Source organism: Caloenas nicobarica, chromosome 17 (assembly GCF_036013445.1).
Source record: "Caloenas nicobarica isolate bCalNic1 chromosome 17, bCalNic1.hap1, whole genome shotgun sequence".
Classification (NCBI taxonomy): domain Eukaryota; kingdom Metazoa; phylum Chordata; class Aves; order Columbiformes; family Columbidae; genus Caloenas; species Caloenas nicobarica.
Window position 1 is genome coordinate 12,520,054 of NC_088261.1, and position 71,025 is coordinate 12,591,078.

General features: G+C 50.7%; 1 protein-coding gene and 2 long non-coding RNA genes across 4 annotated transcripts; 1 reads left to right on the forward strand and 2 right to left on the reverse strand.

The window, feature by feature from the left end:
* Positions 1–10,275: 10,275 nt before the first annotated feature.
* Positions 10,276–22,706, reverse strand: LOC135995637 (uncharacterized). Of its 2 annotated transcripts, XR_010607145.1 has the most exons (5): positions 22,326–22,706; positions 20,628–21,022; positions 18,465–18,530; positions 17,192–17,524; positions 10,276–10,666 (listed from the first exon to the last, which is right to left on the reverse strand). It is a non-coding gene; the product is annotated as an uncharacterized LOC135995637 (long non-coding RNA). The 2 variants fall into 2 exon arrangements; XR_010607144.1 differs by lacking the exon at positions 10,276–10,666 and having other exon boundaries at positions 15,641–17,524.
* Positions 22,707–22,931: 225 nt separating this feature from the next.
* Positions 22,932–28,265, forward strand: LOC135995762 (uncharacterized). Its single transcript, XR_010607169.1, has 4 exons — positions 22,932–23,210; positions 23,991–24,136; positions 27,221–27,267; positions 27,922–28,265. It is a non-coding gene; the product is annotated as an uncharacterized LOC135995762 (long non-coding RNA).
* Positions 28,266–29,979: 1,714 nt separating this feature from the next.
* LOC135995529 (plasminogen activator inhibitor 1-like) lies at positions 29,980–36,360 on the reverse strand. The gene is made up of 9 exons (XM_065646908.1): positions 35,903–36,360; positions 32,428–32,687; positions 31,954–32,184; positions 31,625–31,819; positions 31,131–31,329; positions 30,742–30,842; positions 30,570–30,656; positions 30,331–30,414; positions 29,980–30,017 (listed from the first exon to the last, which is right to left on the reverse strand). Exons 1-9 carry the CDS (start codon positions 36,358–36,360, stop codon positions 29,980–29,982), a joined length of 1,653 nt encoding a protein of 550 aa, XP_065502980.1.
* Between the last annotated feature and the right edge of the window lie 34,665 nt (positions 36,361–71,025).

Genomic DNA, 71,025 nt, shown 5'->3' on the forward strand with positions numbered 1-71,025 from the left:
CACCCTGGGGCCCCGTCACCTCCTGGGGCTCCTGGCTCAGGAGCGGTGGTGCTGGCCCAGACGCCAGTGCCCGCGGGGAGCTGGTGGCCATGACATGGTGGCCGTGGTGGGCTGATGGGGTAGGCTTTAGCCCCAGGCCCAGCTGAACCCAAGCCCACTGTTCAGGCCCAGGGGCCCCAGGTCAGGGTCTTGGTGTGTGGATGACAGCGGGGGTGTCTCCCCACAGGCCCTGGGGCCTTGCCACCCCTTCCCACCACCCACAGGGTCCTCACCGCCCCCTCCCACCACGGCATGGCCCCTCGGGACACCCAGCCAGCGCAGGCATAGGGGACAGATCCAGCCTTGCCACCCCTCTGGGCTTTCCCCCCATGTCACCACCGTGCCAGGAGCCCCTGCGCCAACCAGAGACCTGGGAGGGAGCCGAGGAAAGCACAGGGTGATGGGGGCATAGGCGGCAGGCGCAATGGGGGACTTGGGGGTGATGGGGACAGCGGGGGGCCCGGGTGAGAGGATCCCTGGCCTGCTGGGCTGAGGGACCAAGGAGCCGTGGGTCCGGCCGCCTGCCTGGACCCCGGCTGGGCACACCGCCCCTGCCATGGCTGGGCTGGACACTGGCAGCCATGAGAAATGGCTCAGGGTCCGCAGGAGGAGCATGGGGGAAGGGGAGGAACACCCTCCCAAGGGGGACGGCAAGAGTCAGCCCAGCTGAGGCTGCTGTGCTGCTGTAAGTACCTGTTTGCTCTGAGCAGATGGTTGTTTTTCTTTGGAAGAGCACTTACACCAGACAGAGAGGCGATCTGAAGCCTTATGTAGATGGGTGCCATGCAAACACCTGCCCCTGAGTTAACCACCTGCTTCCCCTCCTGCTCAGTAGGCAGAAACGGGATTTCTTCCATATGATACCAGTGACTTCAGACGCCCACTTTACCATATCTTGACGTGCTGCACAGAGGATCACCTTTCTTCCACTGGAAGAGTGTTTGGATCACTAAGAGACAGAAAACTGCAGTCGTTAAACCTTCTCCTGCCCCAGCCGCTACCCTGCATGGGGAGCTGGGGTTGGGGGCAATGGAACGCCTGGCCCGGACTGGGTCCCCACGGCCCTGCCTGGGTCATGACAGCTTTCGGGGGACTGCAGGGGAACGGGGATGCTGGAACCACCCCAGGACGTACTTCAGGAAGACTCACCTCTGCAGCAGCAGGTTCATTTTGGAAGCGGAGCATGCAGGCAGCCTGGTCACCATCACTCTCCAACTCCTGTGTCTCCTGGGCCTCCTACCTTTCCTGCTGTTTTGTCACTACTTCTTCTAGTGTTTTGTGCTGCCTGGGCTTTGCCCCAAGCTCTGTCTCCAAATGCTCTCTCTCCTGCTTCTTAACTCAGCCTTTCCTTAAAGTGGTGCTCTCAGACTTCACGGGCACTGGTTTGTAAAGTGCTCCCACTGCCTCTCTGTCTTTTGCCCACAAGGCAGCTCCTCTTTGTGCTTCCTCTGGCAAAGATGAGCCACCATATTTTATATCCTGTTTGGTAGAAGTAGAGATGGAAAAAACCCATGCATAAAGTTGACAAACGGCCAACAAGAATGGCTTGCCTTTTGTTAGGTGAATCTAAGCAGCTAAGGAATATATCAAAGGTTGACCCTTCATCAACTAAAAACTTCCCAGGAAGTTTTATAGTGTCTATTAAGAAGATGGGATTTGATTAATTATACAGTGAGAGCAGAGCTTTAAAATAGCTTTTACCAGTAATCTTTTCCTCTGTGGGCTGAAGACTCTTTTTTTTTTTTTTTTTTGCAATGTTAAAGCACATGCGGTATAGCCAATGCAGCAGGTTGTGTCCTCACATCGTCTGCTATCTACAATGTTTTCTCACTTCATTACACTGTAAGTTAGCCTTGAGATTAAAGTTTGGTCGTCCCAATGTATTTTAACAAGGGAAACAACCCCGAGGCCTGGGATATCTAATTTTTTCCTTTTGTCATAGCTCAGAAAATAAAAAAAGAAATAAAGGTTGATATATATAAAAAAGTAGATGGAGCCACAAACACATAAGAATTATTTTCCAGGGAAGTCAGGGGTGAATGAGAGCTTCTGTGAACAGTGAGACTGCTGCCAGCAGATCGAGGGAGGTCATCGTTCCCCTGTCCTCAGCACTGGTGAGGCCACTCCTGAAGAACCGTGTCTAGTTCTGGGCTTCCCTGTGCAAGAGAGATATGGACATACTAGAGAGAGTTCACCAGACCGTCACGACGATGATGAAGAGCCTGGAGTGTCTGTCCAATGGGGATGGGCTGAGAGAGCTGGGGCTGCTCAGCCCGGAGAAGAGAAGGCTCACGAGGGATCTCATCAATGTGCATCAATCCCTGAAGGGAAGGTGCCAAGAGGATGGAGTCAGGCTCTTTCCAGAGGTGCCCAGTGACAGGACCAGAGGCAATGGGCACAAACTGAAACACGCGAGTTTCCCCCAGAGCATCAGGAAACAGTTTTTTACTGCCTGGGTGACCGAGCCCTGGCAGAGGTTGCCCAGGGAGTTGTGGAGTCGTCATCTTTGGAGATACACAAAAGCCATCTGGACATGGCTCTGGGCAACCAGCTCTGGGAGTCCCTGCCTGAGCAGGGGGCTGGACCAGATGACCTCCAGAGGTCCCTTCCAACCTCAATCATTCTGCCACTCTGTTATCCGTGACTGCAGACATCATCAAGTAGCATTTGTCCTCTCTGTTGCTCAACTTAGAAATCTCTGGAAATCTCTAAAGGCACAAGTAAGGAGCAGCTTAGATGCTGTTCAAATCAGCCAACTTTTATTTGGATCCCAATGAGATCCACTTGTTTAAAGAAGGCATTTCTGAACCACCTTCCAAGCTCTCTGTCTCCTAGACAGTAGATGAGGGGACTGATTCAAAATATTAAGACCATTTAGAAAAGAGAGCATATTTTGTTGGGCTTTCCTATTCTGTTAGCATCTGGTAAGCAATACGCCACGTTAAAGTTCCATTGACAGTTGTAACATCAAACAACGATCAGATAAGATGAGGAGGTGTAAACACCTTTTTGCTGAAAGAGATTTTCAGAACGGAGGAAAGGATGTGAATTGTAAGATGCCAGAAAATGTAAAAATGTGAAGAAAGCACCTCATCACATCTGTGGTGAACTCCGTGTTGTGGCCAGCACTGTATCATCACAGGAAAGATTAGCAGGAAGGCGCCCCACTGGACCTGTTGTTTGTGAACAGAGAAGAATTCATGGGTAATGTGTTGTTTGGAGGTCACCTTGGGCATAGCCATCATGAAATGATACAGTTTTCTATTCTTGGAGAAGGAGGGCGGTCAGCAGAACAGCTACCTTGGACTTCTGCAGGGAAGACTCTGACCTGTTCTTTAGGAAGGAAATCTTAGAGGTGCAGGAGCAGGCTGTTCCCATGTGCCAAAAGACGAGCTGGCAGGGAGGAAGACCAGCCTGGCTGAATAGAGAACTTTGGCTGGAACTCAGGAATAAAAGGAGAGTTTATAACCTATGGAAGAAGGGGCAGGCAATTCAGGAGGACTACAAGGATGCCATGAAGTTACACAGTGAGAAAATTAGAAGGGCCAAAGCCCAACTAGAACTGGGCCTGGTTACTGCTGTAGAAGGGAACAAAAAATATTTATGTAAATACATTAGCAGCAAATGGAGGGCTAGGGAGAATCTCCACCCTCTGGTGGATGTGGTGGGGGAAAAATAGTGACAGAGGACAAAGGAAAGGCTGAGGTACTAAATGACTTCGTTGCCTCAGTCTTTAATAGTAAAACCAGTTGTGCTCCAGGTACTGACCCTCCTGAACTGGAAGAGAGGGACAAGGAGCAGAATGAAGCCCAAATAATCCAATGGAAAATGTTTAGCGGCCTGCTACACAATTTAGAAATGCACAAGTCTATGTGGCCAGATGGGACTCACCCAAGGGTACTGAGGGAGCCAGTGGTGGTGTTCACCAAGACACTTTCCATCATTCATCAGCAGTCCTGCCTCACCAGGGTGGTCCCAGTTCACTGCAAGTTGGCAAATGTGATACCAATCTACAAGAAGGGCCAGAAGGAGGATCCAGGGAATTACAGGCCTATCATTATGACCTCGGTGCTGGGGAAGGTTATGGAAAAGATCATCCTGAGTGCCATCACGCAGCACATACAAGACAACCAAGGGATCAGGCTCAGTCAGCATGGGTTTATGAAAGGCAGGTTCTGCTTCACCACTCTGATCTCCTTCTATGACAAGGTGACCTGCTTAGTGGATGAGGGAAAGGTTGTGGATGTTGTGTACCTCGACTTTAGGAAAGCCTTTGACACTGTTTCCTACAGCATTCTCCTGGAGAAACTGGCAGCTCATGGCTTGGATCGGCCTACTCTTTGCTGGGTAAAGAACTGGATGGATAGCCAGGCCCAAAGAGTTGTGGTGAACGGAGTCAAATCCAGTTGGGTGCTGGCCAACAGAGGCTGAACATAAATCGGTATTGTGCCCAGGTGGCCAAGAAGGCCACCAGCGTCCTGGCTTGTATCAGCACTAGTGTTGCCAGCGGTACTAAGGAAGGGATCATACCCCTTTACTGGGCACTGGGGAGGCCACACCTCCAATCCTGAGGTCAGTTTTGGGCCCCTCATGACAAGAAAGACCTTGAGGTGCTGGAGAGAGTTCAGAGAAGGGCAGCAAAGCTGGTGAAGAGTCTGGATCTCAGGTCTGATGGGGAGTGGCTGAGGGAACTGAGGCTGTTCAGCCTTGAGAAAAGGAGGCTGAGGGGAGACCTTCTCGCTCTCTACAACTACCTGGAAGGAGGTTGGAGCATGGAGGGTGTTGGTCTCTTCTCCCAAGTAGCAAGTGATAGGACGAAAGGAAACAGCCTCAAGTTTTGCCAGGGGAGATTTAGATTGGATATTAGGAAAAAATTTCTTCATGGAAAGGGTTGTCAGCCACTGGAACAGGCTGCCCAGGGCAGTGGTTGTTACCATCCCTGGAGGGTTTAAAAGACGTGTAGATGATGTTCTTAGGGACATGGTTTAGTGCCAGTTTTGGGTTAATGATTGGACTTGATGATCTTGAGGGTCTGTTACAATGAAAATGATTCTGTGATTCTATGAATTGCAGCAGGGAGGTGCTGTGACATCACCAAGTGTATCACAAATCCCAGCATCACACAGATGATAGCTCAAGGAGTGGAGATGTGGGTAAAACCAACGTAGCGTGGCTGTTGCTTGGAGGTCACCTCATGACGGCAGTGTGATTGGTCATGAGCAGGCTGGCGTCATGAGGTCACCAAGAACACCAGCTGTGAAGCCTGCAGTCAGATGAGTGAGCCCCTGGTCAGGCCCTGCCCTAGGGTGAAGACACCTCTACATCAAATGGTAACATATGGGACATGTCAAGAGAAACTGGCATGTATCAGAGAACCTTGTGAGAAGGGACTAGAAGTACCAGTGTGACCACATGTCCCAGCTGGGTGTCACAAGCGGCTGACGAGCAGAGGCATGAGAAGAGGCCAAACTGCTTGGAGAACTGGAAGCCAGCACTGGGGAGCTTCTGGGTCATCAAGCCTTGCAAGGCCAGCAGTGCCAGGGTAACCCATCAGTGATGTCATTTAAGGCCCAGATGATCTTGGCCATGGCATCCCAACTACCAAATGATGGTACAAATGAAACTAACCTGAGACCACTGGGGAAAAAGTAATTTGTGGCAGTTGTTAATTAGGGAGGGGACTGGGGCACGGAAAGGGAGGGATCCAGGTGGACTGGGAGGAAGAAGCCTGTGCATGGGGAGAGGAGAGGGATGCAAGGGGCCCACTGCAGTGAGGAAGGAGCTGCTCGGTGCTGATCTGTTCAAACCCTCTGCCTGATCACCATGGTGTATCCTGCCTTCTTATTAAACTCCTCGTGGCTATTAGCTGTGTGAGCTGATTAGTGTGTGTGTATGTGTGTGTGAATGTACATCCATGCTTTGCTGGCCAGCTCCAATTGGGGCTGGCTGGAGGAGGAGGACACCAGGATGTGGAGAGACACAACGCTGAAGTTGCCAAACGAGTAACATCTCCAAGACTGGGTAGGACACCTGGGCAGACCCAAACTCAGGCCCACACTGGTGGGACTGTGAGTGTGTGTGCCCATGGGTAAGTGCTGCAGAGGATCAACAGAACATTCTTGACCTTCACACCAGATCAGCCTGAGAAAGGAACCGGATGGGGACAGTTGTGTTGTCCATGGTTGTCTGTATTCTCTTGTTGGTGTGGTGGCTGCAAAGGTGCTGTTCTCTGTTGGTCTGAGTATGGTTGGGGATATCCATCTATTTTTCCTTGCACATACTGGTATTTAGAACTTTTTGTTTGCGTGACTCCAACTTGGGTGATCTCTCACTTAGTGGGGCTTCAGTCACTGCTTTCCTCCAAGGCACATGTTGTCCCCATAGAACACCAAGGCTCTCCAGGAAGCTCCAGATTACCTTCCTGGAGAATTTCTTCTGCACTGTCATATCTGAGAAAGCCCTGGGTACGTACCTCACTGACTGTTCACCATCTCCATGGTCACCACACACCAATGGGTGAGTCCAAAATCCAACCCCCTTGGTCTCTAACAACTACCAATGGGACCATGAGCTTTTCTCTTCCAATCCAAAGGAAAAGTAGGCCCTTTGGGGGTGAAATTCCTGGGGCTTGTTGTTGACATCAGCTTTGGAAGAAGAGCCCAAACATCAGTCAGTGCACTGGGGTGATCCCATTTTATTTCAGAGATGCTATGAGAGTGTCAGATCTATCCCAGTGAAAGGCATACTTTTATATCAGATCCAGATTAGACAGAGCAGGTTCATTCCTTGAGAGAAGTAAGAGGGATTAAAACATTTATGTAGGAAACTAATAAAAACTTGTAACAATGCAGATAATGATAACAAAAATTATAAAACAGCAAACAAAGGACAAGCCTGCAAAGAGTGATGCAAAATTTACCACTATTGAGAACCATCTCTTCAATAACTTTCCTAATGCACGCCTTCAGCTCCTGGTTCCTCATGCTGTAGATGAGGGGGGATCACCGCTGGAGGCACCACGGAGTACAGAACTGCCACCACCCAGTCCAGTGATGGGGAAGAGATGGAGGGAGGCTTCACATAGGCAAACGTGCCAGTGCCAATAAACAGGGAGACCACGGCCAGGTGAGGGAGGCACGTGGAAAAGGCTTTGTGCCGTCCCTGCTCAGAGGGGATCCTCAGCACAGTCCTGAAGATCTGCACATAGGACAGCACAATAAAAACAAAACACCACCAAAATACAAAAGCATTAAACATGACGAGCTCAAATTCCCTGAGGGAGGAGTGTGAGCAGGAGAGCTTGAAGATCTGGAGGATTTCACAGGAGAACTGGTCCAGAGCATTGCCCTTGCAGAGTGGTAGTGAAAATGTATTTGTCGTGTGCAGCAGAGCAGTGAGAAACCCACTGGACCAGGCAGCTGCTGCCATGTGGACACAAGCTCTGCTGCCCAGGAGGGTCCCGTAGTGCAGGGGTTTGCAGATGGCAATGTAGCGGTCATAGGACATGACTGTGAAAATGAAAAATTGTACTGACATCAAAAATGAACAGAAAAAAAAACCAAACACGGGCAGAACATCCTGAGTAGGAAATTGTCCTGGTGTCTGAAAGGGAACTGACCATGGATTTGGGGACAGTGATGGAGATGGAGCCCAGGTCGAGGAGGGAGAGGTTGAGGAGGAAGAAGTACATGGGGGTGTAGAGGTGCTGGTCACAGGCTATGGTGGCGATGATGAGGCCGTTGCCCAGGAGGGCAGCCAGGGAGATGCCCAGGAAGAGCCAGAAGTGCAAGAGCTGCAGCTCCCGTGTGTCTGTGAACGCCAGGAGGAGGAACTGCCTGATGGAGCTGCTCTTGGACATTTGCTGCCTCTGCGCATGAGGACCTGTCACAGGAGGAGAAAACAATGACAGTTTTGGTGAGACTTCTTTGAGGAAAAAAACATGCCATTTCTCATAGAAAACCCCCTCCCTGAATGAAGGATGTGTCAGCTCATTCTCCATTACTACCAACTGAATGACATGGTTCATCACTGCTTAAAATGCAGCTTGGGCATCTAGTTCCCATGAAGATACCTCTGGGGCAGGACCCCTGGAGTCAGGATCAGAACAAAAATTTACTCACATCCCCACCCCAACCCCAGAGACTAAGAGCACCGTGGACAGGTGAAGAAACAGGGAAGAACACTGCAGTGCTCCAAAAAAATAAAGCAAGGATAGAAAGGCAGATGGGCATGATGTGAAACCTTCTCCTTACCTGGCTGTGCTGCTGCCACTCACATGATGTCACTGTAGGGCAAGTGCTTTCAACACCTTTTTTTGTGTACCACATTCCAGGAGGTCCAGCTGCCGAGGTGGTGACTCATGGCCTGGACCCCATGGCCTTGGGGCAGGGGCTCTGCTGGGGAGGAGAGGAGACCAATGTGTGTGCACTGCATGGGGCTGCAGGGGGGGTCCTGAATCCCCCCTCCCACATCGTTTCTGGTAGTAGCTCCCTCCCACCCCCTGCCCATGTGTCTGCTGCCTGGAGCTGTCTCTGCTGGGAGCTGTTTCTCTGTCCCTGGGTCTCCTCCCTGTCACTGCTCATAGAGCCAAACTCACCCGCTGTGTGCTCAGCTCTGCCCGGCAGACGCCTCCTGGCACCGGGCACTGCCCAGGGGCATCTCTGTGTGTGCAGGGGCTCAGGAGCAGCTCAGACAAGTCCTAAGGAGAACTGGGGTCTTAGTGCCTTCTCCGAAGCAGAGGAATAAATTCCCAACTCCCAGTGCCCACCCAACCAACCAAGAATGGTAAAACTCAAAGCATAAAATTCTCCCCTGTTAGATAAATGCTGCCTCAATATCCTTCAGAATGACCCTGTGCAAATGTCCTAGGAGTGAGCTGGAACTGTGAGCAGTCCGCACCCAAGCAGTTTCCTCTCAACAGCAGAAAGACCCTGTCCTGCCCTGCCTGGGGCCACTCCTTCCACCCACAGCTCCTCTCACAACACCATGGGGAGCTCCCTGGGCAGGCTGAGCGCTGACCCTGGCCAGCAGCAGAGTCCCTGCTGCAGTGCACGGCCCCTGGGGTGCAGGGACCCTGCTCTGCAGGACAGCCCTGGGCACCCCTGTCTGCACACCTGGCATTACATCCCTGCAGCTGGGAGAAGGCAGCTGTCGTGCCCTGTCCATGCAAGGAATCCCTGCTGAGGAGCACATCATTCTCCTCTACACCAACCATGGGATGTTTCAGCTCTGTAAGACAATTGCAGGATGCTCATCTGCACTGCTGTTCAGCCAGAGACTTATTGTGTTAAGGACTGTGAAGCTTTCTCCTCCAGTGAGCTCTCAGCTGTCTCACCACCCCAGATTGCGTTTCCCTCTCTCTGCCCAGCTCCTCTCCCCTCGGTGCTGCAGGCAGAGCCCCCAGCCCTGCTGCGCTTTGCAGAGGAGCTGCTCCTGGGCAGAGCTGTCTCTCTGCAGCGCTGCCGCTTGCCATGAGCTCCCTCTGTGCCAGGAGCGCAGCCCAGCTCAGCAGCACAGGAGTGGCCCAAGACATTTTAATGTCCCCTCCGGGATCCCTTGAGTTGTCCCTGGGGCTCCAGGGGAAGGTCCTGTGAAATGGGCTGAAGTAATCAGTGATGTTCCTTCTCTCACCTCTGCAGAGACAATTCTTTCCAGCAGTGGCATTTTTCCAATTAGCAACACATTTGGTCATAGGAATCATATTTTCTTGTCCCATCATTAGACAGGACACCAGGAAGGTTACAGCAAAGGAGCTGGCTTCTCTAAGCTGGAGGGGATATCTTCAGTTGAATGAATTTAGGCATTAGGGTTTGGAGTCCTAGGGCTAGAAAGACAGCAATCTTTTGACCATGTCATGTCTCTATGCTGAAGCAAAGCCTTTGCACACATGGGCTCTTGGACACTTGGTACCAGGTTTCCTTGTGGCAGGTCAGAGCTGGGCTGGTGCCACAGCTGGGGTAGTTCAGCCCAAATGTGAGGCAATGTCCTCAGCCAGGGACCTGATGGGGTGAGCTGAAGCCATTAGTGTTGGAGACAGAGCTGTGACATGGGTGGAATAAACAGATAAGGCATGGTGGCACAAATTAATTAATCTGGTCTTCGAGGACAGCATCCTCCAAGCACAGCAACAGTCTGCATTGAAACCCAGTCTAAACCTGTAAAACAATTCAGGGGCACCATAATGAGCTGTTACTACTTCAGGAAGAATTAAACGAGAAACAAAGATACTGTCTGGCCACTGCTGAATTTATTAAGGGATAGAGGTGATATCCTCCGTGTGTTCTTGTCCTCTGTTTTTACCAGGAAGGCCTCCCAAGCCTCTGTGACTGGAGGCAGGAATCTGGAGGAGAATAACCAGTAGTGGATGGGGATCAAGTCAGAGGTCACTTGAACTAATGCAATCCTTACCAGTCTCTGAGACAGGAGGGGCAGCAACCCAGGGAGCTGAGACAGCAGGACGATGTCAGTGAGGCCACTCGTCATCCTCTATGAAAGGTCATGGAGACTGGGGGACTCCCTGACCACTGGCAGCACTCACATATTGCATGCACTTTTCAAAAATGGCCAATGGATGAGCAGCAGGACTAAAGGCTCAGCTCCAGAACATGTCCCCTTGGACCGCATTTCTCTGAAAGAGAAGGTGACTGGGTTTACCCATGGTAGATTGCACTTGTCCATCCTCTTTCCTTTCTGTGATGAAAAGACAGGATTGCTGGACGTGGGGAGAGCACTGGTGGTCATCATGAGGATAGTAAAGAACCGCAAGTTGTTTCCCATGGAGTGTGCACCCACTCTGTCCCAGAAAGTGCCCAAGATGTGTTTGAATAAAGCCCTGAGTAATCTGGACTGACCCTGCTTTGAGCAGGAGGTTGGTCAAGACACTTCCCAAGGTTCCTTCCAGCCTGAATGGTGCTGTCTTTCCTTCGCCTTCACGTTTTCAAATCAGAAAAAGCTACAGGTTCTCCCTGAACACAGAATTAATTCACATAAGGTGCAGGGCTGCTTTACAAGTACCCTCAAATAGCCCTGACAACAACTTTTGCATCCCTTTTAATTCGCCCCAAACCACGTCCTTCTTTTTTGCTATCCTAACACACTTCCAAAAAGAGCAGCCCATCTTGTTAATTCTTTCAGAGCAGGTTGCTCAATAGTTGTCAGCATCCATGTACAGTCTGCACATCAGCCAGGCATCAAAGCCACCATTACAGAAATGGAGACGAGGCACTGGACCAGCTCCTTGTACCCAGGAATTGGCATGCCATGTCACCTGAGATTCCCCAGAACACCTGAACTTTAAGTGCAGAAAAGTGTGAGTCCTCACTGGGTATCCTGGCTTGTCTCCTGACCCATGTGGTGCTTCAGGCTGCGAAGAGAATCAAAACCAACTTTTTGACTGTGGTAGTTGCATTGTACACGCTGTCATGCAGGGCAGATGAAGGTAACTCAGAACTCCAGGCCCTGCAGCACAATTGGGACTCCAGAGACTGGAAATGCAGGTAACGGTGCTGTGTCAGTGCACACCTGTCGTGGTTTAACCCCAGCTGGCAATACAACCACGACAGCTGCTCACTCACCGCCTCCTCCCACACTCTCCCCAAAGAAGGGAGAGAATCAACAGGGAAGGGAGAAACTTGGATTGAGATAAACACAGTTTAATAAAATAACAAAATACTAATACACTACTAGTAAATATAAAAGATATTCAAGGCAATTCCCCATGAACTCTGTCCACACTAAGCCGCCAGTCCCAGGAAGGCAGCACCCTGGCCCCGAAACAGCTGATCCCAAAGAGAGGAGAAAAAAAGAGAAAGGCAGCAAGGCTCAGAGGCCTCTGCAAAACAGCAAAAAGTCGAACTAAATGTCCCAACCGAAACTCCCCCGGCTGCGCCCCAGAGCAAGCAAGAGCGAGAGAGACAGCGGAAGAGCCAGAGAGCAAACTGGAAGGCCCTGACTCTTTAAATAATGACCATGACGCTAATGGGCTGGAATACTCCTATTGCTCAGTCTGGGTGTCCGTCCAGCTCTGTCCATCCATCCCCTTCCTCGCTGCCTCAGGCCTGTGGGCAGAGCTCAGAGTGTCCTTGGCTCTCAGACCAGAGCAATTCAGAACATTAGCTCTGTGTTGGATGTTATCTCTTGTTCTCAGACTAACTCCAAATAATGACTGTGCTAGCTATGAAAAAGAAAGGTTTCTAACTGCATGAAGAAAATTAACCCATTTTCAGTTAAACCAGCACAACACCACATAAAAATTCTGGCTTCCTTTGTGCCTTTGCATCAACCTGGGACCTGTTCCTTGGCCATCTTTGGATAAAAAAAGAAACTATTCCCCTATGCCACCTCCCCATTACGTCAGAAAAAAAGGAGAAAAGATATGGAAGAGTGATGATTTTGGGGCAATTCTGTCCAAGAAGCGTACTCTTTAAATTATGAAAAAGGTTTATAAACTGAATTGGGTCTCTCCACATCCCGACAAGAAACAGTTGCTCATTGTATGTCAAACCAGGCATTATTTACTTCTTGAAATACTACCCATTCTTTCTTTTTAACCTCGCCAATCAGAATTTCACATTGTTCATTATGGTTTTTAATTCTAGCATCCTTAGCTGCAGGGCAAAATCCAATTACATGTGCACAAGTCTCAATTTGTGCCTGGCAATGCTGGCATGATTTCAGTTCAGTTCCTTGTCTACCCTTTGCCAAAAATTCTCTCATTGGGTGGACATTTGCCCTTAATTGTAATGCAGTAATGAGCTTTCTGTGGGGAATGCCTCTGTAAAATTCAATCCATTTATTACTGATTTTATCCCTCTCAAAATTCGTAATCCCATGGCCCTGGGAGGGAAGCTTGGTCCAGTTGACAAATTCTTGTTTTCTCCAGTTACCAGGCCTTGGAAAAATGATTTTCGGAGTGGGTATCTCCCATTACGAAAGTGGTTCTTCACTGCCCGGTTCCTCTGATATAATGAGAACTACTCTTGGGTCCCATATAGATGGAATTTTATATTCTTTCACTGCAACCCAATATTTTTCAAATTCTTTCTCAGTATCTTCATGCTTCACAATAGTTCTTATTTTTTCATCTGAAGACACTGCAATTCTATGCAGTCTTTGGGCTTACACACTAGGGATCAATCCCCAGAGTCTAGTTATATCCAGTCCACCATTCCTAGTGCTGGAATACAGGATGCGGTCACTGGTACTTGGTGGTAGATGTAACCATTCCTTGACAGCCATTCAAATTGTCAAGTCAAGGTTTTCTAGGTAAGTAATTTTTACCTCGGCTTGATCAGCTAATTGGTTCAGTCACAGAATAGCATATCCATTCAAGATGTCACATTTCACAAGAGACTTAAATGCTGACTTTTCAATTTTTTAAATCCATCCTTTCACTTTTTCCAAAAGTTCTGGTTTTGATATTCCTGACCACGGATGCACATGTAACCCTAAGTACTTTTCTGAATCATCAGGTTCAATCATATTCAAAAGGGTGTCATTAATTGTCCAAAAATCACAGTCATTGATTTTATATTAATCTTTAGTTGGCTGCATGTAAAAACTGTGGCACTTTTCTCCCTGTACTTTGAGGCAAGTTAGATCACAAAAGACCTAAAATTTCAATTTTTTTTCCATTCCTTCCCATGAACAATACCTACTCATATGCAAAGGCCATGACTGATATATTTCTTGCACAGTGTAGGAATCCTTCTCCTTGCTCCTCCAGTTTCCATAGCAGAGGGTCTAATGATAAATAATATTGGAGACGCTGGACTGCAGTTTTTTACACCAATCCGAATTCCAGTGGGATTCGACTGTCAATACAAGTCAAGTCAAGTCAAGTCAAGTCAAGTCAAGTCAAGTCAAGTCAAGTCAAGTCAAGTCAAGTCAAGTCAAGTCAAGTCAATACAAGTCAAGTCAAGTCAAGTCAATACAAGTCAATACAAGTCAATACAAGTCAATACAAGTCAATACAAGTAGTGCTGTCATGGTACGTGTTTTTAATCAGGGCAACAATATGTTGGTCCACACTGTTTAAGGGCCATAATATGAGAATGGCTCATGGTGTCTAAGGCTTTAGCTAGATCAATGAGGAACACCCTCAAGGGTTGCTTCTCTCTTCTTACCCTTTGCATTAAGAGTTGTAATGATTTCAAATTTTCAGCATATCCTGATGATCTCATAAAACTTCTCTGTCACGAGCTGATGGGGCATGCCTTGGTCACTCTCACTGTTAAAAATCTTGAGAACAAGCTCAAGGTGGTTGATCCGATGGTAATTGGCCACCAATTGTTGATGTCATTTTGGCATTAGCCACCAATTGTTGATGTCATTTTGGCATTCCAGCAGGGCCTATTTAGATATTAACACAGTCCAACATTCTTTCACAACATCTGGTATTATACCAGATACCATCCATAGATTGAATAATTCCATCAACTGGGTGTAATGCTGATCTATTTTAATAAGATCCCTCAAACTTAGTCCGTCTGGTCCTTGCACTGCTTTTTTGCTTATCTCTTTGATGTTTTTAGAGATTTCTTTCACTGTGATCATGGCCTCAAATGATGAGTTGTTTGCTTGTCCAATGGTTCTGAAGGCACTCAGGCCCTTGAATGTTCCTGGTGATTCCCATTTTGATTTGAACACCTCATGCACCTTGTCTAGTGGCATACTGCATTTCAGGGATTCCCCACCATCCAAGATAATAGCAGTAAGTTTCCCTCTATCCAGGTAAAACAGCCACTGGAATCATAGGAACTGCTCCCATTTCATGGCTCTCTTCTTCATCCACTCCTTTGGTGGTTCTGAAGGACGGGCCTTACAGGGCACCTGGCGTTTCCAGCCTTGGCTTGCTTTCAACCTGGTGGACTCTACTATCCCACTCAACTCTCTCCAAAGCGAAAGGTCCCTTTTACAAAAGAACCGGTAAATCCACATGAGACTTGATGGTATGAAAGCACATGAAGGAGCCTGCCTTGGAGGGAAAACCAACTACAAAGGGCTCTGACTAAAAGTAACCTTGACGTTCACAGTGCTGAAACAATAAAGCTCTTACACAAGATGGAGCACCCTGTTGACTGTCGAGCCACCAATACAAGGAGTCACACCTATGCTGAGAAGGCAAGATGACCTGCTCAGCAACCCAGACAGCTGATGCCACACTAGAGTACAGAGAAGGTGAGTCAGCGTGCTGAACACCAGGATGCTGAAATAAAGACTCGCCTCATCACTGGGCTGCTGTTGCTTCCTTTGCACGACCCTGAGTTGCTGCTGCTGGCTGAAGAAGCCCTGGAGTTCTAATGGATGTTAGCAGGACTCAGCTGGTTTTTGCACAGTGTTGACAAAGGGTCCTTTTCACGGGAAGCAGGTGGGCTGGCTCTGGACTTGTAGGATAAGGATTCATTATTCCAACCATAAGGTCCATAGCTGGAGGGGAACAAAACACTTAAAGCACATGAGATTATCTTCATCATGGAACACATTATGTGCCTTATTTTACACACAAAGTTGCTTAAACACTAAAACAGACAGATAACTGTGAGTGGCTGGGAAGAAAGGCCTGAAGTCATCAGCCACTGAACATTCTTTCACTGACTATGGGGCTCTCGGTCTAAATTACGTGGAAACCTCAGGTAGTTTCATGTTTCTCTGTGGACAGCACGGTTCCCAGTGACGCGATCAGATCATCCGCATTCCCTGAACCTCTGATGCCATTAGGTAACGAGAGGACTGCAGCCTGGCCTAGTGCCAAAAGAACCACGTTTCAGCCTTCCCCGGCCAGGCCTGCGCACAAATCCCTGTCCATGGAGGTTTGCTCTTAGACTATTTTCATGCTTCCCAGCAAGCAGCCTGATCACAGCATGCAGTAAAAACAGACTTTGTTTGAGCCACTGCTCTTTTCTGCCTTTGGCATAGTGGGTGCTTCGGCTGTTGTTGTCAGCTATTCTTTTGCTTAGACATAGTTCAAACACCACTGGTATTCAAGTAAACAAAGCTCAGCCTTTTCTTTCTTCCTTCCTGTTTCCCTCATACATATCTACCTTTCTTTTCCCACTCATTATTGAATAATATGACTGTCAACTGTGTGCTTGAAAGTAACCGCTATCTGCACGGCCCAACAGCTTCTTGAGGTGTGTTCCTCACTTGCTCCCTTGGTTTGCCTTCCTGCACTACTATGCTGCTGCCTGCATCCTCTCATGGAAGTTGGTCTTCTAAACTTTAATGAAAGGCTTGGTTTTAAAAAAATATGGAAAAAGGCAAATCCAGCCATCAAAAGAGAAGGCTTGAACATAAAAATATAAATACCACAGAACTATGAAACAAAAGCTCTTCTTAGAATTGTCTGTAGCAAGCAACCAAACAGTGACCACGACATTTTTTTGGTGCAAGTTTGACTTTGGGAAGTGCATTAGAGGTTCTTCTTGGTCCAGCCACTGAGCTGGTTGTTGCTGGTTGTCGTATACAATCCACTTTTCGTCGCACATCACAATCTGATTGAGAAATGGTTTGTTGTCACATAGAATAAGAGGACACTTCAAAAGGACGATTTTTTAAAATTTTCGGTCAGCTCATGAGGCACCTACTTATGGAGTTTTTTCACATTTCCCATTTTCTTCAAATGGTGAAAACCATAGAATGGTCAACGTTGAGTTAGAATCATAGAATCATTTCAGTTGGAAGAGACATCGTCGAGTCCAACCACAACCCAACTCCAGCACTAAACCATGTCCCTTGGAACCTCGTCTAAACACCTTTTAAACCCCTCCAGGGACGGTGACTCCACCACTGCCCTGGGCAGCCTGTTCCAATGCTGACAACCCTTTCCAGGAAGAAATTGTTCCTAATATCCAATCTAAACCTCCCGTGGCACAACTTGAGGCCGTTTCCTCTGGTCCTGGCGCTTGTTCCTAGGGAGCAGAGCCTGACCCCCCCTGGCTCCAAGCTCCTTTCAGGCAGTTCAGAGATCAGAAGGTCTCCCCTCAGCTCCTGTTCTCCAGGTGAACCCCCCAGGTCCCTCAGCCACTCCCATCACACTTGTGCTCCAGCCCCTTCCCCAGCTTCATCGCCCCCTCTGAACTCTCTCTAGTATTTCAACGTCCTTCTTATGATGAGGGGCCCAAAACTGAACACAGTATTCAAGATGGGGCCTCACCAGCACCGAGTACAGTGGCACGATCACTCCTCCAGTCCTGCTGGCCACACTATTCCTGATACAAGCAACTTCTCGTGTAGTTGTAAGAGGATCAGCTTCGATGATTGCTCTCAACTGGTTGTTGTCAACTTCCGATGGTCGGTCACTACGCTCCTCACCTTCAAGGCTCCCATCTCCTTTGCGAAACTTCTTGAACCACCACCACTGCACTGTATGTTCGTTAGCAGTTTCTGGGCCAAATGCATTGTTGATGTTGCAAGTTGACTCTGCTGCTTTACGACCCATTTTGAACTTGAATTTGCTTTTTTTCTAACATAATTTCCATAGTCTAAACTAAAGATAAAATAAAGAGCAAGTAATAAGTCAGTAGCAAAAAACTATAAAGCGAGAAAAGCACATTAAAATGATGCATAACATAACCACATTTATTTAAGAATGTACTCCAATATCAAATGGCAAATTTCAACAATGCAAAAGCCACGATTACTTTTGCACCAACCTACTATCTTCATTTTTGCTCATCTAACTTGCTTACTCTTCTTTGGAAGAAGGTTTGTTATCAAATAATCAAAATTTATCATGTTCAGCAGTTGTCCGATCTCATCTAAATACTATAGTTTTGGCAGTAATCTGAATTGCAGTAATGCAAACTATAAGCACTGCAGGTCTCAAAATAAATATGAAGCATGACTGGTGTATGCTGTGTCTCTAAACACACAATCACTATGGACTAATTACTGAGATTGTCTGAGAGCCATCATGTAGATCCTGCATATCACTATCATCTCAGTTTGTGTTTTTCTTAATTGTTTTTAATTCATTTGTAGAGCAGACACAAACGGACGTTGGAACAGACAAAGAGCATTGCAAGTTGTTTGTTTTTCTTTTCCTGCTTTTTATATCTTAAAGGAGATTCTTCATACAGAAAGCAGGCTGACCTAATTATTTTTTGTGCTTGTATATGCAGTTTGAACTGTTCTAACAATACCTTAAAAATGGCTGCTGCCACTTTTATCTTCTCAGCCTGAAATTACCTTTGTTAGGAGGAACATATGTTCCTGGAGCAGAAGGGAACAGTCTGGGCAACTTATCTTCCTCTTCAAACAAAAAGGTTTTCAATCAGAGTCTGAAGGATGCTACTTTGCTACACCAGGCTCATTAGAAACACTGAGACTGGATGTTCAAAAAATACAGATAGTTGTATAATATGATACTCAATTTGCACATGACAATTTTATAAAATGTATGTGTAAATCCACCTGTGGACTAGTACCTTCTATAAGGAAGCAGGTAGTGTCACCTCAGGAGATTTTTCATATAGCTGGCAGTACTCTTCAGCCTGCTTGAAAGGAAATGGATAGGCTGGTCAGAAGTACTTTTAGGAGTTGGAAAACATCATCTCTGGCAGGGATAACACCGCAATACATAGAAAAGGAGCAAACTCCATAATGAACTAGGAAAACACCCCAGGCCTCCCATCACACTGGTGGCAGACATTTAACAAAGGGCTTTCAGAGGCCCTTTCAACGCATCTCCTAAATCTGGTTCTAATGCAGAAGGAGGAGGGATGCTGGCTGGTGCAGCGCAGTGACCTGTGCCGGCCGCGTGCACAGCACACACGCACATGTGTGCAATCGCGTGCTAACCTTGACTCAGCTGAAAGCTTTTGCACAGTCACCCTTAACATAAGACATATGGTTTTCATTATAATTTGCATTAAACATTTTGAATCAGCTTGACATGTTTTCAACAGGGAATAGAAAAACACTGGAATGAGAAATATCTGGGAGGTAACTAACCAAACAATCCTGCAGTCCTAGGATGACAAGCAGGTTTTGACTCATATTCCACACTGGATTAGCAGAGGAGAAAAAAAATCTGCTTGAATATACAAAAAGACATTTTTCTACTAGATCACAGCTACTGCCATCTTCCATACCTGCCTCAACTCTGACCTCTAAATCCCAGTGCCCTTCTTACGCCAGGAACTCGGGCATCTTTTCCAGACACAGGAGCACATTCCCACAATTCCCAGGAGACCTGCATCTCTATCAAAAAGCACTTGGAGCTAAAAGAGGAATTGGCTGACGTGGGTCTCACCCTGTCCAGCAGCCCAGCGGCTCGGGTGCTCCCTGCAAAAGTCCTATATCCGCATCCCCTGCTCACTCAGGTTTGCGGTCGGAGCCGTGGCTCTCACGGACCAAGGGCAAGGCCAAGCTAGAGGCTGCAGGCATCCTAAGGCGAGAACCTCCCCTTAATGGTGGATGTTCCACCTTCTGTAAATCTGGAGCAACATCGGCACAATTAACAGGCCAGAGAGAGAGAGGGAAAGGAATTACGGCATGCCCGCTGGGAACAAGGCTTCAAACCCCCAACAAAACAGTTACTGAGTTAAACAAAGTGGAACCGATTCCCTCATCCCCTCAGCCTATTGGTGCACTCTTCGCCTTTCTGCTCAAGTCCATCCTCCAGAAAAGGCAAACAGATCTCAAGAGAAGTTTCTTTTCCCTTTACTGAACTAAGTAACAGAGACCTCCTCTCATTCATTTCCCTGCGAGGGATAAATACCTTACTGCAGAAGATTTGTGCCCGAGACCCTGAACTGCAGCTGGCCTGTGCCATCAGCCTGGAGCTGAGCAGTTCATTTAGGACAGATGGGATGCAGGCTTTCACCTCTTACTTGCCCACTCATCCTTTGTAACTTCCTGACTTCTTTTCAGGACCCTACATTTCTGCTGTGACATCTGGGCGCTTGCTGAAGCTGGAGAATCTCTGAACAAAAGGAGATACATGTCTTCAGAGGCCACAGGCCAACCAGTAATTGCCTACGTCTGTGTGGGTGTGAATAGCTGAGTGCTAGCATACAGTGAATAATCTTCTCCTGCTTAGAGGAAATGGTGTTATAATTAAAAATATCCATTCAGTGTTACAAAAATTGGTTCCCTTAAAGACTCAAGTGCTGATGGATTTCTGGCCAACAAAACCCCTTCCCAGCTTGCTTAAATATTAAATCCTCTTTAAAGTAATGTTCAGATTAGGTAGTGTGTTTTCTTCCAATTAATCATAATTGTCTAAAGCATGTATTTTTGTTCTTAAAAAATAGGATCATGGAAACATCTTTTGCGTCTGGTTTAAATGACTTACAGCTATTGTATCAGGTTGAGGGTTTCTAATGTTATTTTTTCCTCTTTCAGTGGGATATGAACACTCACATCCAAAATACTCAGGGTAACAGTGCCCAGAAAATAACAACAGCCCTTGTATTGCCACTTGTTTAAGGTAAATGCAGGTTAAGGGGGGTTTTAAGAAAATACAGAAAAAGCTTCAATCGATTTGTTTTTCTAAAACACACAACTCATTATTTAAATTACTAATAAGCTACACATCTCCCTTTGCCTTTGCTAAATTATTTTAAAACACAGATACTTCGGCATACCTTTGAAGGAAGTATTTCGGCAATTGCTCCACTGCAACAAGAAACTCTGAAACCGAAGCCAAGCTGCTCATTCGCAATAGATTTCTCTCCACTGCTTTTGGAAGGGTCTTCTAAGTCTTGCTTTCAGACTGGTCACTCTTTCTGGTACCACACACCCCTCTCCAGCTTCTGCCTGACATTCCTCAGACACAGTCTTTCTCACTTGTTCTGTTTTCTCCCTTCTAGTTACAATATTAGTATCTTCTTCAGATTTTCTCTTGAGAGGCAATTAGATTTCTTGAGAGACATTGTCTTTTTCCCCCTCACTCCCGTGAAAATTTCTCTAAGTAGAGGTAACATCCAGACAGTACTTTGGTTCCTCGATGACAGGCTTTTAATCTCATGCAGCATTTTCCCTGGAAGAAAAAGCAGTTTCAGATTAAGTAGCTCAGTCTCAGCATCCACTTTCTTATGGCTCGAGAACAGCTATTAACGGAGACTGTGCTCAGATTTCATTCGTGTGTGAACGGAGGAGCCATGGCTGCAGCGGGCAGCACAGGCACAGCCGAGCTCTCAACACCCGCACACCCCACCAGCGCAGCCCCGGGCACCCCCCTGATTACAAGCTCTGCAGAACCAACATTAAATCATGGAAGGGCTTAAATTCTGCAGAAGAATGCAGTTGCTCGAGAAAACCAGACCAGCTCTGAGGGTCACTCCCAGGGACAGAGGGCCAGCCTGCCGTGCCGTCCTCTCCAGGAAAGCACTTGGTCCAGGATTAAGAGATGTGGGACACCTTCCAGGACTGAAAGACAGACAGGAACATGAATAAAAGAATAAAAGCCACAAGTTTATTCTTTTAGAAGGAAAATCTCTCCTTGCTATTCATCAACCTGTCTCCAATCCTGCAAAGTCTCTGACACATGCCTAAACTTATACATGTGGGTAGTCCTGACCTTGCTGTGACAAGAGAGGCACAAGGAACACAGAGGCCAATTCACTTAGAAACCTTGAAGCTGGTCAATGGGGGAAAAAAAAATATATATATATATATATTTCTAGTTCTCATTTTCTGTTTTAGAATTGTGGTTAAATTTGATCCTCCAAGCTGAAGGCCATCTGTGATCTCCCAAATAAAATCCCACCAGCACGCAGATATCAATCCATCTTACATGAAATTCTTATTCCAACACTGACCGAGAATGTGACCTGGGTAGCTGAGATTTACAAGAAATGTGTGTACTGGCCAGTTCAGTACACAAGATACACGTCTGGATCCACTTTGCCCACAAGAAAATGACTCGTCATTCAAAGGGATTCAAGGGGTCCAGAACTAGACTTCAGTTTCAGGGTGAGGTGGATCTGGATTTTTTTGGGAGGGGGTGGTGGTGTTACACATACACATGCCAGCAGAACACAAGCTAGCAAGACACCTATTTAAAACCATTTTAAAGCAATTTTTCAGCACAAAAAAAAAAAACCACCACAAAAACCCCCCAAACCAGAGCATTGAAGATATATCTGGGTGAAAAATACTTCAGAATTGATTATTCAATCAGAATTCAATTAGTCAATTAGATGTACAGCTGTTAGTATATAAATAAAATACATCTAACAGTAACTTTACAAACAGGACTCGAACCGGGGCTACTCGTTTCTGCACAGGCGGCCTGTGAGCCAAGGGAGGGGATGACCCGAGGGATGCAGCCAGAGCCAGACCTTTATTTCCAGACACAAACCGCAAGCGGGGGTTGTCCCTTCAGGAGCAGAACAGCCGCTCTCCAGGCCCGAGTTTCCGCGGCTCGCCGCCCCGCGCTGTGCTCGGTCAGACCTTTCCGGAGGCGCAGCCGCCTCCAGGGGACGAACAGCCCGGCGGGTGTTTGCAGGAGCGCCCCCGGCAGCCCCGCACCCGCTCGCCCCTTGGCGGGGAGGGCAGCGCAGGGGCCGCGGGGCGGGTGTCCCCGCTCACAGCGGGGGCGGCACCGAGCGCCCCTTCGGGGTCCCTTCCGACCCAGACCAGACCCGCCGGGCCGCACGCAGGCGGCAGCGCAGCCCACACCGCGGCCGCCCGGCTCCGGGCTGCGGCCCGGCCGAGCCCGCGTTCCCCGCCCAGCCGGGGGACCCGCCCCGCCCCGGGCCCGGCCCGCCCCGCCCCGGGCCCGGCCCGCCCCGCCCCGGGCCCGGCCCGCCCCGCCCCGGGCCCGGCCCGCCCCGCCCCGGGCCCGGCCCGCCCCGCCCCGGCTCCTCCCCGGGGGCGGTTCTGCTGGCAGCGGGCGGGCCGGGGCCGCGGGGCTCAGTGCCGCTTGCGGCGCCGCCGGAGGAGGGTCCGGGGGCTCCGGGGTCTGTTCGTACGCCCGGGGGTAAATTTCAACGTGTCCCCGCGGGACTGCTGAGCCACTAACCGCCTGTGTCACCGTGAGGTGAGGCCCTGAGGGACCATCGGTGGGAGGAATTACGGCAGCGCCGCTCTCGCTCCTCCGGTGCCAGCAGAAAACCGCGCCGCCGCTCCGGGAAGGGCTGATGGGCAGAGGAGCATCGCTGTGGGGCGGTCACAGTGTCTGCACCTGCACCATGTGGGAGGAAAACCTGTAGCCCAAACGTCCCGTGAGTGATTCAGCGCCCACGGCCCGGGGGAAGCATTAGGAGGGAGCCGGCGGCCCCACAGCCGCCCCGGCTCGCAGCACTGGGGGCTGCTTGGCCTGAAGGAAATACGGGGACAGTACGGTGACAGTCTGCATGCCAGGAAGAGGGTGGCAGGAGCACGTTTTGCACCTCGCGTGGTTAATGTGGAACTCATGGCCTTGGCTTGTAGTGCGGCCATGGAGGGTCAGATGGAAGCCCAGAAGGTCTTTCTGACAGGCAAGGTCGAGGAGGGTTTGGCTGGTTTTAAAGCAGGCTGGAGAAACCCATTAGGTTTGGCAACACAAGGAGCGGGACTAGGTGACTTTTCTCCCTCTTCTGTTGGTTTTTGGTCATTTTAGTGATGTTGCACCAGTGAATTGTTTCCTTTCACTTGTTAAATCACTCACCACCAACCAAGCCCAGCCCCAGGCTCCCAGGTGGGACACGCTATATAGCAGTCATGTATAGTCCAGTCTTTGGGTGGGCCCAAGAGCCAACACTCCAACAGCAGGAAAAGTGAAATTCTTTCTTGCCTGCTACAGTTCACACATCTCTTGATTAATTAAAAAACTGTAGTGGTCCCTTGGCTGGAACAAAGCCATCTGTGCTCCAGACCATGCTGGACTCCAAAGCCAGAGGTGGCAGGATCCAAACCAGCCAGAGATGCCAGATTTCAGTAGAAAATTCAGACTTAAAAATACAGTCATGGTCCCCTTCCGTCAATCAGCCAGTGATAGTTTCCTGCTTTTTATTTCCCTGTAGATTGACTCTTGGCCGCCCCTGGAACAGTGAACACCAGCTGAGCACACTGCAGCATAAGCCCAGCAATGGGGTGTGTGACCCTGATGCAGAACCGGTGTCTACCTGAGATGCAAGTGGTCAAGGCCAACACATTCTGGAAGCACCAAGTGAGGTTATTTAAGTTATGGGCTCTTGGCACGGCTTTGTCTGAAGGCAGTTACCCAAACCCATCAAACTCGGTGGAGAATAGAGTTACCCCCAACAAAGCCACTGTCTTTCACTATGTTTGCTTTGATGCCTGTGAGAGCTGAGAAGGTTTTGGAGGAACTGGAGTGTGCTGGATGCACTCCCTCCACCCTCCCCAGCCAGAGCAGCAGCAGTTTGGTTCAGACTCCAGAGCAGGGAAAGGCCTGGGCTGCAGCCAGGCCAAGAGCTCCTTTCAGGAGACCCACAGGGAAGCAGAACAGCACACTGAACACCGATGGGTTGTGGGTGCAGGGAGTCTCGTGCAGACCTTTCCCACTGTCTGCAATTTGACTACAAGCCAACCACTTTATTTTATAAATATGACACCCCGGGTGAGGCCGCTTTGAGCTTGCTCTGCTAAATAACCAGCTGTATAGCGATGGTTTTACTACTCACACATCAGTGGATGAGCCCAATTTATGTTTCATATCAATCATTTAGCTTAAGTAAATGCATACTAGATATAATGAATCATCTAGAAGTATAAGGTTGTGTGATTTTTAATATACTTTCTGCTTCATGTTACTTAGTCAGCTAAAATCTTTGCTGTAAAAGAAAACTTTGTAAATAATCTTTGCTAAAATCTTAAGCTGTAAAATTCTGCTCATATTTACCGAAAGCAACTGCAAACTACACCGAACACTTTCAAGATAAGGTCTAGTTCACACTTTGCTGGAAAGAATGGAACTGACTGGGGAAAAAAATAACAATACAAGGCTAACATGGAGACATTACAGACATCTGCAGAACGGGGCCTGTTTTGCACTTTGCTGAGAAGAAAAGGATTTATTCAGACAAACAGTACCTGGAAGGTCATGGGCTATAAACAGTGTCTACAGCTGAACTAAACAAAGGCACATGTGAGATCAGTGAAAAAGATCCAATGAGAAGCAAGGAGACCCCAAAGTGAAACATTGCTGTTGGACTGAATCATGGTGTGAATGGTCTGTAAAGAGATAAAAGTCAATGGTTTCCTCTGCTTAGGTTGGACCTCTGCGCAGGTACCCAGCTTGAGCCAGCCCTCCTGCTATTCTATTCCTTTTTTTGTTTTTTATTTCTGAGAATTTTGTTTCCTGAAAGTCCGCTTTGCATACAGTTATCAGGGCTTGCCTGAAAGTTTGCCTCTGGAATTCTAAAATACAGACTCCGGAGTGAACAGTTATCAGGGAGGGAAGACGCCTGAGCGTTTGCTTTGTGAACGGGTACAGGCTTCTGGAGAGAAGGCCAGCAGCATTCAGCTTGGCATATTTCCCCCATGCAGTAAATAATAGAGTGAACCCGCCACTGAACTCTTTTTGAGTCACATTTTTCTTTGAGAAATCTAAACATTGTTCTGCAGTGAGCAGAACCCTAAATCACTCCTCTGTGACATGGAGGCACTAAACAACCTATGCAGTGCTGCTTTACACAGTGGCTGAGTGGAACACCAACAGCTGCCTTTCACTAGGCAATATAGAACCATAGAATTGTTTTGGTTGGAAGAGACCTTCAAAATCCTCAAATCCAACCATTAACCTAACTCTGGCATCAAACCATGTCCCTAAGAATCTATACGTCTTTTAAAGACTTCCAGGGAAGTGCTTACCTTATTGACCTGCTGCTGCCATGTGAGAGAGCAGCTGCCGGGGCAGTCAGGCTGCGTAGCGATCTCGGCAGAAATCCCGCGTTTCTAAGGAGCCTTCACCCCAGCTGGGCATCGATGCAGAGTAGCTGTGTGCTCACGTGAGGGTGCGGAGATGGAACAACTTCACAAGAGCACAAAAAAATCCCCCTTTGGCAACACCACAGAGTTTGCCTCCAAGACCTGTACAAGTCTCTCCTTCAGGAATCATTTTTTTCCCCTCTAATAAAGTCTCATAAGACTCATCTGTGGCCATTTCAGCACAAGGCTTACCAGCAGCTGATGGATACCCACCGAGCAATACAGGTGGACGCTCCTGGCTTTGCTCGTCACCACACCATTTCCTTACAAGAGGAGGTTTTTGTCAGGATATTAGTTGACTCCCCCTGCCCTGTGGCCCCGATGTCCCTGCCACGCTGCCCTGTGGGCGGTAGCAGAGCAGCTGTTGCTGTGGCCAAGCCGTGAGCTCAGCTCCAAGAAGTGGCACAGCAGAAGAGCTTGATAAAACCTAATCAGAGCAACTGAACGGGTTTTCTTCCAAAGTTAGAAATTTCTTAAATTTTCTGCACAAGAATACATCAGGTTGAGACTATTTTAACATGCGGCTCTGAGAAAAGCCTCTGATATACTAACAAGGCCTATTAGCACAATGCAAGTTGGACTACATTAAAGCAGTAGAGCAGCACTGGATAACGGGGGGAGGATTAATAGGTGTGTTAATGACCTGAATCACGAGAGGAACATGTATTGCAAATCCAAGAGTACATGGACTTCATATTTTCTTTCATTGCTTTCATGCTATGTTTTTATAGAAGTCCTACATGCTTGTAAATTGAATTTGCTAGATTGCAGCAGCATACTGCAGAAATGAGTGATCCCTCTGAAGAATCTTTCTGGGGCCTCTCCCTGTGATTCTTTGAGACAAGCAGTTCTTTCCAAATTATTTGATTTTCAAAACTATTTAATTTGTAGCTTTATGTTGCAGAACAGGGAAGCTTCATCTGGGTGTGTCTGACCTGTGATGCACTGTGCATGCATCGTGCTTAATGCACCAGGAGCTATGTTCTGGATTCATTTTTAATGAGAGTAAATAATTGGATGGGTTCTTACCATGCTCAACAAATGCATCTCACAACTTTGGAAACTCTCTCATCTCTTTTGATCGGCCATCTGTATTTTTTTAATGCCGAATGAATAGGAACTCTTTTTTAACCTTTTTTTTTTTTTTTCACATTCTATAAGCTGAGAGACTGCGCTGAGGCACTGGTCACAGAATTTTATTAAAAAAAAAAAAAAAACAAACATAAAATACCAGGGAGTTCAGAGCTTCTTAACTGTGGAACACAGTGGTGAATTGGGCTTTTTACTGTTTTCTTCTTTGCAGGAAGAATCCACAGCACAAGCTAGAATACAAGCACAGTTCAACACCAGGTAGGCCAAGTGGTTTAATACAACTCAAATGCAGGGAAAACAAAACAAAAAAACCCCAAACAAACAAACAACCCCAACCAGCAATGGATTAAAAAAAAAAAAAAAAAAAATAATAAAATCTTGCAGCTACTGTAAGTGAAGAACACTGTATTTGCAGCTTCCTATGTATTACACCGAGCTCTTGATTTTCTTACACTTGAGGTCTTGCCCTTGTCTGTGATAATGTTGCTTGGCCACTGCAATCTTGCACTCACTTTGTCAAATGTTTTTCAGCTGAGGTGAGACACAGTTGATGTGGTTTGTATGCTCCTGTATCTTACATACTGACAAAAAAGCTGTATGGGAAGTGGATATTTTAATGAGTTTAGTAGGTTTTATTGAGAATTCAGCATGGTCTAGTGTGGTATTACTGGATCTCCATATTCTGCTTGCTCCATTCAGAGCTGGAGTATTACAATGAAAACAGGGAATATATTTACGTGTCACTGGAGTGTTTCTCAGCATTTCAAATGGCTATTGCAGTACATTATTTCTATAGCTTTTCTTCTATCCCCATAGGAAAATGTGCGCACAGTAATGTTTTCTGTTTTAACTGTATAGATTTAGATCTTATGATTTCATACTGACCATTTATTCTTACTTGCCTTTTGATAGGAAATCCTCAGGTAGCATGCAATTTTAAAATAGTAGGATAATCAAGTCCAAAAATCAAGAAGCAGCACCAAAAAATGCAAAGTATCTCCCTGAATTCTTGAAGGACAAAATGTGAACAGTACATCCCCCTCTGGTTTTCGGCAAGTCTAGTTACTGAAATATGAAAGATATTGGAATAAAATCTCAGAATCAGTTTTAATTATATTCCCTCCAGCCCTCAAGAGAACATACATGCAGAAATGTGTTCTCCCACTAAGAAAATCCAAAGAAAGATTAAAAAAAATGATGACAGGCATGCTTGCAATGTTCGTTTTAGAGCATCATAGGATAATTTTGGTTGGAAAAGACCCTCAAGATCATCAAGTCCAACCGTTCCCCCACCCCTGGCACTGCCCCATGTCCCTGAGAACCTCATCTCCGTCTGTCCACCCCCTCCAGGGATGGTGACTCCACCACTGCCCTGGGCAGCCTGTTCCAATGCCCCACAGCCCTTTGGGGAAGAAATTGTTCCCAAGATCCAACAAAGGCACTTTAATGAACAAATTCCTTGTATTTATCACAACTCCACCCAACCTGGTGGCATCTCTGAACTTACTGAGGGTGCACTCGATCCCTGATCCACATAATTGATCAAGATGTTAAACAGAACTGGCCCCAGAACTGGGCCCTGGCAAACAGCACTCATGACCGGCCCCCAACTGGCTCCAGCTCCATTCACAGCTCTCTGGGCCCGGCCCTCCAGCCGGTTCTTTACCCAGGGAGGAATACGCCCATCCAAGCCATGAGCTGCCAGTTTCTCCAGGAGAATGCCGTGGGATACAGTGTCAAAGGCTTTCCTAAAGCCTAGGCACACAACACCCTCAGCCTTTCCCTCACAAACGGGGGCCGCTGGGGCCCAGCCCAGGGCAGGCCCTGGGGCCAGTGGGGTCAGACTCGCGCTGGTCCAGCACCGGCCTCACTGCGCATGCGCCGCAGCTTCCCGGAGGGCGGGGCTGCCGGGGGGCGGGGTCAGGGCGGGGCTGTTGCCCGGGCAACGGGAGAGAGCAGCGGGCGGGACGCGCGGAACGCGGTCGCGGGGGGGGGGGTGTTTCCATGGCAACGGGGGGGGTCCCGTGGCAGTGGGGGGCGGGGAGCCCGGGGGTTCCCTCCCTGGTGACGGGGTGGGGGGTGGGGTGGGGGCGTGTCTTCCTGTCACCATAGCAACAGGGTGGCGAGGGGGGGCAGGGGAACTCCGGTCACCATGGCAACAGGACAACCGACGGGGGGCTGTTTCCATGGCGATGATGGTGAGTTTACACGGCGACAGCAAGAGAGGGGCACCCCAGTGTCCGTCACCACGGTGGGGGGAGCAGATTTGGGGTTGTCATGGGGGTAATCTGGGGCCCCTGGGGGTAGTTTTGAGGGTGACTGGGGCAGTTAGCGATCCTTGGGGACAGATTTGGGGATGACAGGCACAATTTGGGGTCCCCCACCCCACCTCAGCCCACATTGTTACCAGAATCTCTTTATTTTGACCCAAACCAAACACCCCGAACACCCTGAATGCCCAAACCTGACCCCGACATTGGGACCACCGTGTTGGGACAGGGGTGTTGACCCCAACACTGTGATGAGGGGTTGACCCCAAAATCAGAATGTGATGGTGGACTCCAACATGGGGATGTGGTGGTTGACCCCAACTCCATGACATGATGGAGGGCTGACCCCAACACCGTGACAGGTTGTTGACCTCAACACCAGGATGTGATGATTGACCCCGACACTGGGACATGATGGTTGACCCCCAACGTCCTGATGGGGGGTTGACCCCAATATCAGGATGTGGTGGTTGACCCCAGTACTGGGATGTCATGGTGGGCCCCAACACCGGGACGTGGGGATTGGCTCCCCGCAATGTAATACTCTCCCCAATAAATTACAGCTCTCCCAACCCCACATCCCCCCATGGGGGGGCCCATCATGCCGTGGGGCTGACCCCACTGTAGGGTTGACCCTGCCGTGGGGCTGGTCCCACTATGGGGGTGACATCGCCGTGGAGCTGACCCTGCCTTGGGGCACTCAAGGCTCTGTCACCTGCCCCACGAAGAGGATGGTGCCTGTGGGGGAGAGAGGGGTCAGGGAGCCGCCCAGACCCAAAGCAAGGGGGGACAGAGCCTCCCAGACGTGGGGCATGGAGTCCCCCAAGACCCACATCGATAAGGTGTGAAGCTCCTCAACCCAGATCCATGGGACATGAAGCCCCCTAAGACACACATCCATGGGTGTGAAGCCTCCCAAGACCCACATCCAAGGGCATGGACCCCCAAACCCAGATCTAGGGGACACGAAACTCCCCCAGCCCCACATCCATGTGTCCCAGGCACCTCCCCCCAGCCCCTCAACTCCCACCCTCCCCATGTCCCCCCATACCAGTGGGGTTGTGGCGCACGAGGAAGAGGAAGGGCCGATCCAGGAGGATTTCCAGGGGCGCCATGCGGGAATATATGATGGCAGCTGGAGGGGAGGGCGTGAGCAGTGAGACCCCTCCCTCCAGGCACCCCCAGCCCCAAGAGACCCAGGTGTCCAGGCACTCCCCTCCCAAAGGGACCCAGGTGTCTGGCCCTCCCCATTGCAGGGATCCAGGCATCTTGGCCCCCCATGTCACTCACCAGTGGCCGATGTCACCTCGGTGCCATTCTCTGTCACCTCCATCCTCACCTTCTGCAGGACTTGGCCCAGGACGAGGGGCTCCTCAGCTGATCCAGGGGTGAGAGGTGAGTGAGGGGGGTCCTTGGACGCCTGGCTCCCCCCACCACCCACCCAGGGACCCTCAACTTTTACCTGAGAGTGGGGTGAAATCAGCAGCGTTGGGGTCAAAGGGAGCATGGACCCCCAAGGACTTTAGTGGTGCCTTGAGGTCCCAGCTGGTCTCTAGGGAGAAGCTGAGGGGCGGTGGAGTTCACAGGGGACCCAGGCATCTGGGGGACCCTCCCCACATCCATAGGGGACCCAGGCTTTTGGAGCCACCCACCCCACATCTCCAAGGGGACCCATCCATCATCCCTGCTCAAGGGCATCCAGGGATCTGGGGGGCCCCCCTATATCCCTAGGGGGATGCAGGAATCCAGGGGTCCCCCCCACATCCATAAGGGACTCACCCATCTCCCCCACCCAGGGACCCAAGAATTCCCCCTCCCCACACCAAAGGGGACCCCAGCGTCCAGATTCACCGGGGCAGGATGAGGACACGAGTCACAGGGGTCATGTTGGTGACCCAGGTGGTGACAAGTTGGGCATCAAGGAGGCGGGTGAGGGTGACAATGGGGACATCCTGCCAGGTCAGGGCCACCAGAAGCATGGCCACCTCCCCCCCAGCGTAGGGGACCTCCACCACCTCATAGGGGACCCCTCCCGGCGTCTCGAAGTCCCCTGCGGAGACATGGTGGCATCAGAGGGGACCCAGGTGTCCAGGAGATGGGGGGGCAAGAGGGTCAATAAGGTGACATTGGGGACCCAGGGTGACACGATGGGACCCAGGCATCTGGGAGATGGGGTGTGGGGGTCAAGCAGGGTGACACAGGGGAACCAGCGTGACATGGGGGGATCCAGGCATCCGGGAGATGGGGTGGGGGGTTCAAGCAGGGTGACATAAGGGACCTCAAGGTGACATGGGGAGGCTGGGGTGACACAGGGGACCCAGGCGTCTCGGGGCCAGGGGTCTCACCGTAGTTGAACTTGGCCGTCTTCTCCATCATGGGGACAGTCACTGTGGTGCCATCTGGTCTGTGGAAGGGGCGGGGGCGGGTGGCGAGGGTGGGGAAGGGGCTCCTCCAGGCCCCCCTGAAGTAGAGGGCGCTAGCCAGGACCAGGCGGGTGCTGGCACCGACCGCACCAGGGGGCAGCAGCCCCCGGATCCGCCCTTAGGGGACAAGGGTGCTCCTGGAGTCCCCTTCTGTGGTGGAGGGGGACCCAGGCGTCCAGGCACCCAGCACCCCCATTCCCAAGGAACCCAGGAGTCCAGGCACCCCCACCCCGAGCCCCCCAGGGTCTCACCCTGCGTCCGCTCCTGCACCCAGGCGTTGAGGAGGGCACGGGCCCCCTCTCCCCGTTGGAAGTCGACCCTGGCCAGGCGCCGGGGGCCGAGGGTGCGGGTGAAGAGGGGGACGAAGCCAGGGGTCAGCGTCAGCCCCTGCCCCACAAAAAGCCCCTCGGCCACAGCCAGGAGATGTCTGGGTCCCCTCAGTGCCCGGCGCAGCACCCAGAGCTCTGCCACCACCCCTGGATCTGTGGGTTCAGGGAAACTGAGTCAAAATGTGGGGATGGGGGCACCCATGGGCGACCTGGCATGGGGACACCCACAGGTGACCTAGTGTGGGGACACCTGTGGGAGATCCAGGATCGGGATTGGGACACCCATGGGTGAGCTGGTGTGGGGATGGGGTCCCCACAATGGGCACAAGGACCCCAAAGTGTCCTACATGGCGGTGGGGACCCCACCATGGGGACAAGGACCCTGAGAACCCTCACCATTGATACTGAAGCCCATGGCACCCTCAAGCTGGTGACGGCCATGCCTGCCGGTGGCCAGCTGAAGGGCCAGCAGAACAGTGGTGGCCCCGTGAGGGGCGAAGATGACGTTGGTGTCCCCTCGGTGTCCCACTGCCTCCCGGAAGAGCCTCAGCCCGAAATCAGCCACCAGCTGGGCCACCCGTCCTGTTGCTGGTATCCCGGCACCCACCAGGGCCACCCAGGCCAGGGCCACCAGAGCCGCCGGGACCACCCGCATCCTGGAGGGATCCAAGCGTCTGGGGGTCACTGGTGTGACCTTGATGACCCAAGTCCCTCCCAGTGGACCCAGGCATCTGGAGGTCACTGAGTTCACCAACGTGACCCCAATGGTGACCCCAGTACTGATTCCAGTCCCAATGCTGCTCCCAATCCTGGTGCTCATCCTAATCCCAGTTCTAGTGCTCATTCCAATACCAGTTCCAGTGCTGGCCCCAGTCCCAATCCCGGTGCTGGTTCCAGTCCTAGTCCTATTGCTCCTTTACCTGTTGGTCTCAATCCCAGTGTCCCAGTCTCAGGCCCAGTGTTGGTTCCGCTCCCCCAGTATCAACCCTGGTGTCGGTACCAGTATCCCGATATTGGTCCTGATGTTGGTCCCAGTGTCGGTTCCAGTATCCTGGTTTTAGCCTTGGTCTCAATCCTAGTTTCAGTCCCAATGTCTCGGTCTTGGTCCCAATGTCATTCCCAGTCTCCCAGTGTCGGTCCCGTTGTTGTACCTGCGTCCCAGTGTTCCTATTGTACCTGTGTCCCAGTGTCCCTATTGTACCTGCGTCCCAGTGTCCCTATTGTACCTGCGTCCCAGTGTCCCCAGTCCCACTCAGTGCTGCTGCTCCTGGCTCTGGGCGGCATCCGGCCCTGGCAGCGGCTTTAAAGGGCAGAGGGAGGGGCCAGGGGAGGGGGTGTGTGTGTCACCAACTCGTGTCCCCATGCCCCTCCCTGTGTGCCGTGTTCCCAGTGCCTCCCTCATGTCCCCAGTGGCCTCCTTTGTCTCCTGTGCTCCCCCATGTCCCCAGTGTGTCCCCCTCACGTCTCCTGCGTCCCCTCTGGGTCTCCACATGTGTCCCATGTCCTCAGTGGCATCTAGTGTCCCCCACGTCCCCCACATCCCCCCATCCCCACGGGTGGCCCTTTGGTGGCGTTATGGGGGGGCGGGTGACCTGACGGGGTGTCACAGATCTCAGAGGACCCAGGCATCCGATCAGGGTGTCACCGCCTCCTCGAACCCGGGTTTCTCCCCAGGGCGACGCCAGAGCCCCTTCCTGCGGGGTGACGCGGTGGCTGCGGTGACACCGCGGGGGGGCTGGGAAACCCCGCGGTGCCCGGACGCCTGGGTTCTTTTCCCAGGGCTGAGTGAGGCTCAGGCGCGTGGAGCCGACACGGGCGGGGGCGGGGGCTGCCCGGACGCCTGGGTCCCTTCCCAGGGCGCTGAGTGAGCCCGAACCCGCGGCGGCGGGGGCGGCGGGTGTCCGGACGCCTGGGTTCTCTTGGCCAGAGAGGAGGGCGGGGCGGGACACTGGGTGCGCTGCCCGGACGCCTGGGTCCTTCCGAGAGACGGTTCCGGATGGAGGGGGCGAGGGGGCGGGGACGGTGGCCAAACCACCCCGGGGTAAAAATAACCCGGGCTGAAACGGCGCCAGGATCGGGCCCAACGCCCACCCATGCTCCCAGTGCCCCACAGATCCCGCATAGACCCGCTGGTACCCACCCTTATGGGGATTCCCCAGGGGCTTGTAAAGGGGTTGAGGGGAACTGGGGGGGCGGGTCGCGGACCATGAGTTGTGCCACACCAAACCTGCAGCCCAGAAATATACTGGAAAATAACCTTTTTCCGGTGTTATTTTGCCCAAAATTGGCCATTGTGTCAGCGGGGGCGGGGGGAGCAGGGAAAGGAGTAAGGGGAGAGGAATTTCCTCAGAAACCCAAATTTACTGCTTTTCCACCCAAACAAGGCGTCGGGAAGGGGATTATTCACGGGCGGGGCTGGAGCAGACAGTGGGACACCGGGGTTGGGGGGCCACACATCCCGTCACGGGCACGGACACGAGTGTGAGACACAGGGGTGCACTCACCCCCAGCCATGCACGTGCATGTCCCACTGCACCCCAAAAACGAGTCCTTATTGTGGACCCCAGCACGACCCCCCCAGCATCTGCCCCCGCTCCCCAAACCCCCCAGCCCCAGGCAGGGAGTGACTCAGGTGGGGGTGACTCATTTGGGTCTCAGCACCTTCCTGTGGGGCCCGGAGGGGTCTTGAGTGGGGGGAACATCCAGCTCAGCCCGCAATCCTGCACGGATTCACTGCAAAATGGGTGCTGCACCCCAGAAACCCATGGAGCCACCCCCAAGTGTCACTGTACCCCAAAACCACATGAATCCACCCCAAAACCACGTGGATCCACTCCAAAAGTGACATGACTCCCAAATCCCTGTGGATTGACCCCCAAATTCACATGGATTCACCCCCAAATTCATATGGAATTCACCCCAACTGTCCCTGTGCCCCAAGCCTGAAGAGATTCACCCCAAAACCTCACACAGACCCAAGCTCACATGGACTGTCCCCAAAACTGCATGGATCCACCCCAAAATCTTGCACAGCCCCCGACCCTGTCACCCCATGACACTGTCACCCATGGCAGGGCCACCCCACAGCAGCGTTACTCCATGACATTGCAGCCTCCCCACACAGCACTGCCACCCCATGAGGGTGTCCCAGTGTCCCCTCACACTTAGGGACCACCTGAGCTCATCCCTTCCCACCCCTGTGTCCCCATATGGGACCCTTTGTCACCTGCTGGGCCACATCGCCTGACATGGGGAGTGTGACACCTGCTCAAGGAATTGTCTGTCTGTGTTCCTTGCTTGGTGACACCCCCAGGTGACCTCAATGACATCTGGGCAATGGATGGCTTCCTACCAGGAACTGCTCCCAACCCTGGGTGAGGATATTGTGAGGACACCAGCACCCCATAGATTGTCACCACCATGACCCTCAGCCACCATGGACCCAAATGTGGCCAAGATGTCCCTTCTCTGTGTCCCCTCTGTGGTGGCATCAGGATGCGGAGCAGACAGGGGCTACACGGGATTGGTTGGGTCCCCAAGTACTCTGTAGGGGACTAGTCGTGGCAGGGGACATATGGGTGTCATCTGATGTCCCCGGCCTGGTGCTACCTCCCAGGCCTGTCCCATATCCCCATCCCATGTCCCACGTCTCCATCCCATGTCCCACATCCCCATCCAAAGTCCAAAATCTTCATCCCATGTCCTAATCCCTTGTCCCACATCCCCACATCATGTCCCATGTCCCCATCCCATGTTCCACATCCTAATCCTGTATCCCACATCCCCATCCCATGTCCCATATCCTCATCTCATGTCCTCATCCCATGTCCTCGTATATCCCCATCCTACGTCCCCATTCCCCTGTCCCCACCCTGCTTCTGTTCCCGGTCTCACTCCACAGTGGGGACAAGCCACGGCCAGGGCTGGTGGGGATAGGACAGGGTCTTGGAGGTGCTGGGACATGCCCAGAGGAGTCTCATGGACCTTGGAAGTGAGTGTTGGGCATTCCTTGACACAGCGTGTCTCTGTGATCACCACCACTGTGACCACCACCACCACCATCCCTGCCACTGTGGCCATACCCCACACCATCCCTACCACTATAACCAGCACCCCCACCCCCACCATTACAACCACCACCACTGTACCTACCACTATGACCACCACCACCACTGTCCCTGTTACTACGACCACGACCCCCACCTCAATTACTATGACCATCACCACTACTACAACCACCACCACTGCAGCAACCACCACCAGTCCAGGTGAGTCCTCCTTCTTGGTGGCACCACCTGGCCATGTCCCTACTCCTTGACCTCTCACCATGCCCCAAGCATTCTCTTGCACCTCTGGGGTTTCTCTGGGCTGTGTTACAGCATGCATGTCCTGGGGTACCTCTTCCACGTCAATGCCAGAATGGGGCCATGTGGGACAGCATCAAGTGCTGGTGTCCTGGCATGTACTACAGCACCTATTGTGAGACAGCTATTTGCCAAAATGGTGGCACCTGGGTCAACAGTGGATGCCAATGCCCTGAAAATTTCCAGGGCCTTGAGTGCCAGTTTGTCAAGGAGATCATCGAGGTCCAAGATGGTAGGGAGCCATCCCATGGTGTGCTGTACCACACTGGGCCTGCTTTGGGGGTCACCAACTCAGGATCTGGTCTGAGGTCACCTCAGAAGGACCAGCCTGGGAATGGGGCCACCATGGAGGGACAAACCTGAGAATGGGGCCACCATGGAGGGACTGACCCTGGAATGGGGTTGAGGTCACCACAGAGGGACAGATCTGGGAACGGGGCCACCATTGAGAGACCAATGTGGGAATGGGGCCACACTGAGGGACTCATCTGGGAAGGGGGTTGGGTCACCTCAGAGGGACCAACCTGGGAATGGGGTCACCATGGAGGGATTGACCTGGTCCCATGACCAAGGGCACAGGGAGTGGCATGGGGACATCTGAGTCTATCACTTACGGGTCTCCTTCTGCTTGAAGAAGTGACAGTGAATGCGATAGTGGAGATGAAGGTGAAGGTTGAAAACAGGAATTTCACAGATGACCTAGCAGAGAAGTCCTTTGCAGCTTTCAAGGATTTCAAGAAGGACTTCACGGAGCGGGTCAGGGCACAGCGATGCCCCCCATGCTGGGGGACATGTTGGGGGGACATTCAGGGCAAGCTGGGGCTGATGCCCAGATCTCCCCGTGGTTTCTCTTTGTCTTCCAGATGAGGGAGGTTTACAAGCACACAGAGGGCTACCAAGATGTGATCATCCACAAACTGATGTGAGTGCGCACCTGGGGCTGGGTGGTGTGTCCTCATGGGGTGCTGACCCCCTCCATCTGCTCTGGCAGGGTGATTTGGGGTGAAGGCATCCATGGAGGGTCAATTAAAGGTGATGCTCTCCAAGGATGGGGCATCCACAGCCCTACAAGCCATATCGTGTCCCTGGGTCTCCTCCAGGATGGTCCAGCCCCATGTAATGGTGGCCACACTGTCCCTCCACACTGGGAACCCCAAAATGGTCCCAGTTGGGTTCCCTGCAGTGTGGGATGACTGAGTCACTGGTGCCCCTTCTCCTTGCAGCCAGGGCAGCATTGTGCTGGAATACACGGTCATCCTGAAGGTGCCCACCAGCACCACAGCCAACAAGATGGTGGAGAATATCTTCAAGAACGTTGCCAGCGCCTTTGACAACTACACCAGCTGCAATGAAAACTGTCAAGGAAAAAACTGAGTGATGCTGGTGGTGAGTCCCCACATGTCAGTTGGCACCAGGGCAAGGTCCTTTCTGGGAGGGACCTGAGTTCAAGGGTTCCCACCAGCAGCTGCTCTCTCCATCCCAGATACTTTCTGTTTCAAGCCTACATTTACCGATGTTGCCAACCATGGGGTGCAAGAGGTTGGAAGAATAAGGGACCCCACAGGACATTTGTCCCCACCCCAGAACCCCGCAAGCCACATCCCTGCACACCTTGAGCCATGTGTCTCCACCCTTAGGTCTGTGCGACAGCTACATCCTGGAGCTTTGCGAGTCCTACTAATCCCCACATGTCACCATCACTGGTGTCATCTGCATCACCAGATGTGACAAATGATCTGCTCACCCTTACCTCTGCATCCATGGTACATGAACATTGGCACACTTGGGACTAGAATGCCGGTAAGCACCCCACTGTGCATCCACTCCCCAGACCTTGTGTCCCCTCTAGATCTGGGGTGAAGCCGGCATCACCTTCACCTCCTGTGTGTCCCCACCAGGTGCTCAGATCAGGTGGCATTCTGGTACCAAGACAGTGCCTGCAGCTCACAGTTCAGCAAGATGAGGGTGGCAGTAGGAGTGCCAGTGGCCAGGTTGGTCATGACCATCACCATCTTCACCATCTTCATGGTGTGGGCTCAGAGGCCGAAGGAAAAGTACAGGCAAATGCATCATTATGGGGACCACACCTGTTCTCATCCATCCCTGTCCCACCACGGAGAAATAAGTGGACCTCCTACTTAGACCTGTATTGCAATGTAGATGAAAACTGGCATGACTACCACGGCTTCACCGCCAGCAACCCTGGAGCTACGTGGGAAAGTAACGGGGCAGGGGGAGCTGGATGGCAGCTGGATGGGTGGGCTGTGGCACCAGTGGAACTTCTGGGTGTCCACGCCACCTCTCCTTCCACCCCCACAGCCTTGGAGACCCCCAGGACTAACGTCAACCTGGAGAAGGTGAACACCTCGCAGGAGGTGGGTGCCACATCTCCAGGACCCTGACGCTGTGTCCCCCCACCCACTGCAGTGGGGACAACCCCTCCATCTCACTGCCATCTCTCCTTCCTCCCCGGATCCACATCCAGCTACTGACCCACATCCAGCTACTGACCCACATTGTCAACACCTGAGTGGATCCACCCAAGAGCCAGCAGCGAGCTGGGGAGGACACGGGCATGGGTGGGGTTCTGGGGGTGGCAGACACCAGGAAATCTTCTATCTTCTTCCTCCCTGCATGGCTGTTTGCAACAGCACTTTTAATAGTTGAATAAAACACTAATTTTATTGTCACTTGCCTGTTTCCACAGACTGCTGGAGACACACAAAGTGGTCCAGTGCCCCGCTGGGGAGATGTGGGCTTGGCTGAGGGACAGAGCTGGTGGCAGGATGCAAATCACTCCAAAAACACCCTCAAAACAGAAAGGGAAACTTTCAAGATGAGTTAATTGCTGAGTGAGCAATTAGGAACTGCCATCGGATCACCCCACGGGTGCAAGTCCGATGGGTGATGCATGTGGGAGAATTTGTCCTTGTCCCCACCCCTGGGGTAAAATATCAGCACGGAGGTTCATCCATGCCTCCTTCCAACCCTCCTCATGGGAAAGGGGACAAAGGGCGGTGGGGTGGAGAGCAGGTGTGGTGGCTTTGGTGGGGGAGACACTGAGGGGGCCCCAAGGTGGTACCACCCATGGAGGGGGGGATGTGGGGACACATGTGAGGGTCCAGGACCACCCATCTGAGCATCACCTCCACCTCATGCAGATATGCTTGGGGGTGTCATCCTGGGGTTGCTGCGGTTCCCATGGTGGGTGGGGAATGTGGAAGCATCCCCAAGTTCATGTGTCACCACTTGAGTCCCCAGACAAGTCACACCCCACCCTGTCCCTGAGTGCTAAAATTAGCTTTGTTGTTGGTTTTTTTTTTAACCTTACCTGGCATCTTGGAGGTGTGAAAATACCCCAGGGGTGTGGGCAGGTGCGGCCCCAGTCCTAGCTGATAGGTCCTGGTGTGCGGTAGGAGGGTCCCCCATGGGCAGCAGGGTGGGGATCCTAGGCAGTTGCCGGGGGTGTAACCCCTAAAAAGGGCTGCAGAAGCGGCAGTAACAGCCTCTTGCTCCCTTCCCAAATCTACCTTAGGGTTGTCCCAGTGCAAACCAGTGTCACCAGAAGTATTTTAGTGTCTATTGGGAAGAAAGAAGGGGCCAAACCTCATTTTTTTGGGGAGTGGAGGTGGATTCTCACCCTTGAAGTGAGTTTGGGAAGGGAGGGAAGTGGGGACATGACCCTGGAGGTGGGTGTCATGGCCCGAAAGTGCTAGACGGTGTGAGGTAACAGAATGACAGGATGCTTGGGGTAGGATGGGACCTCTGGAGATCATCTACTCCCACCCCTCTGTTAAAGCAAGTTCACCAGAGCAGATAGCACATGATCATAGAACCACAGAATCATAGAATATCTTGAGTTGGAAGAGACCCACAAAGATAATGGAGTCCAACTCCTGTCCCTGCACAGGACACCCCACAGGTCACCCCGTGTGTCTGAGGACGTTGTCCAGTCTCTTCTTGAACACTGTCAGGTTGGGGCCGTGACACCTCCCTGGGGAGCCTGTTCCAGTGTCCAGCACCTCTGGGTGAAGAACCTTTTCCTCGTGTCCAACTGCCCCTCCCCTGGCACATCTTCCTGCCATTCCCTGGGGTCTGTCCCTGTCACAGAGAGAAGAGCTCAGCCCTGCCGCTCCTCCCCTGGTGACGAAGCTGTGGACTGTGATGAGGTCTCCCCTGAGTCTCTGCTCCAGCTGAACAAACCAGGTGACTTTAGCTGCTCCTCATACAGCTTCCCCTCTAAACCCTTCATTAACTTTGTGGTCCTCCTCTGGACACTCTCCAGTAGCTGTAAAAGTAATAAAGGTAAGGATAAATGATGGTGAGCTTAGTGAGCACCTACCCCAGCTCCCTCAGTATCCTGGATGGATCCCATCTGGCCCCATCGACTTGTGTGTGTCCAAATGGTGGAGCAGGTCACCAAACATTTCCCCTTGTATTATGGGGGCTTCATTTTGCTCGCTGTCCCTGTCTTCTGTCTCGGGGGCTGTGTACCTGGAGCACAACTGGTCTTACTGTTGAAGACTGAGGCCAAGAAGGCGTTTTAGTACCTCAGCCATTCCCTTGTCCTCTGTCACTGTGTTTCCCCCCGCATCCATCAGAGGGTGGAGATTCTTGCCCTCCTTTCGTTGCTGATGTATTTATAGAAACATTTTTTGTTCCCTACTACAGCAGTAGCCTCAGTAGCCTCAGTAGGCTCAGCTCTAGTTGTGCTTTGGCCCTTCTAATTTTTTCCCTGTGCAGCTTCATGGCATCCTTGTAGTCCTGAGTTGCCTGCCCCTTCTTCCACACGTTATATATTGCCCTTTGTTTCCTGGGTTGCAGCTGAAGCTCTCTGTTCAGCCAGGCCAGTCTTCTTCCCCACCAGCTTTGGCACATGGGGACAGACCTAAACCTTCAGGCCCTGCCCTGACAAGATCAGCTTTCTTTCTGGAAAGGCTGTTCTGAGTCCAGCTCTGTCACAGCAGTGCCCATTGCCTGTCCCTGCCTGCGCTCACAGCTCTGCCACACAGCAGGATGGTGACCAGGCTGCCGGAGCACTCAGGCCTTGCACAAATACAGAAGCAGAGTGTGGAAGTGGAAAGAGAACAGCTCCAGAAGACCAAGCACTGGTGGTCCCTGGCACTGCTGCCTTGCTGGGACTGTTTTCCCCTCCACCCGTGCACGCAGGAGCTGTCCCTGCAGCTCCAAAAGGGCCTTGGAGGAAGGAACTCAGGGAAAAAAAAAAAGAATCCCTGGGGGGGCTTTCTTTTTGTTCAAACACACAGAGGGCATGACTCCTCATTCACACAGCCACAGCCCTGTGCCCGCTGGCTGCCGAGGAGTCGGCCCGGCTCTGCAGCAGGGGCCATGGGAACGGGGACAGGGGCCAGTCCTGGGGTCCAGCTGTGTCAGATGGAACCGCTCCTGGTGCAGAAGGGCCTGTCAGCATCTGCACTGCCAGTGATAAGGAACCAGGACTGTAGAATGAGGTTTGGGTTTTTACAACTGCTTCTCCCCTCCCACCCTGTGGCTTAGTTCTCGGATGTCAGGAACCCTCAGCATTTCTGCTGCACTCAGGGAGAACAGAGCGAGTCCTGCGAGACCAGAGGGGGCCTGTGAGTCGGTGCAGAGTGAGGGCAGCTGGTCTGTCCCTCCGTCTTGCTCCAGCTGCCCTGGGCTGGCACCTTTCTGAGGTGGAGGCTGATGACACTCCCATGTTACCCCGAAAAGCCACCAGGCACTGCTGATTGCGGAGGGATGCACATCAGACGACAACATGTCTTGCCTTTCCTAAGGTCTCTGCACCACACTTGCAGCCCAGGACACACACGGCTCATTTCACAAAGCCAAAAGGATTTCTCTGTTGTAGCATCTTTGCACTTCTCCATGGGGCTTTCAGATAACACGAAGATGACATAGGACAGGTCTGCATCCTGGACGGAAGCTCAGAGTTTGGAAGGAAACCTCAAGGAGATACCCAAGTGTCCTAATGATGGCATTTGATTTAGGGAGATTCAGCTCATTCCCCGGCTGCACAGACTTCATTACTCACAGCCCCCCAGGTCAGAGGAAAGCTGGGACACCTGTTCCCATGGACACACCGGCAGGAAAGGACACACAAGATCAGTGTGTGACTCTGCAGCTGAAACTCCCATCCCCAAGAGCCTGACAGCAAGAACAAGAGTGCAAAAGGAGAGCATTGCACTGCACCAAAATTGCTCCCTGCACATCTTTCTCGTCTGCATCACCCACGCATGTGGTGACCTGAACCCCAGCCACTGGGTGCTGTTAGGGGTAGAGTTAGCGTTCTGAATGGCACAAAGCACGTAGCTCCAGGGACACTGGGGCTACAAGAGGTATGCCGAGGAGCGCATGGCACTGCACCAGCATTTCTCCCTGCACACCTTTATAAACTCCGTGACCCATGGTGACATGAGCTGTAGTCACTGTGTGCAGTTAGGGGTAGGGTTAGGGTTCTGAGAGCCACAAATCCACATCTCCAGTGACACTGGGGCTGCAAAAGGCATGCCAAGGAGAGCACAGCACCGCACCAGCATTACTCACTGCACACCTTTCTCATCTGGGCAACCCACGCCCATGGGGACCAGAGCCCCAGTTGCTGGCTACAATGAGAGGTAGGGTTAGAGTTAGTTGAAGAGCTTTGAGAGCCAGAAATCCTGCAGCTCCAGGGAAACTGCATCTGCAAAAGGCATGCCAAGGAGAGCACAGTACTGCCACCAACGTTGCTCCTTGCACACTTTTCTCATCTGGGCCACCCACGCATATGGGGACCTGAGTCCCAGTCTCTGGGTGCAATTAGGGGTAGAGATACGGTTAGGGTTCCAAGATCCACAAATCCTACAGCTCCAGGGACACTGGGGCTACAAAAGGCTTGCCAAGGAGAACACAGAACTGCACCAACATTGCTCCCAGCGCACCTTTCTCATCTGGGCTACCCATGCATGTGCAGACCTGTGACCCATCTCTGGGTTCAATTAGGCACAGGGGTAGTGTTAGGTTTAGAGTTCCAAGAGCCACAAATCCTACAGCTCCAGGGAGACTGTGGCTTTAGATGGAATGCCACACTTTTCTCATGTGGGCAGCCCACACACGTGAGGACCCATGCGTTAGTGGGGTTCCCCGGGCATCAGTATTAGGTCCAGTCCCGTTCAACCTGTTCATCAATGACCTGGAGGAAGAGGCTGAGTGCACCCCCAGCAAGTTTGCTGATGATACCAAACTGGGAGGAAGGGCTGACACACCAGAGGCTGTGCTGCCATCCAGCGAGACCTGGGCAGGCTGGAGGACTGGGCAGAGAAGAACCTAATGAAGTTCAACAAGGGCAAGTGTAGCGTTCTGCCCCTGGTGAGGAACAACCCCAAGCGCCAGTACAGGTTAGGGGTGGGCCTTCTGGAAAGCAGCTCTGCAGAGAAGGGCCTGGGAGTGTGGGTCAACAACAGGTTGACCATGAGTCAACAGTGTGCCCTTGTGGCCAAGAAGGACCACGGTATCCTGGGGTGCATTAGGAAAAGTGTGACCAGCAAGTTGAGGGACGTTGTCCTTCCCCTCTACTCTGCCCTGGTGAGGCCACATCTGGCGCACTGCATCCAGTTCTGGGCTCCCCAGTTTAACAAGGACAAGGAATAACTGTAGGGAGTTCCAGAGTGGGCTGCATAGATGATTAGGGGCCTGGAGCATCTTTCTTATGAGGCGAGCTGGGTCTGTTCAGCCCAGAGAAGAGAAGGCTGAGAGGGGAATGCTTACAGATATCTGAAAGGTGGATGTCGAAAGGATGGGACGAGACTATTTTCAGTGGTGCACAATGATAGGATATGGGGCAATGGGCACAGATTGAAGCATAGGAGGTTCCATCTAAATGTGAGGAGAAACTTTTTTAATTTGAGGTGCCAGAGCCTGGAACAGGCTGCCAGAGAGGTTGTGAAGTCTCCTTCTCTGGAGACACTCAAAACCTGCCTGGCCCGACCCTGTGTGATGTGCTCTGGTGACCCTGCTTTAGCAGGTGGGTTGGACTGGATGATCTCCAGAGGTCCCTTCCAGCACTAACTATTCTGTGATTCTGTGTGCTGAGCCCCAGTCGCTGGGTGCAATAAGGGCTAGTGTTAGGGTTCTAAGAGCCACAAATCCTACAGCTCCAGGGACAACTTTCTGATCTCAGCCACCCACGCATGTGGGCATTTGAGCCCAAGGACCAGGCTGCCAATAGGGTATACAGTTACGTTTAGATTTAGGGTTCACAGAGCCACGGTGCCTGCAGCTCCAGGGACCCTGCAGCTGCTCAAGTCACGCCAAGGGAGCACGTTCTCCGCTGCCGCCTGCTCAGCGAACTGCAGTACAGCCGCTCACGGTCTGCGCATGCTCAGTGGCACTCTTCGAACAAGGCTTGTTCTGCCACCTGTTGCAAAAAGTTCGTACTGCAGCTCGCAGGGGGCGATGCGCGCTGGCTCCCATTTGCCATGGTGTCTGTTGCCGTCTGCTGCCTACAATTCAGTACTACAGCTGGAAACCGGCCCGTGCGCAGTGGCGCTCTGTAAACATCGTTTGTGCTGCCCCATGGTGAGAACAATTCGTCACCGCATCTCAAAACCGGCCCCGTGTGAACGCGCTCTGCGCTGCCCCGCGCGGAAAACCCGGTACAGCCGCGCTGGAACTGCGCATGCGCGGTGGGTCTCCCTCGTTGCTCTCGCTGCTGCCACCTGGTGGCCCGAGCCCGGTACTGCAGCTGCCGCGGCCGCTCCGCGCTGGTGCTGCCCCGTGGGGCGATCGCACCGCGCTCGGTGCTGCCGCCGGTTAAGAAAAAGCCGCCGCCAGCCCACACCTGTCAGTTTGCGGTTGTGCACACAGATGTGCGTGCCTTCACACGCATAAACACGAGGGTCGTCCTTGTAGACGTACGCATGTTTGTACCCGCATATGCCTTCATGTCTGCGTTTGCAGACACATGGGCGTTTAGTTGGGTGCATAAATGTAAAGGTGTTTTAATAACAGATGTTTCAGAGTAGAATGCGCCCGTTCAACAATAGCCTGTCCAGTGGGAGAATGTGGAATACCTGTGACATGTGAAACACCTGTTGCTGTAAAAAATCTTGCGTGGATTTGGCAGCGTAGCCAGGACCGTTATCAGTTTAATCTGTTGTGGCACACCCAGCACAGCAAAGCAGCGGGTCCAGTGGCACTGAGCACCCTTGCTTTTCTCACTAGTGTGAGCAGATGCACAAAGCATACCTGAAAACGTATCTATAGAAACGGGTACATGTTTCAAATGGTCAAAAGATGAGACGTAACCTCAGTCTGTCAAATGGCATCAGCTGTGAGCCCATGAGGGTCAACTCCAAGGGAGGGTGAATTTATAACAAGGCCTTGACATTCCAGGCAAGAGCGAACTATGTCCTTCACTTGTTAGAGTGGCTGATCAAGCATCCTTTTTTGAAGCAGCAGCATTTTGATGGAAAAAAGCATGTGGAGCCCTGGCAGACTGCAAGCAGACTGTTGCTACAGTGTAAGAGTCCGCAACTGCATTTCCTTCTGTTATGGGACCTGCTAAAGTTGTGTGAGAGCGTATATGAGTAACAAACAGTGGGTGTCTGCGAAGCTGTAGTACAGTTTGCAATGATATAAACATTTCAAAGAGCTGCTGTTGAGACATTTCTTTAAGAAAAGCAGAAGGGATGTGACGCGGTTGAGACGGACAAATGACATAGACCAAGTTCTTCCAGGATGAAAGTAGTAGGTGCCATTTATTGCCACAAGTGCATTTTTATACAGTTTTACCAATTCATGTGTCTCTTCACTATTGGTTACAAGTTACAGCAGTAACATCTCATTGGCTAATTTTGCTATCATCAGTGTTACTCTTCTACTCCCTTCCCTCTCACGGGTACATCCCTTCTCTCTCACGGGTACACCTTAATATCTCCGGATACTCCTTTACTCCCATCTTTCTCACGGGTAGGCCTTAGTATCTTCAAGGCTGATCCCTGTTCCCATGCCCTCCGTCAGGGAATCCACGGACCCACCGTAGTCCCCCACAGGGATGCACTGGAGGACCTTGACTACGTATTCAGAATCACAAATCAGATTCAGATGTTCCTCCTTAAAAAGCTCTAAGGAATCTAAAGCTGTGCCAAGTTCTACTAATTGAGTTGAACCATCAATAATTTTAACGGAATGATGCCAATCGTTATCTTCACGCCAGACCACTACAGCTTTATGAGACTTCCCTGAACCATCAACAAAACTGTGTGAGCATGTGGGATCGGACCAAATACAATTATGGTCTGTGGCCAGATGTCAAAGACATGCAGATTCTGTAGCAATTTACATTTAGGCATGCCAAAAGCTGTGCTGTTAAAAAAATCAGCTTGTGCAATTTCCAAGGACATAGATTGCGAATAAAAAAAATCAAAATCAGATTTCACAAATGGTACATATATGACAGATGGGTCATGGCCTCTTAAAACCTGAATCCGCTCTCTGCCTTTTTTGATCAGAGCAATAATCAATTATAGAGGCTGAGTAATAGTTTTACAGAAAGAGTGTGGGGGGAAATCCATTCCAAATATATCAATCTGTTTGCTTTCTCATCATATTGTCCCACAATAGTCACAGGTTGTTTCTATGTTGTAGCTATAAATAGACAAATATTCAAGTCCAATCGAATGCAGTCAGCCTGTAAGGTTGTCATAAACTTGTTAATCAAACTCTCTCACTCTATTTTTGCTTTCATGTTTATTGGATATTGCTTTTCCTTACCGGCTCGAAGTCCTATTTCAGTTCTATCAGTGCAGTGTTGGCTTTACTGAAACATTGGCTGCCAATACTAACGGAAATACAGCATTCGAAATTTCCTTGGTGATTTCTCACTTGTAGCAAGCACATCTGCACCAACCAAGCAGCTTCTTGGAGGACATGCAACTAAACAGAACTCTCAGAAAATGTTATTTGAGCTTACAATTTACTTAACAAATATTGACCTAAGAGAGGTATAGGGCTTTCTGGCAAATACGAGAATTCAGTTATTAAAACTTTGTTCCAAATTTGGCATTCCACTGGTTTCAAAAAACGGCCTTCCTTTCTTTCTCTCCCATGACCTCGAAAACTAGCACGGTAAATTTACTAAGAAGTCTCTTAGAACTCGTTACTACAGGATAAGTCTATTAAAAAAAATCGTGGTTTAATTTCCCAGCTTCATTAGAACTATGGATCCACTGGCGATGCCTTTAGATTCCCTCAGTCTCCTTCATTCAGTGTGACAGCTCTAACAGCACTATCGCTGTGGCGGGGGGGACAAAGCCCCCCCTTTTGCCGCTTTGAGCATGTGTGATTCACACTTCTTGGTATTTATTACATATACCTATTGCATGTTCGTTTGTTTCTACCACTTAGTCAATGCATGATACATAAACTATTTCCATAACCCCGCCCTTTGCCGGCAGTCCATCTGTGGTCTCTGGTGCTCCCGGTGTCGGCTTCTTGACTTAATTTCTTGAGCGTGCATTTTGTTATTTTGTGCTGCTACTCAGCAAAAGTCCCGCAGCTCTTTCTTCATCTAGTGGAACATTCCGCTTTCCCAGCTTGCAAGCCAAGGACACCCCGCTTTGCCTCGTGCCCGGTCTCTGTAGAGCTCTCTGAGGTTTCTGTTATATTATATATATTATAATAGAATATATTATATATCCTTTGTTACGCTGTGCTTAGGGGTTTCTAAAAGATGTTTGTGCCTCCGATCAGGCTGGAAGAGGACACGGCAGTCCCCGTGCAGGCGCCACCTGCCTGGGCTGGTTTGTGTGCGTGCCCCACGGCAGCGGCACCGGCTGCGGCCGCTGTGCGGACACCCGTGTCCCCGGCGCTGTCCCCTCCCGGGGCCTCTGCCCGGCTGCGGCCCTGCCCGCTGCCCCGCCGGCCTTGGCCCCGGCTGCCCCGGCCCGGGGCCCTCGGGCTGGGCCGGGAAGGGCCGCAGGGCCCGGCTGGGGGGGCTCTGGGGGCCGCCCCCCAACGCCCCCGTCCTGCTCCGGCGCCCACTCGAGGCTGCGGCGAGGGCGGGGCCGAGTCGCTCGTGTCGGCCGGGGGCGCCCGGTGCTGCACGAAGCCACTGCCGGGGGGCGCTGCCCGGGGGGCCAGGCCGGGACACGGACACGCACCCTGGCCCGGGGGGGGCAGCGCGGGGTGGGGCACCGGGGAGCGGGGCCCGGGGACCCGCGGGCCGCACGGCCCGGGCCCGGCGCGGGGAGCGGAGCCGCCCCGGCCCACGCCGCCCCCTCCCCGTGCTCTCCATGGGCCGCCGCTTCCCGGCCCGGGGCTGAGGGGCCGATTCCGGCCGCTCCCTGACAGGCCGAGCCCTGCAGCGGCGCTGACCAATCCCCGCCGAGGGCCTGCGCCGCTGCCGGCGCTCATTGGCCGGCGCTGGGCCGCGGGGCGGGCCGCGGGCGCTGCTTTGAGCCCGGCGGCAGCGCCGGTTCGGCCGCCCTGAGGAACCCGGGACCGGCCCCGGCGCCGCCGTGTCCGTGGGCCGGGGCCGGGGCCCCCGCGAGGGCCCAGCACAGCCCTGGGGAGCGGGGCCGGGCTGCCGCCTGAGCTGGCCCGGGCACCCCTGGGCAGGCACCCGGCTGCCGAGCGCACCGTGACCCCCCGCGGCGCTTGCGGTGACCGAACCGGTGCCGGCATCGTCAGTAATTAATTGCCTTTGGATTGTTAGATCTGATATTAACTTTCGCTCGGTGAGGTTCGATTATTTCATTCCGTAGCATTTCACAATTCCCTGCACTGATGTTATTCTTATCCAATTAATCCGTCGTCCCACGTTGTTGATTGTTTTCGTTTATCGTCACCGTTGTTTACTACTCTAATTCTTTGTTCTCAGTCGAGAGGGAAGTCTTAGTTAGTTACTGTTCATCATGCACACGTTCAATAGGATGGTTCTGTTCCCCACCTGGAGCTTGTTCTCAGGTAAGTAAGTGTTTATTAATGTGACCTTCTGTGGAATAATTACTGAGAGGGCGAGTTATTGGAACTAAATACCAAGGATACACTTACTGAGAACAAAGCTACATCCACACCTTCAGCATCAAAGGCAGCTGTGCAGGGTTGAAGAAATCTGTTCTCTGTGATTCCACCCCACAGCCCCGGCCTGCGTTCTCCATTGGTGGCGCCTGAGGAAGCTCAGTGTGGGATCAGATAAAAGACATGGGGGTCGGAGTGAGGTGAAGGTGTCGTGGCTGGGCCTGTTGTAACAACGCACGGGTGCTGTCACCAGATGGTGGAGCTACTGTCAGGTTTGCAGACGAGGTACAGCTGCTGTCCATTAAAAAGGATAACTGTTAATTTCTGTCTGAAAATGCTAGTTACTGAACCAGAAATTTGTCCAATGGATAAAGGTTGCTCATTATAATCTCATTATAATCCCAACACACATCTCCATCTCCAAGGGTACCCACCCCCAACTCACCTTGAAGCATGTGCAGGGAGGTTTTGACCTTAACAATGGAAGCGAGGATTTCTAAACCAATCCATAACAAAGGTATGTATGTCTTGAGTCACTCAAGCTCCACCTAAACGTAGCAAATGGTATAAAATTCCCTAAGAATAGAGGAAGGGTGGGGGAAGGCACCATCACAGAGAAGTTAAGGGAACAGCATAAAGAACTTGTGGGAGCAGTTGACAGGCTGAGCCTGGGATCGGATAGGCCGAGCCCATCTTCCCTGCCCTCAGGAGGATGCTCTTGGGTAAGATTTGTGCACTTAGTTATACCAAGTTTGGACTTCGAGCTTGTATTTTGGAATCACATTAACAGCATTTTATAGTCATCTCAGAATTTATATATATATGTATGGTACCAATACTTATTTCTTGCAACTAACATCTGATTTCAACTAAAGCGTATTTTTGCATCTCAAGTGTGTTTTTGCAGACAGTGTATTTAACAGCATCTCAAAGAACTTGCACCCGTTGCTTTAATAAACCTCATTATCTGTAGATCTAGTCGTGAGAATTTCTCATTGATTGTGACCACACCTATAGTATATATTATGCTATTTGTGGATCTGTGCAGCATGAAGATTCAATGATCATGACTGGCCTGCTCTAATTGTGCGAAATCAATGCTAATGTGCCCAGACCTATAGTAGATATTGTACTATTTGTGAATCGGTGCGCCAGACTGGCCGTTGAGCACAATTATACTTCTAGTGCTGACCTCAGGTTATTTGACCAGCCACCTCACTGAACTTCTGCTAAATTAATTATCTTAATGCAAAACCTTTACCCCGCAGATGTTAATTAATTCCAGTGAAAATTAATCTGTATGACTCTACCGCCAATTATCCATTTGTATCCTAATTACAGGTTCTGAAATGATTCCTCATATGCCCTATCTGTGGGTTGGTGTATGTGTTCATCGTTCTGCCAACAATTAACAGAGAGCCACAGATTAACAGTCATCCTGAGCACAACCCCCCGAGAGTTCCATGAAACACCCGCCCCACCCGCGCCCCCTTTCTTTCTTACTACGGTGTCTTTAGCTCTCGATTCATTTATTCGTATTCTTTGTCCTTCTTTTCATTTACCTTTTTTATCTCTTTTGCTCACTGCCTCGAGCCCGCACTCCCACCCCTCAAAGTACCAAAAACCACCCCAAACCCCAAATGCCCCCTGCACTGCAATCCCAGGAGCCGTCGAGCACCCAGACCCAGCGAGGCCGCCCGGGCCCAAAGCCTCTGGGGCCGCGAACTCGTACCAGGAGCCGGGCGGGTCGCGCTGGGGCCGTCGCCTCCACACGGTCCCCACCAGCCCGGGAACAACCCCCGGGCGGCGGAGCCGGCGGGGGGGCCGGGGCAGGGGGGCCGGGGCGGCCACCAGGTCGCGGCACAGACGTGTGTGCGCGTGAGGGTGTTGGGGATGGAAAAACAAACCCCCACAGAAAATTGTTCTCCCTTTCTTCCTGTCGAAACCAACGACAATAAAGGAACTCTTGCACGAGACGGAACATTTACACTCTGAAATCTCAGAAATGTTGTCGCTAAAGCTGCGAGTCCATTACCGGAGTGCAAAAACCACCAAATAGCGCTCAGAGATGAGATATTGTTTTCTCACAGAGTTGAGCAAGTCTGGATGCTGGATTAAACGAGCACACCCAAAAGGAATTTGCCGGGGATTCTTAGATGTCAGAAGGAACCAAAACTGATCTCATACAAAGCTTAACTTCCCTAATGTGTATTCACAACATCGTGCTGAAGCACGCACTGTAACTTCCCTGTGTCCCGTTGTTATTTCTGTGCAGGCGCTAAGTCTCTGGTCTCTGGTGGTGGTTTGGGGGTGAAAGCCCCTGACTCCCATTGTCCATACTCAGTATTGAGTCATCTCAGGACACCATTCTGCTGACCAGTCTTGGTGATGTTTCAAGAAATATCCAGGATGTCCTCCAAGTAGCTCTAAGACTGCTGTTATCAAACTCCAGTCACATTTTGAGCTGATGAGAGAGCTTCTCATCCTTGTGGCATCTCGCATGTTTCTTTGGTCGACTCATTCTCAAGGCCTAAACAAAATTTCATTGTTACTCAAGTCTTAGCAGCTGCTCTGCATTTAGGCTCCAAGTAGATGCTATTTAGACAAAACCCATAGAGAAGGTTCCAATCTTTGTAAGGCATTAGGCATGTCATCTTGAAAAGAGGTTTTAAACTAAAGCAGGGAGTGAAAATAAATCACCCACCCCCCGGCCAGGAGAAGCGGGACAGGGCGGCCCTCGGATCAGATTCGCTTCAATCTCGAAAACGCAGGGCAGTAAAACACAAGTGCTGGCCGCTCCGCCCCGCTCCCGCCACCGTCGCTGCCCCCGGGCACGGCGAGGGGACCCCCCGGGCACGGCAAGGGGACCCCGCGGGCGGCCCCGGCAGCGCCGCGTCCCCCCCGCCCCGCCCGAGGTCGCCGCCTCCGCCGCTTCTCTCGGCCGGACGCGCTGCCCGGTGCCGGGACCGCCGCGTCCCCGCCGCCACCACCCGCCTCTCCCCGCACTGCGCCCGCCCCCACGGCGGTCCGCTGTCACCGACGGGGAGGGCGGACGAGGACGGCGCGACCCCGAGGCAAAGAAGCGTCCTCGGGCAGCGCTGGCGGCAGCGGTGGGACCGACCCCCGCCGGCCGAGGCCGCTCAGCCCGGAGGAGGAAGCCGTGAGCAGCCGCGACGGGGCGGCAGGTGCGAGCGGCGAGAGCAGAGGCCTCCGGACACGGGGGGGCGGCTCCCCCGAGGGACCCACCCGGCACCTCTTTGCTGTCGCGGAGCAGCTCGCTCGGCAGAGCAGCCGCGCACGGAAAGGGCTCCGGGCGTTCGGGGCTGGTGCGCGGCGGCGGCTCCGCTCCCCCCGCAGCTGCCCCCGAGGGACCGCGGACGGGAGGGCTCCGCCGCCGATGCCGCCCTTGGTGGGTCGTGTCCGCGGCAGCGGCCGGCCCGGCTGTGCTCGCGGGTTCGGTGCCGGGCTGCTGAGGGAAACCCCGGCTGGTGGCGGCGGGTGTTCGGGCGCGGCCCCGCGGGCGGAGGCTCTTCCGAGGGCGGCAGCGGGGGAGGCGCCTCCGGGACGCCCGCGGGTCGTTTCCGTCGCCCCAGGGCCAGGTACCCCGCGTCCGCGCTTCCGCGGCCCCTCCGTCGGCGAGCCCGGGGGCCGGAGGCCGTGAAGCCGGGCGGAGCATGAAAGACTCGGGCGGCTCGATGCGGGTGGCACCGGGCGGCACCGCGCCGTGCTGCCGCTCCTGCCTGCGGGGCCGGGCTCATCCGCGTCGCCCCCTCGTCCTTCCCTCCCCGTCCCCCCGACCGCCGTCGGGTTGCTTGGGAACGCAGCCCAGAGCGGGCGGTAAACTCCAGCAAGGGCTGAATACCGGCACGGGACCGATCGCCAACACGGACCGCAAGGGAAAGCTGAGAAGGACTTCGAAGAGAGCGCTCAAGAGGCCGTGAAACCGGGAAAGGCAAACGGGTGAGCGGGGGGTCCCGCGCAGTCCGCCCGGACGGGGCGACCCGGCGCGGTGCGGTTGGTGGCGGGTCCGGCGGGTCCCGCCTCCGCCTCCCCCGCCCCGGGCACCTCCCGCGGGGCCGGGCGGGCGCGGGGACCGTCCCTCGGCCGCGGCCGAACGCGTTTCCCCCCGGCGGTGCCGGGCCCGGCCCTGGGGCAGCGGGGAAGGCCCCGTGTTGTCCCAAACCCAGGGGTCTTTCCCGGGCTGCGACTGAGCCCAGTTTTACACACAAAGACGAGATGTCCTTCATTGCAGAGTCGTGCACGTCTGGATGCTGGAACAAAGCCGGCACGCCAGCAGGAAGAGGAACAGCCATTATAGACAAAATCTCATCACTACATTCACACCCTCAGGCCAGTCCTAAAGAGCCAATTGGCGACACATTTGCATATCGGTGACACAACCATTTTAGCACTAGGCGGGCTCCCTGAGGAGGGGTCTCAGGCTGGGCCTGGCTCTTCCCTCCTGGGGGTGTCATGTTTAGTATAATAATGAGTGTATAATGAGCAAAGTTCTGCTAAAGGACGCTGTACACATCAGTCTCAAGATAGATGTTAAAGAAGACTCAACTAACTGTGCACGTGCCAGAAGGTATAAGCTGCAAGAACTCCTGATCAAGGGTTCTTCAAATCGTTCTTCTCTTTCTTAAAAGACTAGACTGACCAGAAACTCTTCCACCTATTTACATATCCTTGGGTTAGGAATTGCTACCAGGATTCATTCTTTTAAGTGCTAATGACTTCATAACAACCACAGTCAAAAAACCTTCAGAAAAACAATCTGAAACAACCTGAACAACCTGAACCTATCTAAACCAAAAACCTAAACCAAACTAACATGCTAACTAACCAAACCGAAAGAACCTTCCTTAAACAGCATAGACCAAACAACCTAAGAAAAAAAAGAAAAAACAGCCTACACAAAACAACACAAATCAACCTTCACAAAATGACATAAAACAGCCTAAAGCCAGCAACCTAAACTAAGGAACCTAAACTAAGGAACCTAAACCGAGCTAACCCAACAAACCTATGAGGCACAGAAATGACCTTACAACCTGCGAGGTTGTGAAGAGATATGTTTATTTAGAATGCTGGACACATGGGGGAATAATTCTGCCTAAGACCTGTGTAAATTTCCAGTAGCTGTGAGCTTGGATAAATGCTGTAAAGTGTTACATATTCATGAAAGTGCTAGGAACGCCTATACATATTCATAACCTGTCCCCTAGAAGGCGGTTCTTATTACAATGAGTTCCAGGAAATCATTTCCGTAGTCTCCACCTCCGGCCCCTGCTGGTTGCGCTTGCGCAGTGGTCGTGAACCCGGGTCTTCTTCGTGAACCGGGGTCTTCTTTGCTGTACACGTTCACCTCTGGCCTGGTGTGCTGAGCTGTCTGGGACTCAAACTGATGAGTTGGTTAGAACTGGCGTATCTCCTGTCCTGTGCCCAAGCTTCTGTTATCTAGTTCACCTAAAGATGCACCAAGGATGCACCCAAGGTTTTTTATCTTTGCAAGGCCTGTGAAGTCGTCAGCAACCTCCCGTTTCTCATACGATAGGTTACACAAAGCTAAGCAAGGCTAGGCAATTGTGATGTGGGTTAAGGGTTAGCTCTCTAAGTGTTAGCTCCTTAGCTCTTTAAGTGTTAGTTCTTTAAGTGTTAGTTAATTCCCTGTATCACCTAAACCAACCAACCTAAGAAAAGTAACCTAGACCAAACATCACCAACCTTCAACAACAGAAACCAACCAACCTTAGATGACCTACAAACACACACCCTACAAACAACATAGAAATCACCTATAAACAAATTCAGCATGAAACAAACAACTGAAAATTCACCCCTCAAACAACCAGCCTAAAGAAAAACCCACCTGAAAACAACTAATATATACCGAGCTAAAACAAACAACTGAAATGAACATTCAAACAGGGTAGAAATAAAGAAGGTAGAAACACAAAAGCTGACTCAAAAGAAAGTAGAAACAAAGCAGCTACAAACTAAGAAGATACAAAGAAACCAGAACCAAAGAAGCTAGAAACAAACTACTTACAAACAACCTAAAAAAGCATAAAAAAAGCATCCAAAACCAACTGACTCTAAACAATGGACCTCAAGCAACCAACCAGCCTCAGACAACCTAAACCAAATGACCTAAGCCAACCTCAAACAAATAACCTCAACCAACCTAAACCAAAGCAGTTGGAACCAACCAACCTGAAAGAGCCAATGTGTAGCAACCAAACTAAACCAACCAATGTGAAACAATCTACAAAGAACTTACCAATAATGCGAATGGCAAAGGAGGCGTCAGGGACACTCAGCAGCTGTGCCCAGCGCCTGGCCACCAAGGGCAGGGACAGTGCCCAGGAGGCCCAGGGACTCGTGGGGACAGCACCCCAGGGGCTCCTCCAAAGGGTGCTGGGGAGCAGGGAGGTGGGGGGGCTGCACCTGAGGGCCCTGTCACCCCCATGTCACAGGGCCACCACCCGGCATCGCAGCAGTCACAAGGCCCCGGGACAGGAGAAACTGCAGCGTCCTCCCATGCCCACGGCCAGAGCTGGCCTGGGGCAGCCCCAGGACATCCCAGAGAAGCCCTGGAGGAGCCAGTGGCATCACTTGGTGGGGCCAAAGGACCAAGGGCAGAGGCTGGAGCAGGCTGCTGGAACTTCTCTGTTGCGAGGCTCATCTCACGGATGGAAGCCCTTTTCAGCTGGACAGCAGAGGCAGAGGCAATGACTTCTTGAGGAGCGCTGCAGAGCTCGCTGTCTTCATCCACTGCAGAGCCCGTGGCAGCAGCCATAAGCAATAGGATGCAGAGATGTTGCAAGGGGTCCCAGTGCTCTGGTGCCCCCGGGGTCCTCACAGGCCTGGGAAGGAGTCTTGCCCAGAAGGTTGATCAGGCCATGGGCACTCTTGGAAGCCCCTGAGATGGCTCCAGGTCAAGGGAGAATAGAGCTTGGGAATCTCCTGGGAGGCATGACCAGCTGGTAGGACGAGGAGCCAGGTCTTGCTCACATGTTCAGCGAACAGTCAATAGCCGATGGCCAGCGCTGGGATCAGGAAGGAATTTTCCCCCAGGGCAGATTGGCGCTGGTCCCTGGTGGCTTTTTTCCTTCCTCTGCAGCACTGAGCAGGACCGCTTGTCAGGGCTCCTCTGGTCCCTCTGGGCTCGGTTCCTGCCTGCTGCTCCAGCACCACCGAGATGGCCTCTCGGGCCCTGCAGCTGGGGCAGGAAGGCTTTTGTCCCCCATGTCGGCCAGCAAGTGTCTCTGGGGGTTTTGGCTTCCTCAGCAGCACCAAGCACGGCCCCTTGCCAGGGCTGCTTTGGGCTGTTTTGGCTGCCGGCTGCTGCTCCTGCTCCACGAAGGGCCCTCGTGCCCCACACAACCTGCCTAAAACAAAACGACCAACGTCAAACAAAAAAACCTGCCCAAACCAAAGAACTTAAAGCCAACCTTCCTATAACAAACCACCTAAACAACCCTAAACCAAACTAAACCAGAAACCTAAACCGACCCAATCCATCTTAAAAAAGAAAACCTAAAAACACTACATAAAACAACCTAAAAACAACTAAACCAACCTACACCAACCAACCTAAAGCAACCTAAACAGAAACACTTAAACCAACTGAAACAGTGTAACCCAAACCTCCCTAGACCAACCTATCCAAAAACATGTACATACACCAACCTACCTGAACCACCTCCCAAAAAGAACTGACCTAAAATAATCAGCCTCGAACAAACTCAGCAACCTATATCTAAGGAGCAAAACCACCCTAAACCAAATATACCCATGTTGGTGGTGGCAACCATATATCTATGTGCGTATATATTTCTTTTAGATCACAGAATCACAGAACAGTTTGGGTTGAAGGGCCCTTCCCAGCTCCCCCAGTGCCCCCCCTGCCCTGAGCAGGGACATCTGCACCAGCTCAGGTTGCTCAGAGCCCCGTCCAGCCCGGCCTGGGATGTCTCCAGGGGCTCAGGGACTCACGCTGTGACTTTGGACAGGTTCAGGACTCTGCCCCAGGGCTGAAGTGGCTTGTGAACTGGCAGCTCCTCCGAGGGCAGGAGGGGCTGTGCTCAAAGGGAGTTTGCTGTGACGAGAACTCCAAACACGTTTGTTGTGTGCAGGGGCTTGAAAAAACTCAACCAGGTACCGGTTGTGAGGCCAGGAGGAAAAAATGCCGAGAGACAACGACGAAAAGATGGAAACACTCGCAACCGTTTTCTTTTGTGTTAACTTGCTGCAGAAATCAGTGACCCAAGAGAGAAGGATTGCATGAAGAAGTAGTTGTAAAATCTGTGTCTAAGTGGCCCAGTTACAAGAGAAATCCTGGAACGGAAAGCTTAAAGAGCAGAACCTGTTCCACAGCAAGGGCAGGTTGATGTGTGTGCCTGAGGCACTGGGGCGGCTTTTGCCTCGCTGCCGTTTGCCTGCAGCTCTCCCCGAGCTCCTGCAGCTGTGACGGGCCCGGGACGGCTGGGGATGAGCTGCTGCCCCTCCAGGGGTCGATGGGTCGTGTTGGAGAGACGGGTTGACCCGGGCAGCCCTTCCAGCCCCTGAGGACACAGCAGCTTCCTCAGCCCCACTGGCAGGAATTGACCCCGACCTGCACAAAAGTGGAGCTGGGGGTGAAGAGTAAAACGGGGCTGGGGGAAGGGGGGGCTGAAGGGGCAGCTGAAGGGAACGCAGCTCAGATGGGGGCAGCGAAGAGGAGCTGTGGGAGCTGGAAGAGTCCAACAGGTAAAATGGTGCAAGGGATGGGGAGAGCGACAGCGAGAGCAGTGGGGTGAGGGGGGATAACAAACCACGGCTGCCAGGAGGGGATGAACAATAAGAGACTGAAACAGACTAACCCCAGACAAAATCATCAGTGGAAAGCATTTATATATTTATTATAGAAATAGCAAATATATAAAGATTAAATATGATACAAAAATCAAATAAGAAAATACATTAAATCCAGAAAAAAAAGTGTGAAAAAGTTTATATACTTTTATGGAAAGATTAAATATGATACAGAGATCAAATATCAAAATATATTCACTCCAGACAAAAAATCACGGGGGAAATTTATATACTTATTATATAAATAGCAAATGTGATATAAAGATTAAATCTGATATAAAGATCAAATAATAAAATAGTTTAACTCCAGACAAAAACTAGTGGGATAAAGTTTGTATATTGTTATATAAATATTAAATATTATATAAAGCTCAAATATTAATCAAATATGCTATAAAGATAAAAAATTAAAATATATTGACTCCAGACAAAAAATAGTGCAAAAGTTTATATACTTTGATAGAAATAATAAATATTATATAAAGACTAAACAGGATATAAAGATCAAATTAGAAAATATATTATCCAGAAAAAAATTGTGGGAAAAAGTTTATATTCTTATTGCATACACATTAAATATTATAGAAAGCTCAAATATGATATTAAGATCAAATACTAATCAAATATGATCTAATGATCTAATGTTAAAATATATTAGCTCCAGACAAAATTTGTCGTAAAAAGTCTATATAGTTAATGTATAAATATTAAATATAATGCTCAAATATTAATCAAATATTATTTAAAGATCAATTATCAAAATATATTAACTCCAAATGAAAATTAGTGGAAGAAAGTTTGTATACTTGTTACAGAAATATTAAATATATAAATATTATATACATATTTTAAAATATTTTTGATATAAAACCTTTTGGCGAGTGTAGTTTTAACGCCAAGAACATTGAGTTTTCAGCTCAGCACAGACACACCAGCATCACACAGACACACACTCCATCCTCCTGACACTCCCCCTTTCCATATTGGTCTCCATGAACGAGTCACCCCTCAGTCTCCTCTTCTCCAGCTCAAGAGCCCCAGCTCCTCAGCCTTTCCTCACGCGGGAGATGCTCCACTCCCTTCAGCATCTTCGTGGCTGCGCTGGACTCTCTCCAGCAGTTCCCTGTCCTGCTGGAGCTGAGGGGCCCAGAACTGGACACAATATTCCAGATGTGGCCTCACCAGGGCAGACTAGATGGGCAGGAGAACCTGTCATGATCTTGCACAATAATGCCCCAAAACTTTGTAATTTTGCCAAAAAGAAATCGCAAATCTTCCAAAATCTTGCAAATAAATTTGTAATTTGTCAAAAAAATGTGCAAATCTTGCCTCAAAATACTAATTGCCCCCCCAAAATTGCAAATCTTGCCCCAAACCTTTGCAATTTTGCCCCCAAATCTTGACAAGAAAATTGGTAACTTTGCCCAAACTTGGCAAACCTCGCAAAAACCCTTACAACCTTTTTGGGGGAAACACTGATTTTTTGACCCAGTTTTGTGGGGCAGGACTCATTTTTTTGGGGGAAACACATTTTTTTTGAGAGAGAAAAGTGCAATTTTGGGGGGAAAACCTCAATTTTGGGGCCATATTTGGGGAGAAACACCCATTTTTGGACCCATTTTTGTGGGGTGCACACATTATTTTGGAGGAAAACACTCGATTTTGGTGGGAAAAAACAATTTTTTGGCCCACATTTTGCAGGGAAACACCATTTTTTGGACACATTTTTGGAATGAAACACCCAGTTTTAGTCCCTTTTTTTGTGGGGTAGCACCCATTTTTGAGGGAAAAAGACCATTTTTTTGGAGGGAATACACATTTTTTGGGGAAAAAAACAGTATTTGAGGTCCATTTTTTTGGGAAAAAACATTTTTGGGCCCATTTTTTAAGGCAAAGTACTCAATTTGAGGGAAAAACAATTTTTAATACCTTTTTTTTTGAGGAAACACACAGTTTTTTGGGAAAAAAAAAACAATTTTAGGCCTATTTTTTGGGGGGGAAAACACCCATTTTGGGGGGCATTTTTTAGTTTGTGCACCCATTGTTTGGGGGTAACACCCAATTTTGTTTGGGGAAAAAAACAATTTTCGGGCTCATTTTGCAAGGGGTAGCACCCAATTTTGGGCCTATTTTTGCGGGGAGATGGGGCACCCAAGTGCACCCATGGGGAACCCAGGGGCACCCCAAAATTTCTCCTGGGTGCCCAAGAACACCTGCAACACCCCAACAACCCCATGGGCACCGCAAGGGTCCCATGAGCACCCCAAAACCCCAAGGGCAACCCAACCCTCCCTGAGCACCCATGAGCACCCTAAGAACACCCCAGGTGCACCCCAAAATCCCAGGGGTGCCCTGGGACATTTAAAGTTGGTTGGTTTAGGTTTTTTATGCTGATCAGCTTAGGCTGGCTTAGGCTGGTTTAGGTTGGCTTAGGTTGGCTTAGGTTGTTTCATTCCTGTTGTTTCATTTCAGCTGTTTAATGCTGGTCGGTTTAGGTTGTTAGGCTGCTTGGTTTATGTTAGTTTAGTTTGGTTGGTTTAACTTGGTCATTTTAGGTTGTTTAGATTTTTTTAGTTTGGTTGGTTTATGTTGAGACAATTTGGTTTAAGAGTTGGTTTAGGTCGGTTGGTTTAGGTTGGTTGGTTGATGTTGGTTCATGTCATTTGCTTTAAGCTGGTTTAGGTAGCACAGTGCAGATTGGTTTAGTTCATTTGGTTTTGCTTTGTTTAGGTCATTTGGTTTAGGCAGTTTATGCTGGTTTAGGTTGGTTGTTTTAGGGCGGTTTTGTGTAGGTTTGCACCCATTGCCCCTTTTCCTATCATTGGTTGTCACCGAGAAGAGCCTGGCTCCATCCTCCTGACACTCCCCCTTTCCATATTGATCACCATTAATGAGGTCACCCCTCAGTCCCCTCTTCTCCAGCTCAAGAGCCCCAGCTCCTCAGCCTTTCCTCACATGGGAGATGCTCCACTCCCTCCAGCATCTTCGTGGCTGTGCTGGACTCTCTCCAGCAGTTCCCTGTCCTGCTGGAGCTGAGGGGCCCAGAACTGGACACAATATTCCAGATGTGGTCTCACCAGGGCAGAGTAGAGGGGCAGGAGAACCTCTCTGACCTACTGACCACCCCCCTTCTAATCCACCCCAGGTCCCATTGGCCTTCCTGGCCACAAGGGCCCAGTGCTGGTTCATGCTCATCCTGCTGTCCCCAGGACCCCCAGGTCCCTTTCCCCTACACTGCTCTCCAACAGGTCGTTCCCCAACCTATACTGGAACCTGGGGTTGTTCTTGCCCAGATGAAAGACTCTGCACTTGCCCTTGTTATATTTCGTTAAATTTTTCCCCACCCAACTCTCCAGCCTGTCCAGGTCTCTGGATGGCAGCACAGCCTTCCAGTGTCAGCCACCCCTCCTAGCTCAGTGTCATCAGCAAACTTGCTGATAGTACACTCAATTCCCTCATCCAAGTCATTGATGAATTTATTGAATAATACTGGCCCCAGAACTGACCCTTGAGGGACTCCACTAGACACAGGTCTCCAACTGGACTCTGCCCCATTGACCACGACTCTCTGGCTTCTTTCCTTCAGCCAGTTCTCAGTCCACCTCACTACCCGATCGTCCAGACCACAGTTCCTCAGTTTAGCTGCGAGGATGGTGTGGGAGACGGTGTCAGATGCTTTACTGAATTCAAGATAGACCACATCCACCGCTCTGCCATCATCTACCCACCTGGTTATGTCCTCATAAAAGGCTATGAGGTTGGTAAAGCACGACTTCCCCTTGGTGAAGCCATGTTGACTGCCCCTGATGACCCTCTTATCCTTGATATGTCTTAAGATGGCACCAAGGATAAGGTGTTCCATCACTTTCCCAGGGATGGAGGTGAGGCTGACCAGTCTATAGTTACCCGCGTCCTCCTTCTTGCCCTTTTTGAAGACCGGAGTGACATTTGTTTTCCTCCAGTTCTCAGGCACCTCTCCCGTTTCCCAAGACTTGGCAAAGATGATGGAGAGTGGTCCAGCAATAACTTCGGCCAGCTCCTTCGGCACTCGTGGGTGCATCCCATCTGGACCCATGGATTTATGGATGTCCAGATTGCTTAATTGCTCCCTAACCCAGTCCTCATCAACCAAGGCAAACTCCTCCATTGTCCTGCCTTCCTCTGGGGCCTCGGGTACATGGCTCCTCAGGACAGCCTCTGGCAGAGTAGACAGAGACAAAGAAGGCATTCAGTAATTCTGCCTTCTCTGTATCTTCTGTTACCAGGGCACCCACCCCATTCATCAGTGGGCCTACATTGCCTCTGGTGTTAGTTTTACCAGCCATGTATTTGAAGAAGCTCTTTCTGTTGTCCTTGACCCCTCTCGCCAGGTTTAACTCTAAGGAGGCCTCAGCTTTCCTAGTTGCCTCCCTACATCCTTTAACAACAGCCTTATATTCTTCCCAAGTGGCCAGCCCCTCCTTCCGTGATCTGTAAACTCTCCTCTTCCACTTGAGCTTACCCAGCAGTTCCCTGTTTAACCACGCAGGTCTCCTGGCTCCCTTCCTTGACTCCCTATGTGTTGGGATGCTCTGATCTTGAGCTTGGTAGAAGCAGTCCCTGAATGCTAACCAACTATCTTGGGCCCCTTTGCCTGCAAGCAGCCTTGCCCATTGGATTGCCCCAGCAGTTGTTTGAAAAGGCCAAAGTTGGCCCTGCTGAAGTCCAGGGTTGCAATTCTGCTCGGTATTCTGCTCCCACCACAGGAGATTCTGAACTCCACCATCTCATGGTCGCTGCAACCAAAGCAGCCCTCCACCTTTACTGCTTCAACCAGACCCTCCTTGTTAGTGAGGACGACATCCAGCAGCGCACCTCTCCTAGTCGACTCCTCCACCATTTGCATCAGAAAGTTGTCATCAATGCACTGGAGGAACCTCCTAGACTGAGGCTGGCTGGCTGAGTCGTCCTTCCAGCAAACATCAGGGAAGTTAAAATCCCCCATAACAACCAGGGCCTGTGACTGTGAGGCCGCTCTCAGCTGCCTGTAGAGGCCTCATCAACTTCCTCACTCTGATCTGGTGGCCTGTAATAAACACCCACAACAGTATCACCCCTGCCAGCCTGCCCCTTAATTCTCACCCACAGACTCTCAACTTGCTCCTCATCTGCCCCTGGACAGTACTCAACACATTGTAGTTGCTCTCTCATGTAAAGAGCAACTCCACCACCTCGCCTGGCTGGCCTGTCTTTCCTGAGAAGGACATAGCCATCCATGACCACATTCCAGCCATGTGAGCTGGCCCACCATGTCTCTGTAATTGCCTCCAGATCATAATCTCCTGACCAAACACAGGTTTCTAACTCCTCCTGCTTATTCCCCATGCTGCGTGCATCGGTGTACAGGCGTTGCAGGGAGCCAGCTGAGCGAACCGATTTCACCCTAGGGGCATGGGGGGCCTCCCGGTCTTTATCGATTCCAGCGTGCTGCCCCACTGATGCAAGCCCAGCTACAACCCCATCCCGCTTCGAGTCTAGTTTAAAGCCCTCCAAATGAGCTCTGCCAAGTCCTGCCCCAGCATCCTTTTGCCGCTGTGAGATAAACCTTTCCCACGTATCACTGTCCAGACTGGTGTCTTATAAAACCAGCCGTTATCAAAGAATCCAAAGCCCTGCCTGTAGCACCAGTCTTGAAGCAAATCATTTACGGACTGAATTTTTCTATTCTATCCCACGTTGTCACCCAAAGATGGAAGGAGTGAAGAGGAAATCACTTGAGCCCCAGACTGTTTCACCATTCGTCCCAAGGCCTTGAAGTCCTTCTTCATTCCCCTCAGACTGTGGGACGCAGCTTCCTCCCCATCTGTCTGGAAGATCAGCAGTGGGTAGTAGTCTGTTGGGTGCACCAGGTTGGGAAGTGCCCTGGTGATGTCCCTGATCCGAGAGCCAGGTAGACTTCAAACTTCCCTATGATGAGCGTCAACTCTGCATATTGGGCCCTCTGTCCCTCTCAGAAGGGAATTGCCTACTACAATTACCCTTCTTTCTTTCTTGTCAGAGGCAGTCTTGAGGCGTGGAGTCAACCGCCTCTTCCTATGCAACCTTGTAGGCGGCCCTTGCACCACGTCCTCCTACCTCTTCTTCAAGATCCAGGGCCTCAAACTTATTACGGAGGGGCACCTGGGGAAGCAAAGCAGGTAGGGAGGAGGGTTGCCCATGACGCTGAACTGGAACTCACTTCCAACCCTCGTCGTCTTTTTTGGTCCCCTGCCTCTGCCCAACAGTGACAGGGCAGGGGCTGTCTCAGGTCTTTCCTCTCTGCCCGACAGGGCAGGGGGTCCATCACCTTTTGGGGGGTATGTTCCTGGGGCCTTTCTGCCTGGCCCGCCAGGAGTTACTCCACCAGTCGATCTCCTTTTCACACTCCCTGATGGACCTCAGTGTCTCGACCTCCTCCCTAAGTTTCGCGACCATGCCGAGCAGATCTTGCACCTGCTCACACTCACGCGGGTGGGATGCTGCCTCCCACCCCCGGCAGCAGCAGGCTCTGGCACTCCCTGCAGCCGGACACCTGGACAGCCACGGTTCGGGGCAGTTGCTCCGTCTGAGTAGCCGCAGTCTTTTTGTGACAAGCTCTGTCTGGAGGAGACCATGGTCGGCAGCGGTCTGGGACACTGGCAGTAGGTGAGAGGGTCGAACAAGCGAGGAGTGACAACCTCTGCGCCTTGCTACCCGAGCTACCCCAGCTGCTGCTGCAGCACAGCTGGGTGGGACTCACCCGCGCCACAGGCTGGGCGCCTCTCCCAGCTCACGGTGCGCAGCGACGTCGCTGCCCTCCCTGAGACTTTTTCCAGGCGAGGCGCAGGGGTGTGATCGCCGTCACCGAGGAAATGCCCACGCCACGTCAGCCGCTCTCGCAAGGGCTGCCGGGGGTTCTGGGTCCCGAAACCGAAACCCACCCCGCGCTTCTCCTTACCTCGAGATTGCTCTGACGGCTCCGGCCGAGCTGGTTCTGATCAGCTGATCTCGGCGACTGAGTGATTTCCTAAGGGAACGGCAGAAAGGTCAAGGTGTTAATCCAAGTAATGTCTGAAAGCATCATCTAAAAGGAATTCTGATTGCTTTGTTTGCAAAATATTACTTTAGCACTGTGCTTATGCCCAAGAACTCTGAAGAGTTTATTGACTCTCTATGAACTTCCCAGACATATAGTTTTCACTGTCACTATTGTCTTTGAGACTAATATATATTAACAGAATGGACAAAATTGAAAATAAATGCAAATATCTAGCGTTGCAAAGGCTAGGAAATTTAACAGATCTACATGAGAAAGAGGTGGGAGTTGTTCTTTAAGTTAATTCAGCACTGACTGATATATTTCCTTTTAAACTGATGGTTTCCATCTCTGCTCCAAAGTGTGTGATGCTCTGGGACTCAGAAGTCCTTTTTCTTAGCCTGCCAGTGATATGCACTGTGACCTTGGTCAAATAGTTTCATTTTGCTTTATATATGTATTTTTAGTGCTTTGACTTTGAAGGACAAAGGTACTGCATGAAAGCAAGGTATTACTATTGCTAACTGGTTCCACTCCACAAGATCAGATAGAACTAAGAAGAAGAGGAAAGTTAGAAAGAAATTCCGTGGTTTTATCTTTCTCTATATCTACTAAGAATAATTGATCAAAATTCCTTCTGCAATGCCTGGTGTAACTCAGTAACAAATGTAGGATGCACTTAAGCATGGGTAGCAGCCAAACCACTGATTTGTAGTTGTTTATTGTGGGGTAACATATTTCCTAACAAAGGAGAAAAATGGCCAGTGTAAACTTTGGAAGCATCTTAGGAGAAAACTAGGAAAATTATATCCCCTCCCCATCAAGAGGCACGACAATTTAATTAGTATTTCTCAAAAAATGGCTTCAAATGTTGATGCAATTTCCCAGGAACATCAGCTATATACATTCCAGATTGTTTCCAGCTACTCTGATTCCATCAATTCTGTAAGGTTATAAAAATATAAATACTGGATTTTAGCCTAATGTTAGAGAAACATATGGGTCATTAACCGTAATTCAGGCCTTGCAGGCTATTATGTTGACTGTCCTGAATAAAAGCAAAAGTGTTTTTCCCTCTAAAAGAGAACTGCTCTGTTTTGGTTTGCAACTTTGGGAGGTCGGAGGCTCTGAGTCTTTTTTTAATGCTAATATGCGTGCAGAAGGTAGAAACCAAAGAAATTCACCCATAGAGATCTGTCCTTTGCTTGCTCAGTACACTTTTCAAAAAAGAAATTGGCAATGGAGGTCAGAAACAGTAAAGTCTTTATTTATTACTTGTGCAGTAAACCTCAGGAGCCTGAATCAGGACCAGGTACATAACTGGGATTTGCCATGTGCCCTCCTGACTCTGCTGGAATGAATATGTGTCGGGTTGGGTTTTTTTTCCTCGTGTGACTTTCTTAAGCTTCTGTCAGTCAGGTTCCTCAGGACTCTAGAAAATTTGGTAGGCCATTCTAAAATCTCTTCTGATAATAAATAGTTCCAGAGATGACTTTTAAGGAGGAATGGCTGCATATTTTATGATATTATGTTGATTTGTTGTGGTATTGGTTTTTTTGTTTGTTTGTTTTGTTTTTTGTTGTTGTTGGTTTTGTTTGTTTGTTTGTGGGTGGTTTTTTTTTTTCGGGGAGCATTAGGAAATAAGAGCTGTGCTGTAGCTTAGGAAGCTGTGTTTGTCTTTTTTATTTCCTGAGCAACATCAGTCCTTCAGCTGCCTTTTAAAATATTGGCAGCACATGAGTCTGAGCCACCCTTCTGTTTTCAACAGGATTAGCCTCCCAAGGCATGAATAACTTACAAAAATGACAAAAGTATTTCAAAATTATGTAAGAGAAGGGCATAATAAAACTGTCTCACGCGCTGAAAATATCTTCCCCCTGCCTCTAGGAAGGAAGCTGTCAACAGCATTTAATGCAGCCGCAGTGTCTATGCAGATGGAGAACCTTGAGGTGCTTTGCCGTTGATGGTTTAGCACAGCACCCGATTTATTGCAACAGGTTTTCTGATGGTCAGCAGGAGTCAGTCAGTGGACACTCTGCCAATGGGGCTGGGGTCTGAGGCTCTGCCCTGCGCCGGCTTTTTTGGTGTGTGTGTTTGTCAGAGCTTTAACTTTCCTTTCCCTTGTCAGGTTTGGGGGAGCCGATGTGCTACTGCCCAGCGGGGGAATATGGTAGCTACTTTTTTCTGTCTCTTCTGTCTTTCTGAGCCTCTCTAGGTACGCAGAATACGAACAGACTGAATGGAAGAAAGAGACACAGCAGGTCTAGGTGCTTGGGTCTTCAACATTTCCTAACACCTGCAGGAGAAATTTCTCCCACAAATCAATGCAGCCTCAAGCTTAGAGACTGCCGTGAAACCATTAGTCTGTAGCAGAAGCTTTGACGGTAGTTTTATACTTTGCGCTATCAAAAATTAATACCATACTCCAAATGATGACTGTGCACCACACTCTGAGAGAATGAAGTGATGAGTAGAATAACAGACATGAAGTATCTATTTCCTGATTATTTTTAATAATACTTAAGAGAAAAGAAAGCCAATGTAGGTATAATGGGTTTTATCGGTTTTAGTTACTAATTATATATAGAATCATAGAATCATAGAATGTCCTGAGTTGGAAAGGACCCACCAGGATCATCAAGTCCAGCTCCTGTCCCTGCACAGGACACCCCACAGGTCACCCCGTGTGTCTGAGGACGTTGTCCAGTCTCTTCTTAAACACTGTCAGGTTGGGGCTGTGACACCTCCCTGGGGAGCCTGTTCCAGTGTCCAGCACCTCTGGGTGAAGAACCTTTTCCTTGTGTCCAACTGACCCTCCCCTGGCACATCTTCCTGCCATTCCCTGGGTTCTGTCACTGTCACAGAGAGAAGAGATCAGGTATCAGCCAGGTAGGTCTGTACTTCAGTAACGTTGTCTTTCCAGTGTAATTTCTTTATTGATGTTAATATTATTTATAAAGGCACTCACACATCTTTGAAAAATTAGTTGGGCCAGCTGAAAAATTAATTCGGGTCAATCTGCCTTCCAAATTACAAAAGTCATAATAGAAGCAATCTAAAGCAGAGGCTTTGCTCATAGTTTTGTCTTAGGTGATGGGGTGCCATAAATACTGTTTTTTGCTTCACTAATAAGCAATTAGTAATGCATGGTAGACATGGTCTCTTCAGCTGTGAAATGAAGTGTTTCCTTTCATTTAGTTTGTTAGCTTCTGTCAAAACGTGAAGGATTAGGACTCTTCCAAATTCTGGTGCTGACACCTTTAAAAAAACTTGATTGCAGGTTTCATGGTGCATGGAAACACCATCCTCTATAGATGTCTCTTTCAATACTTTTCTGTGCTCTTTTCAAGAACAAAACCAGTTTTTTCATCTCTTGACTGAATGCCTTGACTCAGCCTTTTCAAGTCAAAGGGCAGAACTACCTGCCAGTGTGTGTCCCAGGCAACAGTATTAATTTCAGGGATTCTAAATCCTGTAAAGAATAGCCTTACAGCTGAATAGGAAGTAAAAAAATGTGCCGGAAAAAAATTAAGAATCACAGAATCACAGAATCATAGAAAGTTAGGGATTGGAAGGGACCTCAAAAGATCATCTAGTCCAATCCCCCTGCCAGAGCAGGAACACCTAGGTGAGGTTACACAGGAAGGCGTCCAGGCGGGTTTTGAATGTCTCCAGAGAAGAAGACTCCACAACCTCCCTGGGCAGCCTGGTCCAGTGTTCCATCACCCTGACTGAGAAGAAGTTTCTTCTCAAATTTAAGTGGGACCTCTTGTGTTCCAGCTTGAACCCATTACCCCTTGTCTTACTGTTGGTTGTCACTGAGAAGAGCCTGGCTCCATCCTCGTGACACCCACCCTTTATATATTTATAAACATTAATGAGGTCACCCCTCAGTCTCCTCTTCTCCAGCTCAAGAGCCCCAGCTCCCTCAGCCTTTCCTCGTAAGGGAGATGCTCCACTCCCTTAATCATCTTTGTTGCCCTGCGCTGGACTCTCTCCAGCAGTGCCCTGTCCTTCTTGAACTGAGGGGCCCAGAACTGGACACAATATTCCAGATGAGGTCTCACCAGGGCAGAGTAGAGGGGAAGGAGAACCTCTCTCGACCTACTAACCACCCCCCTTCTAATACACCCCAGGATGCCATTGGCCTTCTTGGCCACAAGGGCTCAGTGCTGGCTCATGGTCATCCTGCTGTCCACCAGCACCCCCAGGTCCCTTTCCCCTACAATGCTCTCTAATAGGTCATTCCCCAACCTAAACTGGAACCTGGGGTTGTTCCTGCCCAGATGCAAGACTCTACATTTTCCCTTATTATATTTCATTAATTTTTTCCCTGCCCAACTCTCTAGCCTGTCCAGATCTCACTGGATGGCAGCACAGCCTTCCGGTGTCAGCCACTCCTCCCAGCTTGGTGTCATCAGCAAACTTGCTGACAGTACACTCAATTCCCTCATCCATGTCGTTGATGAATATATTGAATAATACTGGTCCCAGTACCAACCCTTGAGGGACTCCACTAGATACAGGCCTCCAACCAGACTCCGCCCCATTGACCACGACTCTCTGGCTTCTTTCCTTCAGCCAGTTCTCAGTCCACCTCACTACCTGATTGTCCAGACCACACTTCTTCAGTTTAGCCATGAGGATGCTGTGGGAGACGGTGTCAAATGCTTTACTGAAGCCAGGTAGACCACATCCACCGTTCTGCCTTCATCAATCCACCTTGTTATGTCTTCATAAAAAACTATGAGGTTGGTAAAGCATGACTTCCCCTTGGTGAAGCCATGCTGACTGCCCCCGATGACCCTCTTATCCTTGATATGCCTTGAGATGGCACCAAGGATAAGGTGTTCCATCACTTTCCCAGGGATGGAGGTGAGGCTGACTGGTCTATGGTTACCCGGGTACTCCTTCTTGCCCTTTTTGAAGACCGGAGTGACATTTGTTTTCCTCCAGTCCTCAGGCACCTCTCCCGTTTCCCAAGACTTGGCAAAGATGATGGAGAGTGGTCCAGCAATAACTTCGGCCAGCTCCCTCAGCACTCGTGGGTGCATCCCATCTGGACCCATGGATTTATGGATGTTCAGATTGCTTAACTGGTCCCTAACCCAGTCCTCATCAACTAAGGCAAAGAAGAATGTAGCTATTTGTGCAGCATGAGACAACATGCGAGGAAACAAGTTGCTACTCTTGACTTTATGCACCAGCATAAGGTACAGATTAAAGAAGATAAACATTTTTGCTTACATTTAAAATGCCTAGGGTTTTCAGACATTGTGGTCGTAGGTGTGCTCTTAGTGTCAAGAGAGACAATTACACGGTGATCGATAGATAGTAACCAGGTTATATACACAAAACCATGGGATTCTAGGGAAAAGAATGATTAGGTGCCTCTTTATTAGTGGTATAAAAAACCCCACAAGGTCCCACATCTATTTCATTCTTCCATGTCAGAGTTGTGAGAATTAAACTGGTTGCAGCAGAACCAGAGAGTGCTCATTTCATTAACCCAGTGCACATCTAATTTCAGGGAGAATAAAGCTGTCCATGTTACCAGAAGGGTACAAATGAGAAGTCAAGAGAAAATTTTGTAGTAGCTCACTCAGTCTCTTTCCTTCTTCTTTAAATTCTGAAATTGCATACCTGTGGTGTGCTTAAAGAGAATATAGATAGGTGCGTATTTTGTATCTTTATTAAAAGAAGCTAAAATAGAAGAAACTATGATGTGTGAGAACTCAT

What these genes read in the sequence shown, in the direction of transcription:
- LOC135995529 (XM_065646908.1), bottom strand. Translation starts at nt 36,360, where the DNA reads ATGGTGAGAGGTCAAGGAGTAGGGACATGGCCAGGTGGTGCCACCAAG. An exon ending in CATGGGCTTCAGTATCAATG is followed by an intron (nt 32,185 to 32,427) that starts GTGAGGGTTCTC and finishes CTGAACCCACAG; the next exon opens with ATCCAGGGGTGGTGGCAGAG. An exon ending in CGTGTCCTCATCCTGCCCCG is followed by an intron (nt 30,843 to 31,130) that starts GTGAATCTGGAC and finishes ACCGCCCCTCAG; the next exon opens with CTTCTCCCTAGAGACCAGCT.